At 33.3% G+C, this 72,089-nt stretch overlaps 2 protein-coding genes across 3 annotated transcripts; both read left to right on the top strand.

Annotated features, from left to right (window-relative positions):
* Positions 1-15,436: 15,436 nt before the first annotated feature.
* LOC105634470 (S-adenosyl-L-methionine-dependent methyltransferases superfamily protein) lies at positions 15,437-35,087 on the top strand. Of its 2 annotated transcripts, none has more exons than XM_012217333.4 (11): positions 15,437-15,868; positions 15,948-16,031; positions 16,118-16,192; positions 16,335-16,415; positions 17,230-17,369; positions 18,180-18,383; positions 18,995-19,169; positions 21,909-21,992; positions 32,273-32,465; positions 33,882-34,075; positions 34,551-35,087. In XM_012217333.4, exons 1-11 carry the CDS (start codon positions 15,644-15,646, stop codon positions 34,731-34,733), a joined length of 1,638 nt encoding a protein of 545 aa, XP_012072723.1. In that variant the 5' UTR covers positions 15,437-15,643; the 3' UTR covers positions 34,734-35,087. The 2 variants fall into 2 exon arrangements, with proteins under 2 accessions (XP_012072723.1, XP_089579930.1); XM_089723804.1 differs by having other exon boundaries at positions 15,440-15,868; positions 16,118-16,196; positions 16,339-16,415.
* Positions 35,088-66,502: 31,415 nt separating this feature from the next.
* NAC1 (NAC domain containing protein 1) lies at positions 66,503-71,424 on the top strand. Its single transcript, XM_012217331.4, has 3 exons — positions 66,503-66,814; positions 68,861-69,135; positions 70,871-71,424. The coding sequence occupies exons 1-3, from the start codon at positions 66,649-66,651 to the stop codon at positions 71,297-71,299; spliced, it is 870 nt and encodes a 289-aa protein (XP_012072721.1). The 5' UTR covers positions 66,503-66,648; the 3' UTR covers positions 71,300-71,424.
* Positions 71,425-72,089: the final 665 nt, after the last annotated feature.

The raw sequence follows: 72,089 nt of genomic DNA, 5'->3' as shown, positions 1-72,089 counted from the left end.
ATTAAACAGTCCTTTTTTATTTTCTTGATCACTAATTTTTCTCCTCATTTGGTTTATGTGTCACTTTCTAAATGTTATTGGTGATTGATTTGCTTCACTTTGTTGTGATAATTACGCTCCAACTCTACAGAGTTGGATTTTTTTTTTAGAGAATAACAACATTTAACAATATATATATATATATTTTGCTAATAAATGTATGTTTAATTTATTCATTTGTTGTTTTGTTTGTTAGAATTTTATTATGGTAAATGAAGAGTTTCATAACCGTTATCATGGTTATCATGGTAAATGAGAAACTTTGAAAAATATTCAAATTAATTTTTTTAATGAATGCAATACTAATTAGTCATTATTTATTTTTTTTAATGTTTTATGTTATTAGAAGATGAGTGGTCTAATATTTGTTTGTTATTATTTTGTAACAATTAAAATTTGGACATAATTTTAGTTGTTCAAATAATTTAAAGAAAAAACTTCATACTAAATGTTTATTGTGTTTATGTATGGGAAAAAGCTTTTTGAAGGAAGGTTGGCAAGAGTTTATTTTTAAACGTAATTAATGATTTTGTTCTCTTTTTTAGTATTTATTATTGTAAAAATATATTAATGCAATTTATTTATATTCAAATGCAATTTAAGGATGTTATGAATGAGAAGAATTTGAAATATTTTTTTATTATTCTTCTCTTGTTTAATTGTAAATGCCTATTTTATTTAATTTTTATTTTTACCAAATTTTAGGATACTAAATTTAACTTTTTGTTTAATATAAAAGTTAACTGCAAAAGAAAAAAGAAAAGGACATAATTTTGCCATAATAATTTTCTTTTCCTTATTATTTAGGTAGAATTACAAAAATATCTTAATAAGATAATGTATCCGTGTTGTTTCCCGTAAGGATCATGACCTAACAAGAGTTTGGTTGTGAGGGAAACTTGGGATCAACCAAGGGGAGTCTTCTGTGCCTCTATGGCGCACGGCCAAAGCTAGTGGCGCAAGCCACTACATGTGGCATGTGCCACAAGCCTGTGGCTCACGCCACTTCAACCCAGAATCACTTGTTTGACTCTATTCTTGCTTGAAACCTTCCTGATTTGGGAAGGGCCTTGTGCCAATACATAGGGCGAACGCCACTCTCTTGTGGCACATGCGACTTCTCCCTATGGGGCTAGACCCTTCATTTCAAAGGTTAATGATGTAAACAATCAATAAAACAGCCCCGATATGGAGATCTAGTGGTAAAGCTCCAATCTTAAGCTATCTGGAATGCATTTTTATCCACAAATGGATAAAATAAACAATAATAAACAAGATTGAGAGTAATGATTGGTGTATTTGTTCATCATTCATGATGAACATCAAGGCTATGAACTTAAGTCTTGTTCAACCCATTAAATTCTTGCCCTTTGAGTCCTTTACTTTTCAAGCACTTTATTATTCTGTCTCTTAAATTTATGCATCTTAACTTAATGTATTATGATTATTATCGTACTAACCTTTCATTTGTTAACTTTGTAATTAGAACATGCATCATTTGGTCATTTGTGAATGAATGAATGTTAAGTGTTTGTGGATGTATGATTTTAATTATGCGAATGATGTTTATGTTGTGATTGTATTGTATGGATGTTGTTATTTTGTTTTGTTTTAATGTTATACTATGGAAAAATGTAAGAGATCTTAATGAGCCTCATTTATTGCATGTTTGTAATAATTATGAGTTTGGGAAATTTGGAGGGTATTGGGTAGGATGTACTATATGAGTGGTATGTATTCTTTTGTCCTCACCTCCCTTTTTTTGGATGTTTAATTTTAAGATCCATTAAAATGCTTGATTGACATATTTTCCAAAATTGCATCAAAACTATTTTACATCTCATTTTTAGTTAATTGTGTTATTAAGTCATTGTGAATCATTGGACAAATAGGAGGCTGGTTTAACCAGGCAATATGAGTGCCTAACACCTTCCCATATCATACCTAACTCTCACACCCCGTCTCTGGTTTAAAACTGAGCCAGTCAATTACAAAGAATCGACTAATTTGAGAATTTTCCATGATAAAGGTGGTGAATCTTAAAAAATAATAACACTTTTACGAAAATAAGAGAACCATTTTCCAAAAATCAACGAATGGGTTTAATAAAGAAAACTAATTTACTAAATAAAATTAACCAAGCCCGTTCGATTCGATTCTTTCCATATTTTTGGAAAAATCAACAAAACACTATATCCTCAACCTGGCAACTCCACTGGGGATTGAACCCAAAATCTCTGGTTTTCGATTTTGGGTTCGAGTAGAGAGTTGACTCCAAAAGTTGTGCACTTATTCACAAACTTTAACAATGCTATTAACTTTATAATGAATTCACTTTTTGTACTTATAAATGTCGTTCATGCATTTGTCTCTTCTTAATCTCTTTTTTACCCTAAACCCCCTAAAGGTGATACTGGGGGTTGTGGTCCTTTTACTCTATTCAACAGTTTGGATCTGCCACTAATATACACCACTCATAAGTCAAGCACCATTTGGTATATCAAAAAAATTGGCACAATCCGTTATTACCTTTTGCTTAGACTTAAAGTAAATGGGAGAAAATAACCAATTCTCTCTTATGGAATTCAAGACTTAATAGACCCTTCCAAAGCTCATGTAATTGACACTAGTTCCTTCCTCTAGAATGACCATAACAATTTATGATTGTTGCATTCATACAATAAATGCGAGAGGCATCGATCCAAATGCCCATAATAGTTTATGGGCCCAACCATTATGTCCTAGGGTTAGAAAGACCTTTGACTTTGACTCGTGTGTGGGAGATATAAAAGTGTAGATCATGCATTTTCCAACTTCCCTCCCCTTTTGTTTGTATATTATTTCTATGATTGTGTTGTGCTTTATCCATGCATCACTTAACTTGTTTATTGTAGCCATATATGTGTATTATATTATGGCTCGATCTTGACGTTCAAAGCGCCAAAGGGCGAAGGACTTAAGAGAAGTGTTGGAAGGAAAACGAGCCAAACGAGCTCTTTCCAATAGTGACTACAAGGCCGAGGCCTAAGTACGTAAGAGGAAAGCTCCTCCAATGCCAACTCCAACTAAAGAAGACTGATTATAAGAGGCTCGTCAATTCTTACTTGAAATTAAGCAAGCGCAACTTGAAGCGATGACTCTCTTCCAAGGAGTGGAGGCGCGATTCACTCTCATGCGCAATATTGCCAACCGCCTTATGGAAATTGGGCACTTCACCCTAGAGGATGCTGTAGACGCTCAAATTTTGCCCCTAAAAGGTTCAGTGATGATATACCTTTTTTTACATAAGTTTGGATTGGGATTCCTGATTGCCTCGGTTTTCGGACCAATGGTCCGTGGCTGAGATTGTAAATGTGTTTAACCATTTTTATTTTTTTCGGATTACTTGATGTTTTGCGACAAAACTGGGCCCAAGAAGTGCGTCAGGCCTGCCTTGCACACTTCTCGGTGCACTGTCTCATTTTGTGTGCCATGTAACAGACTGATTTTTCTTTTAGTGTCGGTAATAGTGATTTACCGATCTGTGAATAGTACTATCGGTCCGGGACTTGGTATTATTTTAGTCCGAAAAAATTACTATGCATAGTTAATATTTTATTTACTATTTTTGGAGCATGTTTGCATGATTTAGGTGGGTGGAAAATATTTAATGAATATTTTTGGAGAGTTTATGTATTAAATGCATAATATTTCTAGTGTGGTATACTAGAGGAATTATTTTAGTGGAGTTAATTTAATTAATTGATGGAGTTAAATAATAAGTAGAAGAGAATTATTTGAGGAATATTTAGAGCCATTGGATGAGATTATTTAGGACTTGATCTTAGCCACACATTTGGCATGATTTTAGGAAGTCAAATTTGACTTTGGCACTTAAAGTAACACCACAACATTTTTTTTCTTTCTTCTCTTCTCTTCTCCACGCCATTTCCATCTTCTTCCTTCTTCTTTCATTTTATTCATTTTCTTACCTCCAAATTTACCACCAAACTACCTAATTAAACCATAGAATAGGACTTAATGCTTAAGAATTAAGGAGTAGAAGTTGAGATTGGTGATTAAAAGCAAAGAGAAGTGAAGTTACCATTGAAGCAAGTAAGTTGTGGTTTTTGAGTTTTGTGAATTATTAAGTAGAATTCATGGTTTAGACATGTTATTGATGCATTAAATCATGCTCCAACTATTTCTTTTGTCAAGTTTTGCTTGTAATGTTGATTTTTCATGCTTTGAAGAGGTTGGAGAACCATCCTCAAAGGGTAAAGAGAAAGCCAAGGAGTAAGGCTTTCCAAGCTTATTCAAGCTTGTTAATAAGGTTAGTGCAATCATAATTTCACTTGTTTAAGTTGTTTTTACATGGTTAGGGTTTTGAATATATTTTGGGAACTTTGTATGTTTTGTTGAAATTGCTGAATTTTAATGTGAGATGTGTTCTGCCGTGGGATTGGAACTCATTTTTGACCCCTTTATACTTCCCATTTATTTCTGACTTCTTCCTAAAAGTTGTAGCTCTATTTCTCAGCTTTCCAAAACATATTCTTATGTCTAATTCCAATACTTGTAGCTCAACTTATGATTTAAATACCAAAACTGGTTCTGTTATGATGTCTTACCTGTCTATCCGAAATGATTGTCCATTTTGACCACTCAAATGGCAAAATAACGTTTTATGTTCTTCATAAAAGTTATAGCTTTACTTCTTATATTTCCAACCCACCCTCGTGTGTCCACATTGGATATACATAGCTCAACTTATAGCTGAAACACCCAAACTGACTTTGTTGTGTCGGGCCACATGCATTACTAAATTGAGTGCCCATTTTGACCACTATAATGACAAGATTAGGTTCTGAGTTTTTCATAAAAGTTGTTTCCCTGTGTCTTGAGAATTCTCTCGTTCTAGATTGGTTTCATTTGAGTGTTTGGTGAAGTAGGAATTCAAGAAACATTGGACTTGGTTCTGCTGAATCAGGTCTGATCTGTTGGTCTGTGTTCTGAGCTTTTGTTTGCTATCTTACTCTTTGATCTGGGCTGGGGTCCCTTCTGAACATTTGTAGAATTTTGTCTTAAATTTCTAATGAATCTAATTTCATTCAATTTGGAGACCCATAACTCAAATTATGTGTTAAAAACCCAGCAAAGGTCAAGTTTATGAAAATGCTGAAAAGTTCTTGATTTATGTACTTTTATACTATATTAAGTATATATACATTTATAGTGTTTTGAGTAAAAATTTTGAACTGATGAGTACTAAATGAAGAGGTTTTGATTAAGAATTATTGCTTTTGTGAAAGAATGATTTTGATTTGGGCTCTACTATGCATGATTGAGACGTGGTATGATGAGATGAATTTTCTTATTGTGAAGCTATGATCATATGCTAGGGTTATTAGCCCTTATAAATAGGCGGACGCGCTTATTTGTGTGATGGGGTGGTGCTTTCATAGGCCACGGTGGTGCTTTCATAGGCCACGAGTATGTGATGGGGGTGGCGCTAACATAGGCCACGATCAAATCTGCTTATGTTCATTTTGCATGAGTATGAGCCTTAACGAAAAATGAAATTTTATTGTTGCTATAAAAGAATGAAGACATATTTGTATTTATAATCTTCTCATTGCTTTCAAAGTATTTGAATTAAATGAATGCGATTTCGGTATTTATATAGTTGAGTAATTTAAGTTTTGCCTTGGCTATTATTGTTAATTAAATTGTTGGTTATTTAGCACCAATGAGTCTTCCACTCAGCGCGTTGATTTTTATCACGCACAGGTTAGGAGCAGAGGGTGTTCTTCAAGACCAGAGGACGAGCATCAGAGTAGATATCACATTTTGGGTAGGATATTTTGTAAATGGTGATTTTTGGCATGTATATAAATATTGTGTTGTGAAGGTTGGATATAATAAGTTTGTCATGTATTAAGAGTTATGATTATTTAAAGACATAACATCTTATTATATTTTTGGTGTATGATGATTATAGATTCCTTGAAAAGAATGTGTTTCGAATATTATGCGTATGTTGATGGATATTTAGAAATGCTTGTGGTATGTTGTGTTGAATTGGAGTTTTGGGGGTTTGGAGAAAATTGGAAGTGTGTATATTTTCTTTGTGTGGCAAGTTAATTTTTAGGGGAAACTCTTGCGAAATTTTCGTAGGAATTTCCTTAAACATCATTTTTGTAAAAAAAAAAAAAAAAAAAAAAAAAAAACAAAATGATAATTACTTGCCTCCTTATGAAAATTTAACCACTTCTAATTTGTGATCTAGCTTTTATAGTGACATAAGATGGTGCTCCGGCACCGATTGTGGCATCCACCGTCTGGTTCTCCTGGATTGGTCGGTGGGTGTTACATGCCACCTGATCTAATTTGGTAAAAATGGACTCAGTCTTATTACGGGGCCCATATGTGGCATTTTGCCACATCAACCCTAAAATGGGGCCACCCACCCTCATTTTCCTATAAATAGGCATTGGGAGGTGTGCCTTAGGGAGGAGTTTTTGATACCTTTAAGGAAACTGTTGATTTTTGAAAACTCAACCTTAAAATCAAAGACAACTTGTGTTTCCCTTTGTTCAAAGTTGAGATTCATTATTCTTTGATCATCAAAACCCTCAAAGATTAGTTAAAGGTCCCAAAAACACTTTCATTAATCTTCAATATCGGATTCTTGGATCAAAAACCAAGTATAGGATCAATCATAAGGGCATTTCTGTGCCTCTGTAGCGCACGACCTTAAGTAATGGCGCAAGATACTACGTGTGGCATGCGCCACAAGCTTGTGGCTCACGCCACATCAACCTAGAACCCTTATTTTGGACTCTATTTTTGTCTGAAGCCTTCCTGATTTGGCAAGGGCCTTGCGCCACTACGTGGGGCGCACGCCAGTTCCCCTATGGTGCCAGGCCCTTCGATTTAGAGGTTCAGAATGTGAAATAATCAATAAATGGCCCCGATTCGTAAATTCAGTGGCCAAGCTCCAACATTAAGTGGTCTGGGATGTGTTTTTGGCCACAAATGGATCAAATAAACAATAAGAACAAGATTGAGAGCAATGATTGGTGTATTTGTTCATCATTTAAGATGAACATCAAGGCCATGAGCTTAAATCTTGTTTAATCCTTTAAATTCTTGTCTTTTAAATACTGTCATTTACTTTTCAAGCACTTTATTATTCTGTCATTCAATTTTATGCCCCTTAACTTAATGTATTATGTTTATTATTGCACGAATCCTTTATGAATGAATGGTAATGATTGGGGGATGTATGATTGTTTTTTTATTCTGAGATGGATGTTTATTTTGTGTTTGTATGGTATGAATGTTGTTATTTTATTTTGCTTTAGTATTATATTATGGTAAGATATAAGAGACCTTAATGGGTCTCAATTGCTTCTTTTTGTAATAATTATTGGGGATTTAGGAAATTTGGAGGGTAATGGGTAGATTGTATAATTAGGTGTGATTTGTAATTCTTTTCTCCTCTCCCTTTCTTTGCATGTTTAATTAATGGCCTAAAATAATATGCTTGATTGACACGGTTTTCCAAAAATTGCATCTAAAGATTGTTTACATCTCATTTTTTAGTTAATTGCATTATTTAAGTCATTGTGAATTATTGAACAATGAGGAGGCCCGTTTAACCGGGCGATAAGGGTGCCTAACACCTTCTCCTATTATACATAACTCCCGGACCCCGTCTTTAGTTTAAAACCGAGTTAGTCGATTCTAAAGAATTGATTAATCGAGAATTTTCCCTAATATGGGTGGCGACTCCAAAAAAAACAAACTCTTACCAAAGTAAGAGAACCATTTTTCAAGGATTAATGAATGGGTTAAAATAAAGAAAATCAAAATTTTTTTTAATAAAATCAACTAAGCCCGTTCGATTTGATTCTTTCCTTCCATGGAAAAAATCTTAGCGTCCTCAACCTGGTGACTCCGCTGGGGATTGAACCCAGACTCTTTGATTTTCAATTTTGGGTTTGAGTAGAGAGTTGACTCCAAAAGTTGTCAACTTATTCACAAACTTTGATAATGCTATTAACTTTATAATGAGTTTACCTTTTTGCACTTATAAATGTCATTCATGCATTTATCTCTTCTTAATCTCTTTTCTAGCCTAAACCCTAAAGGTAATATTGGGGATTGTGATCCTTTCACTCTATTCGACTATTTGGATCCACCACTAATATACATCACCCATAAGTCAAGTACCAATTGGTAATATAAAAAGAATTGGCACAATTTGTTATCACCATTTGTTTAGACCCAAAGCAAATGGGAGGAAACAATCAATTCTCGCTTATGGAACCTAAGACTTAATAAACCTGACCAAAGCTCATATAATTGACCTTAGTTCCTTTCTTTAGGAATACCATAATAAATGCGAGAGGTGTCAGTCCAAAAACCCATGATGCTTTATGGGCCTAACCAATTTGTCTTAGGGTTTAGAAAAGACTTCGACCTTGAATCGTGTGTGGGAGATATAAAGGCAGAGATCATGCATTTCCCAACTTCCATTTCTCTTTGTTTGTATATATTTTCTATGATTGTGTTTTGCTTTATTCATACATCACTTAACTTGTTTATTGTAGCCATATATGTGTATTCTATCATGGCTCGATCTTGACGTTCAAAATACCAAAAGGCGAAGGACTTAAGAGAAGTGTTGGAAGCAAAACAGGCCAAATATGCTCTTTCCAATAGTGACTACAAGGCCGAAGCCCAAATACCTAAGTGGGAAGCTCCTCTGGTTCCAACATCGACTAAAGAAAGTGTTGGAAGCAAAATAGGCCAAATAGGCTCTTTCCAATAGTGACTACAAGGCCGAAGCCCAAATACCTAAGTGGGAAGCTCCTCTAGTTCCAACACCGACTAAAGAAGACCAATTAGAAGAGGCTCATCAACTCTTACTTGAAATAAAGCAAGCGCAACATAAAGCTATGACTCTCTTAGAGGCGCGATTGACACTCATGAGCAACATCGGCAACCGCCTTGTGGAAACTGGACACTTCACTCTAGAGGGTACGAAGCCCTATCAAACCTCTTAGGCTTTGAGGTTTAAGAATTGTAAATACTTAGTTAGGGCCAAAGAACTGTTAATGTAAAAAAGTCAACTTTTGAAAAGTAATGAAGTGAGTCTATTTTGAGCCAAATATTGTTAATACCAAAAAAAAAAAAAAAGAAAAAGAAAAGAAACAATCTCAATTGTATATAAATAAAGAATCCTGCTCAAGTATGATGACGCTTAAGGCAAAAAAAAAGGGATACAAAAAAAAAAAGCAAAAGGTCATTATAAGTATTTGGCTACAAAATAAGGCATGTTTTGCTCCTATCAGTTCACAAGAGCCCTCCTTCGATTTTGGATTTGAACAGTTGTGACAAAGCCATGATGGAATATAGCATTAGTTGCATCTCACCTTGTTTTGATTGTGTGATTGCATTTTTGTATGTGATTTCATATACATACATCCACGCATACATGTATCACTTTGTGTTCTCTAACATTTATTTTATGCAGTCAAGATAGCGCCTCGAAGGGATAAAGCTCCACAAGAGATCAGTTGGTTAAGAGCAAATAATCGCTTGGTTAGAGTTGAAGAACCTTCGATTTGTCTGTTCCAGTTCCTACCAGTTCTTTAGGCTCCCGTATTGAGAATGAGAACTTCCCGATTTAAGTAGATTATCAATTTTAGCTTCTACATCAGTTGATAATATGTGCGAGACCGGTGTTCCTATGTCGGATACTGAGAAGATGATCAAAAAGATAATGGCAGCTAGTCTAGAAAAGCTCTTACGTTCAGATAAGGGTAAAGAGAAAGTGATCATAGAAGATGATGAGTCTAAGGGTGAACCTGAGAGAAAGGAACATGTAGATGATACTTGGCAAGATGAAGAATTCTTTGCCAAGAAAATGCCTACAAAGAAGACCAAATCTGAGCCAGCTGTATTGAAAAGATTTAAGAAGCTGGATAAGAAGTTAGAGAAGTTGCACGTTTTCATGAAATCCAAGGGAATGGATCAGCATGTTGATATTGATCATGATAGTGATGAAGAGTTTGAGTTAAAGCATGTCACTCTAACCTACAAGATGCCAAAGGTGCCAAAATATGATGGCACTAGTGATCCCAAGGTGCATCTTATGCAATACAAAGTCGTTATGGAGCTGGCGGGTCTGCCATCAAAGGAAATTCTGAAGATGTTCCCCATGTCCTTAACCGAGTCTGCTCAAACTTTGTATTATAACTTAGAAAAGAAGGTGAGAAGAGATTGGAGCGAGCTCAACACGATTTTCCTAAGAGAGTATGCTTATAACCTTTAAATGAGCGTCAACTTGAGGGATTTGGAAGCAACTATGCAGACAAATGACGAGACCTTTACTGATTATTTGGCTAGGTGGAGAGCAAGGTCACACAGATAAGGAACCATCCAGATACTAAGGAGCAGATTAAGATCTTTATAAAGGGTACTTTGCCAGCTTTTGTGAGAAACTGTATTACATGCCTTTGGTGGAATTTTCACAAGTGTATGAGATGGGGACTGCCATTGAAGACAAACTAAGAAAAGACAGAAAGTATAGGAACCGTGTGCGGAATTTTAATAAATTCAGCTTCCAGGGGTCTAGTCCGTCTGTAAAGTCCCCAAGTACCAATAAGAATACAAAAATTGCCACCTTAGACCTGAGAGCCACCAATGTGCCACAAAGAAGGTTTTTCAACTTTGGCACTCCTCTCTCTAGAGTGTTTAAAAAAGTAAAGTCAACGGGTCTGTCGCGACTGCTCACACCAAGACCTCCTTCAGTACCTTTACCCAAGAATTTTGATCACAATGCATACTGTCATTTTCATCAAGGCAAAGGTCACATTACCGACCATTACCTTCGGTTGAGGCATGAGATCCAGAACTTGATTGATGAGGGCAAGGTAACTGACCCAGAAAAAGTCAAGGCCGAGCACGAGAACTAATCCACTTCCAAATTTTCGTAATGTACCATCTTCTAAAAATCTTTATATTGTTGAGTTTAAAAAGACTCTTGAGGAGGTGATGGCTGAATTCGAGGAGGAGGAGAAAGAAAGAGAGAGAGAGTTGCTGTTGGAGCATATATATGTGATGGTCCTAAATGTATGGGACAATAGTGATGAAGAGGGGCTGAATCAGAGCGAGGAAGTTTGGGTAGGAAGCGAGGATGAGATGGTAGTGTATCCCATTACTCTTGACGTATAGAATAGCAAGGAAGAAGAAGAAGCAAGAGCTGTGAACCATATGACCCGCAGTGGTCGAGTATATCAACCGGACATGATCAAGCCAAGGGAAGTAAATGAGAAATCTAGCTCATCGGGTGTGCCAAAGAAAGATACTGAAGATGATGCTTTGATTAAACAGTTGAAAAGAACCCATGCAAATATAAGCATGTGGGACTTGCTCGTCTCTTCTAAGAAACACTGAGAAGCTTTGCTGAAAGTAATGGTCGAGATTCTACTTTCATCATCCATCTCTATAGTTGATTTTGTGGGCCTGGTTCAGCATAATCCCCTCACAATCACCTTTCTAATGATGAGCTTCCTCCCGAAGGAAGGAATCACACCAAAGCTCTATTTATAAAGGCTAAAGTGAGAGGTAGGATCATTGGGAATGTTATGGTTGATGACGGATCAGCTTTGAATGTGTGTATGTTGAAACTTCTTTCCAAGTATAAGATGAAGTTGTCTGACTTATAACCTTCTGATGTTATTATTAGAGCTTATGAAGACTTCAAGAGACAGGCAAAAGACATATTTAAAATAGTGGTTAAAGTGGGGCTGATCAAGAAGGAGACTGAATTCAGTATAATAGATATCCTCCTACATTTGCCTTACTACTTGGGCGCCCATGGTACCATTCATTAGGAGGTGTGCCATCAATGCTACGCCAAAAGATCAAATTTCCTTTTAATGGTGAGGTCATCACCATCCCTGCTACAAGTGAAAGGAGTGTAGCCATGCTAAATATAAACAAGCAGGTCATCCTCCTACGGACTAGTTTCCAGATTGCTATACTAAGCATCGACATAGGGCCCACTATCTCTAATATCATGAAGAAGATGAACTATGAAGAAGGGAAAGGACTTGGAAAGAACCAACAAGGCATTACGGAACTACCTGAAATTCACACACAGAGAAGCCACTTAAGCCTGGGTTATAAACTTGGAAGCACACCAACGAAGACATTCGGTTGGTTGGACACGGATGGATGTTTCATTCGTTCGAGTGAGCATTCCTCTCCATGTCTACCGATAGAGCTATTTGAGCATAAGGGAAAAACATACCCGCGTTTGGAGATCTTAGCGGATGTAATTGAAATCCTGGCGGTTGAGCCCAGAGGACTAGAGTTGGAAGAGATCAACATTCGATTTGAGGTATGTTGCAAAGAAGGCAATCAAGGCAGTGTGATAGTCGATCACCTAGATGCATCTCCTGGTGACGCTGAGATAGCGGACATTAAGTTTCAGATGAAGACATCCTCCCGATTCAAATAGACCAATGGAAAATGTACTTCAACAGGGTTGTCTACTATCAGGGTTGCGGCGCTGATGTGGTTATAGTAACTCCAGATGGGGAGCGACTGCCTTTTAGTATCAAGTCGGCATTTCAGGTCATTAATAATGAGGTAGAATATGAAGTATGTATCGCAGGGTTAGAAGCAGCTCTGAGTATTCAAATCAGATGCCTAATAGTTTATGGGAATTCCATTCTGATAGTTTCCCAAGCACTAAAGAAATGGAAGATCAGAAAGCAGCACTTGATCCCATACCTTTGATGCCTAGATCAGCTGGCTCAACATTTTGAAGGCTATCATTCTACTGCCTACCCCGGTCTATGAATCAGTTTGTTGATACATTGGCTACTCTTGCCTCCATGGTTGATGCCAGTACTGATATGGTCATCAAGCCTTTGAATATTCAAGTTCATCAACAGCCAGCCTATTGTTGCAGTCTCCAGCTCGCCAACAGCAAGCTTTGGTTATGGGATATTCAGACTTGGTTAGAAAATGAAGTATACCCTGAGGGTGCCTCTAAGTTTGATAAAACGACTCTCCGGGAGCTATCCAAAGATTTTCTCTGAAGGATGGCATCTTGTACAAACGGATGTGGAATCAAGCACATATTAGGTGCATAACCGTAGAAGAGGATCAACAGATAATGGAGTGGGTGAATGGCGAAGAAGAAAGCCCCCTCTAAAAAAAAGAACTTATAGTCTTGGGTGATTTTGGAGGGATAAATTGAAGGGAAAGTGGGTGAGTTTTGGAGGGAAGTAAAGTCATTATTAGTAATGCTATAAGAAAAAAGATTAATGTTAATGGCTCATCATTAATGCATTAAATATTTTTGCAAAAATCAATAATTAGCAACTAAGTTGTCCTTTAAACCAATTCAACATCATATCATTCTATTGAGCCAATAAACCAATTCTTAAAGATAAAGAATATTGCAGTAGAAAAATTAAAAATGACAAACACATGAATTTATCCCAAGACCAATCCATGTATCCAAGTCAAGAGACTTAGTCTTGTGCATCCAAACTAAGAGCCCTCATCCATTTGTTTTGACCCAAACAACTAATATATAACATTCGATGTGGATATTGATGAACTCTAATTGGAATAACACATTTGTAATATTTGTCATACAAAATTAAAACATATAAAAATATATTATAAAAGGAACATGATACTACTATTTTTATCTAAATCATCCAAACTATATGAGTAGTAGATTGTGCTATTAAATCATTTGTACATTTAACAAAATTTTTAAAAATCTACTAAAATCTTCCATTACATAAGTTTGGTGAGCGTATTATATATACAACTTAAATTATGCTATCCAACAAATTATCATGGAGCAATTGAATTAGCCTTTTCAATTTTTATGTTGCACTACCTACATTGCTACCGTAATTGGCTTTAAAATGGCTTATATGTATTATACTTTCAACCTTTTCAATTAACTAATTGAATTAGTGGTTAATACAAGTTAATTCGTCGTTTGAATCCTCCATGTGGCAGAGTGAGCATATACTTGTTTTGTAAGCTCACATTGTCTATTTTACTCAAAAAACCAATAAAATATTATAATATTAACAATAAACTAATTTTTAGTTCATTGCACATGTGCCATCCAAGCTAAGAGCCTTCGTCCATTTATTGTGACCCAAACAATTAATATGTAACATTCGCTGTGAGTAGTGATGAACTCTAATTGGAATGACTCATTTGTATTATTTGTCATACAAAATTAAAATATATAAAAATATATTATGAAAGGAATATGACACTATTATTTGTATCTAAATTATTCAAACTATATTAGTAGTAGATTGTGCTATTAAATCATTTATTCATTTAACAAAACTTTCAAAAATCTACTACAATTTTTCATTACATAAGTTTGGTGAGCATACTATATATACAACTTAAATTATGCTATTGAACTAATTATCATTGAGTAGTTGAATTAGCCTTTTCAATTTTGTCTCACTATTTACATTGCTACCGTAATTGACTTTAAAATGACTTGTTTTGTAAGTTCACATTATCTATTTCACTCAAAAAACCAACAAAATTGTATAATACTAATAATTGAGTAATGTTTAGTTGGATACATCATTTGATCTCTATTTAAATTAATAATTTCGTCAAATATAAAAAAATGGAACCCAAAGGAATTGATCCTGGACTAATCTTTATAACCAGTTTGAGCAAGTCATCTAGCTTAAGAGTCTTCATCCATTTGTTTTGACCCAAACAACTAATATATAATATTTTTTGCGAACATGACACCATTTAAATAAATAACAAATATGCAGACTAAGGAGGTTAATTCTATGGCTGATTACTTGGCTAAGGAGACAGTCTATGGTCCTCTAAGTTTACAAACTTTTCAAGAGCTGGTTCGTGGGGTTGGATGCAGATCGGTTGGGACAATCTGGCCGTATAGTTACTTAAGGGCTTAATGCCCTCATTTGAAGACAATATATATATATATATATATATATATATATATATATATATATATATATATATATATATATATATATGAAATAAAAATAAAAAACAAAAGGGAAACAATTAATAATAGAAAAATAAAAGCCTAGAACGTGCATGGGAAATGTAATCCACCTACTACTTTGTTTAAGATTATTTAATGAATAAAAATGTATATTTGAAATTTAAATTTTAAATATGTCTAAAATCTATCCATTTTTAATAGAGATATTTTATATATTAGATATTCAAATTTATACATTAGTGGAGATATTCAAATTTTCTATGGATATATAAGGATAAATTAGATATTTTATATTTAATGATCCCGATCAATTTAGCCAACGACCATTTATAGATTATTGTCACAATTTTTTTCATAAATTTTATTTTTACCATTAATGAACTCTCCAAAGTAAATAAAAATCTAAGAAATCAGTATTGAGCAATAAAAATTTCATAATTTTTTTTGGTTGTAATCAATGATTTTTGTATCGTTACAAATGTAATGGAAGGATGTTTTGTATTGTTTTCTTGAGCTCTTTGCCTCGTACTCCTATCAGACAGAGCAATTCTGTGCATGATGGAGAGTAGGGCAAATTACAGTTGTGAGAGCGCTAATGAAACCCTAGAATGGATCAACGCAATTATCGAATTCATCAAACCTTACCATTCCATAATAAATGCTCATGTCGTCAATTTCTTCGAGAACAGACTATGGGAAGATCTTGATCAACAATGGCTTCACTTCCTCCGCCACGAGCCTGTTCAAAATCTGCTCCTGATTCCTTCTGGCGTGGTTCAGGTAACCGACTAAAACTTTTCTTCTTCTTCTTCTTCTTCTTCTTCTTGATTTCCTCTCTGTAAACCCTAAATTTGTTCAGGACCACTGGCCTGCTTCTCTCAAGGGATTTGTTACCACTTTGAGGTCTCTTGTGTTTCCTCGGGAGCAAGTGGACTTGGAAAAGGTACTTTTTTTGTTCATGTTCTTCTTGACATATACATTTTCTTTTGTTGATTTTAGGCTTTTTTTTCCCTTATGATTTTGTTGCAGGAGTTGCCTGGATTGAACATAACGTCGCTTGGTAGTGTTCTTGCACAAGGAATGAACGTGAAGAAAAAACATGAAGTAGGTTTTTTGGCTGTTTATTTTGGATTTGGATGTTTTCCTTGCCTTTTCTCTTCAGAAGGAAAATTTGATAACATTGCCTGATACGCAAAAAATAGTTTCTTATTAGTTATTTTCTTGGTTTTATATTTGATATGAGCAGGTAGAAGTTCTTTCTGCTGTTGTTAATTATATCGCAAAGAATGTGAGAGCTGAAACAATTGTTGATGTTGGTGCTGGCCAGGTGTGCTGCCATTTTCTTCATTTTTATCTCTTGCTTTTATTTCCTGCGTGCGAGATGCTTGTTCTGAAACAACTTGATGCATTTCCTCCCCCCTTTATACTTTTCTTTTTGGTGAGGGGTTGAATTTTTCTTTTTTCCTTTTTGATGTAAGCCATCTAAGTACTTGTGTGAAGAAACAAATTCTGACATCTGAATCAACAAATAAGACATTCTGATCCTGATATATGTATAAATAAATTCTTGAAGTCAGGTTTTTGGATAATGTTCTTATTTACAATTTCCAATAGAGAAAAATCTTGTGTAATTAAATTTTGAAACTAAGGGCAAAATTATACTGTAGCAGTTAAAGTGTTGGAGTGGAAAATGAAAGACCCCAATTTTAATTGTATTCTGTTGTGTAGATTAAATTCATGGTTGACTTCCAAACCATCTACTCTTTAGCTGAATTTATCAGTGGGCATATATGTACCTCTCTCAATAGCTCATTTTAACAGAAACTTATGATTGTTGAATTTAAATTTTTACAGCCATCTATTATATTATGAAAAAGAATTTTAGAATTATTTTGTTAAACAATACCAAGAAGAAAGGAAATAAATAGAGATTATGAGAGTGTTTTAACAGAAAAAAAATTGACAGATTATAGCTGGAGCTTCCATAATCTTACAGCAATCTTTTGTGGTACCATAAATTCATGATCTTTGCTTACTAGTATGCAAACTTGATTCTGTTTATATTTCTATAACATTTACCCGAACAATCTCGTTTGATTTCATTTCCAATTTGTACATATATGATTGATTCAATCTTTCAGGGTTATCTTGCACAAGTTCTTTCCTTCCAGTACCATCATTCTGTAATTGCTATTGATGCTTGTTCTCATCATGGAAGAGTAACAGAGACTCGTGCGGAGCGGATAAAGAAACATTATGCAGCTCAGATGCGTAAACTTGAGTATGAAATGCAAAACATTTTTACATTTGTTTGTGTACTTCTAAATTCCTCTGCACAAGTAAATGTAAGGCAGCTTGTTTGGAAACCAAGATGAAAATGTGTGTATATGGGCCTTGATTCATAGCTCAACTATCATTTAATTGGATTGTTGGCGATCATCTTTTTATGTTAAACTAATACTTAATACCCCTAAATCTAAAAGTTTAAGGATCCGAAGAAATACAACTTGAGTTAAAGGGCTCAACTGATAGCCGGAATATAAAAAGTTCTGAGGTTATTTGATGCATCTTTCCTTCTAAAAATAAATAATGAGTTGCCATGACATCTGATTACTGTCCCAAATACTAATCAGCTTGTTTACAAATCATTAATCTTTTTTTCACAGAATAATCAATAATTTGGTTGGTTGTCAATCAAGTGTAGTTTTTGATATGATGTGGCTTATGTGGGTTTGTTAAGTGGTTGATGCTGTTTCTTTGTAGTTTTTGAAAGGAGAGTTTTATTTCTCTATATTGTGTTGTTATTGTGCAATCTCTACTCTACTATATATATATATACAAAAGATTGTTCCAATATAGGAAGTAATCTAAATAGGAATAAACCTAAACTAGGAAAGACAATATTTACCCTAATTACAAAGATTTCGACATTCTTTCCTTAAATTGCCACACGTTCCACTATCTTTCTGTTGCTTATTTCGTGAAATCCAGTTGGTATCATTGAATTTCATTATAATGGCTGAGGTGTATTTTTTTATAGCTGGCATTTGTTAACGGCCTTTTTTTTTTTTCACTCCTTGTCCTTTGTTAGTTCAGGAAACAGGGTTCCTGATATGCCTAAGGCAATTACATGCCGTGTTATGTCCATTGACATGCTGAAAGCCTTGACTGATGCGTCATTACACGTTGATATTGTTGAGCATCCAAAATTGAGTAGACAAGTTCCAGATGATAGCACTTCATTGGTACTTGCTGGATTACATGCTTGTGGTGATCTTTCAGTAACAATGCTGAGGTGAGTACTATTATGCATTTTGATTTTTATCTTTTCAGTTGAGTGCAAATAATTTTGCAATGTTTAATTCATTGATCAAATTTATATACGTTCTTGCATATGTTTTAGATATGAAGGAAAAATCTTTATTCTTAAGTATTTTTCTGAAAGAATATTTGTTGAGGCTAGAACAATTGTCAAAATCTTGCCTTTTCTACAGGTATCATTTAGAAAATTATCCTTTAAGAAAGATTTTATTTTTTTTATTTTTGGTTTGCATCTCATAAAATTTATCAATATTACATGGGATTAACTCAAAGTTCCATCTGCAGCTTTAGCTAGATGCATTATAGATAACTGAAACAATATGTCACGTAGTTCGTGATCCAAGCTGATGGTCCTGTAGTTCAAGATAACACTGATGTATTATAAAAGCAAATTGGAATGTGAAAGGCCTTAGACATGTAATGGTCTTGAATCACTTTTTCCATGTCCCTTGGTCAAATATGATTTCTGGTTTTGTTTGCTCAATTTATGCTACTTTAGGACCATACATTGTAAATGTGGCATTTTTTTTGTGTTTCTTTTTGGCTGTTTGTAATTTTTTAGTGCATATATGTCTATTGGATCAGAACCTTTTCGGAGTGCAAAGAAATTAAAGCAGTTGTTAGCATTGGCTGCTGCTACAACTTATTATCAGAAGAATGTTTTGATGTTGCTGGTCCTCATTGTGGTTTTCCAATGAGTTTGGGTGTTAAATCTTCAGGCATATCCCTTGGGAAGAATTCACGCGATCTAGCTTGTCAGGTGCATTGATGTTTTGCTTTTCTTAATTGAATTGTCCATTGAAGTAGTATCATGGAAATGGATATATCATTCAAAGTTTTTGACATTTTGGTCTTTTCAGTGACTAACTGATAGCACCAAAGTGATTAAAGGCAAACTATGGACGGTTATGTTTTGGGGGTTGGTATGGGAGTATATAAGACAGACTGAGTTGGTTGCTACAAATTGCAGTGAAGCACTATAAGTCTTGATCATGCTGATGCAGTTTTGTATTCCCAACTGTTTCAATGTGCTTGTTGGAGTTCTTGGTCCCCTGAATTTTTTCCAAATGATGGCCATTATTTATATCACTACTCGTAAAGATTAGGAGAAAAGAAAAAAGATTAATGCTTTGGCATAAAATTAAAAAAAACTGCATCTTGGTCATTGAAGTCAAGCTTGGAACTTCTGAACTGCTATGTTGGAGTAAAAGCTTTAAAGTGTAAGATTGGATAAATAATTTTAACTTATGACTTACCACTGCAAGCAAGAGATGACACTATAATGAGGGTCATCTAGGGGTATACGAATATGGCGAGGTTGAAAACCCTACCGTGGTGGATATGTCCAAGGAGACAACCTTGGAAAGCTAATCCAAATATACAGAATTTCCACAATCTGTAGGAATCCGCCAAAATGGAAAAATAGAGATGCACTGACTCAGAGAAATTATTTAATGCTATTACATCATCCCCTTAAGCTTTTGAGGTGGCCTTATTTATGGTTTTACGAAACAACTTTAACATAAAAGTTGTTTAAAACACAATTAAATCACTTAATTAAACTATGTTGGTTTTGTAATTAATAAATTATTTTCTTAAATCAACTTATACTTCAATTATGCTCATGCATTAAATATCTTCATGTAGCCTCTTATTTTGTTTAACTTGCTTAACAATATTAGAATGTCTAAGCATATCCTTGTAGTCTAAGGCACTCCCATGTCATACACCGGTTGGAAAAGAAGTTTTCCTTGAGTCTGGCTCAATATGCTATATCTTCTTGCTTGAAATATTCTTCAAGAACTCTGAACATTCCAATTTTTTTATGTTGCAAAATTTTCAGTTAAAATTGTTTTATTAAAACATACAGTTGTTCGCAAAGGGATCTTTATAATAATAATTTCTTTACATTAATTTTTGCGGACTTGATTTTGTGATTTTCTGCACTACTTGTATAATATTATGGTTCACAAACGATGAAAAAAGTTTCATTATAGATACCATTCATCATCTTCAAAGTAGTCATCATATATTGCAGACAAATCCTAAATAAATCTGTTCCAAAATGCACTAGTTAATGATTTTGAATAAAAGAACTAAAATAAAAATTATTTATTTATTTTCATTGGTATTGGATTCACTAAAGATCTGATAAAACCATCTTGTTTTAGTGATTTGATGAAATATCTTGTATCTTTGTTGAATTGCTGAATGCATGTATCGATTAGGATTTATGATTCATTAGAGAAGATTCATCTTTTTATTTGAACTGATCTTTATCTTGTAAACCAAGTATAACATCAAACATTTGGTTTTTGAAATTTTTCCTGCATCTACAAAATGATTTTCTAAGTCAGATTTTTAAACCAAAGTTTGATATCAGTCTCACAATACCTAGGAATTCGCAGAAAGGGGAAAAGAGTCTCTCACTTAAAGAAAATATTCAACATAATTATATCACACCTTTAGCCTTTAAGGTGGTCTTATATACGGGTTTATAAAACAACTTTTACTGTAAAAAACAGTTAACACATACAATTAAAATTTACTTATTTGAAATCCTTTAATTAAAGTAGGTTGGCTTTGTAACTATATAAGTTACTTTCTCAAATTAACTCATCCTTCAATTATGTTCATGATTTAAATATCTGTATGTAGCTTCTTCTTTAGCTTGCTCTTCAACATCAGAATATCTAGAAAAATGCTTGTAGCCCAAGACACTCCCATGTCACACTACAAACTTTATGGTTGAAATTAGGTGGAAAATACTAATTTTAGTTCTAAGGCAGAGAAGAAACTGGCAAGAAGTTATTTGTTTATTGGGATGCTTATGCTATAACTACAATGTGGCAAATCTAGGGATGAATATTTCTATAATCCAGACTTGTTTAGGATTCTCTAATCTGCCAAGTCAATGGGCCCTTTGATAATATGAACAATGTGAAATTTTTTATTTGTAAATATTTTTTGTGGTTGGTACTTCTTTTATGTTTGCACTTCCTAATATGTCATTCATTATAGGTCTGAGTTTGCATCTTGTAGCCTAGCAGAACACTGAGTACAAAATGTCTTGCTTCCTAGAACTTTGGGAGGTCACTTTGGAAAGGGATTCTATTTTGTGATTTTTGATGGATTTGAAGCACGGAGAGTATAAGTTCCATCATTTGAGTGTAGAAGCTGTGGATTTTGAGTGGATTGAAAACTCTGCCTACAAACTCATAGACTTTTCTTGGGAACAATTGACTAATAATGCCTTAGACAAGAATAAACTTATGCAATGGGCAGCTGGTAAATGTAGCTTACTTATTTTGATCGATTTGGCCTCATTTACTTAAATTTTTGCTTAGTTGTTTTTGAAGTTGAGTATCTATTTGCAAAAGGAGGGATGCATTTGGCTGATATAATAATGGTGTTATTGCTAAACTATTGTACCCTAATATATTTGTGTTGTTTGGTTTGATTGCCTAATGATGTATTTAGTGATTTTGATTTTGTTTAGAGTGCAGAAAGATGGAGGAGTCTCGACAAAGATGTTGGCCTTCAAAATTTTGAGTTGCATACTTTTCGTGCTGCTTTTCAGATGGTACACAAATTTATCTTGTCTTTGCAATTGCTTTATGTTGGCTTATTTTGTTCTGTTCTTGAAGATGCGGTTAGGGCTCGTATTTCTTTTGCATATCTTTGATTTTGGCTTTCTTCTTTTAATCTCTACTTGTCCTCCTGTATGCATGTTTTGTTTTGGTGTGTTGTTTGATAGATTTCAAGTTTTTCTGATATTTATCTTCTTTACGTTTTTTTCGACGTTGCCAGCACAATCAATATGCAAACTTTTATGCTGTATTTCCTTAACTCTTTGTTTGGTAGTGGAAGACAAGAGGAAGAAGGAAAGTGGAGGAATTGCATTTTCATTTTGGCTGCTGTTTAGGGCTTGGCTGTCACTTTAGGATTAATATTTTAATTCAAGTTGTCTACTCTCATTTAGTATAGGAGTTGCATTTATCTCTATTTTTAAGGAGCCTAATTTATAGGTTTCTTATTCATGTAGTAAGTCTAGTCCTATTTAAAGGACAGTTAGAATAGTGAAAAGCCAAGTCAGAATTTCACTCAAACACAGAGATCTGGAGCTCTCTCTCTAACGAGGTCCAAGGTTTTCAAGTTCCCTTTGAAGAGCTTGAGTTAATTATCACAATAGGTCGCAAGAAGAATAGGACAAGGGGAAGTTAATTGAATTAGACTTTCCTGTAAATCGCCTTGTGACACGATCCTATTCTTGTACTCTTAACACCAACATTATGGGTATTAAAAGAAAGTAAGGAAAGAGAAATTGGAGGGACAACTTTACTTTTAGGCACACCAGAAACCTACTTGAATGGTTTATTAGAGAATGTAAAAGTTGGCTGATTATTTCTTGACATTACTCTACCCTAATTAAAAAAAAAAAAAAAAAGAAACCTGGTGATGTGGTAATTGCTCATTATTTTCCTTGATGTAACCATAATCATAGACAATCAAACTACCAGCACCGAACCCATTAAAAACACAATCCCAAAGAAAAAACATCTGAGAATAGTGGTTGTTATAGTAATAAGAAAAGATTCGGATGTTTTAGTGCATAGATTTCTTTTTCATTTCTTTCCTTTTGTTTTGTAGATTTCTTTTTCATTTCTTCCCTTTTGTTTTGTATTTTTTTTTTTTTGGGCCTGGTGGGTGGTTGCTTGACATGTCATCAACATACATATGAACTATTTATTATATATCGAATTGGCTGATTACGTAATGGAATATGGTGTACTGGTATGATATTCCCCATAATGGAACTTCTATTTTCAAATCACCAGTGAATTGTCCCAATTCCATTATGTAATGGCTAATATGGACAATTCATTTGTGTCCCACAGTCGGTTATAGATGAAATCTGAGGTGGATTTGGCCAATTTTTTTTTTTTTTTTAAATAGTTAATTTTTCTATTTACCCCCTAAAATTTCAACCCCTCTTTAACTTTTTTGAAATATTTTTTTCGCCCCCTCTAGCCTTTGATTCTGGCTTCACCTTTGGTTGAAGTGGTTGTAACTGTAACTGTAAGTAGTTGTAGGTGTGAAGGGTCTGAAATAGAGTGACACATGAAGAGACAGAACTGAGAATAAAGAAGACGAAAATGAAGAGTAGACAATGGAGAGTGTATTAAATTGGTAAAGTGCTATGCCACCACACTCTCATCATCTTTTTGGGATGCTTAAGATTTGAAAGCTTTAGCATCTTGCCTTTCCTCTTCAGTCCTAATCTTCAAGATTTTATGGCTTGCATAACTGGGATTTTTAGCTTTTGATATGGATCCTTCAATATTCAAGCTTCCTTTGTTGCACTTCTGTAATCATTGTTGGCTACCAATCCTTGATCCTATCCTGCTTACGACAAGAAGTTTAGAGAGAGATCTTTTACTGCTTCCTATTGTGAGGTTTTATAGGCTTTCTTAAGTTCATCACAAATTCACAATTAACATGCGGATTGTGTTTTTTCTTATTTTTTATTTTTTATTGCTTTTTAAGTAATTAAATATGTTACATAACGTATTATATTTAAAAATTGTTAATAACAAATAAAAATTCGAAGAGCTATGTGTTTACATGCAAATGTTTGAATTGTTTTGATTGGCATTATGTGATACATGTTCATTTATTATTCATTTTTGAAGTATCTGTAATGTTTAACAATTTTTGGATACATGATTAATTTAATATTAGGCCTAATGGTCAACACTTAGTGTCAACTCCACACTGAATTGAAATTTATAAGGAAATTTTTATTATTTAATTGTCAACTAGAAGATCTACATATTAATTTGACTCCTAAACTTATTATACCAAAGTGATCGATAAACTAACGGATGTGTATTTATATGATGTCAGTACTTTTTTTTACCTATTTTAATGAGTTTAAAGTTCAGAGAATGTTTTCATCTTTTGGAGAAAAGGAGTCATTTTGCTTGAATGGGGCTTGCTTTGTGTGATATTGAGTTTGAGTTGCTTTTCAGGACTGTGTTTTGACTTTCTATATATTATTTTTAAGTTTTTGGCCGTTTTTGGTTAACCATAGTTTGGGAAAAGCTAAAGTTCACGTTTTTTCCCCCCTAAACTACTCTTTGCTAAGTTCTGGACACTGCAAAAGCAGCCTAATTGGGTGTCAAACTTAAATTTAGTTTTTGCTTTTGACTAGAAAATTTTTTTCTATTGATCAAACTTTTTTGGGCTCCAACCAAAAAAAAAAAAAAAAAAAAAAAACATAAAATGTTTGTGGTGAATATGTTTCTCATGAAGCAAATTGGCCTAAAACTAAATAAGTTTAGTAAATAATATATGCATGAAAATATTGCATTAGTAATGATGGCTAATATGCATTTTGAATTCATTTAATATTTTTTTATAAATTTTTTGATTTTTTTTTTTCGGATTGATGTACATAATTATTTTTTGTTTATATGGTAATTAATTATATCATGATTTCCATCATGTTGTGTTTCCAAATAATAAAAAATAACTATTACAAGTAACCATGCCTTCTAATTCTATCCATTATTCAGACTGAGAAAGAATCTCTTCCGAAGGTGATTCACTGACAACGGTCACATTTTATGATTGGAATTGTAATTTGTAACCTTGGTACTCATTAAACTAAGATAAGTAGAAAGAAAGAATGATTTGAAACGATAATTAGTGGTTCCCATTGTAAACAATTTGTCAAACTAAGGGTCAACTTATATATTTTTACTATGGCCAATCTTCGCCTTGCTTTTCCTGACCATAGGTTATGTTAGGGACATATTATTTCATTCATATAGTATTTTACCTTCAATAATATTGCTTTAATTAAGGATCTTGGTTAGCCATGTGTGATAGGACTATTGAGAAAAGCCCAAGGCCCTACAAGGTTTATTCTAGAAGAAACAAAGAACAAAGAGGGCAGGAAAGGAATTAGCAACACTGCTGGACACATCAGCAGATTCTGATAGGGGGAAATCATATATATAGCTAGTGATTGGAATGAGAGGGTATCGAAAAAGATATAGAGTTTGTTATTTTGGCAGGGGGTCTCTCTCTCTGTATCGAGCTGGTCCTGGGGGTTGCTTGCAACCTTTCTTTTTACTTTATTTTTCCCTTTCTGTTATTATCTTCCTTGTTCTTCAATCAAGACTTGCTTGTAAATCTGAATTCTCATTTAATGGAAGTTCCAATCTCTGATTTCATCTAACCTCTATTTCTTCTTCTCTCTTCTTTAAATTATTTCTACTGCGTTCTTAACTCTAACAAATTGGTTTGACTTGCCGGATGCCAAAAACAAAGATGGAATCCAGAGTGGAAACGTTAGAGAAGAACGTATCTACAATTCAAGCACAAATATCCTCCATTGAAGACACCCTTTCCACATTGCACAACCTTCCAGCTGATAATACAGAAATCAAATCCCTCCTTAAGACCTTAATTGCCGGAAAAGCACCTGCCATTATCTCTGAAAGCTCCACCCATCCTCACCCAAACGTCCAAGAAGAAACATCCTCCCAGACAAACCACACCACCACCAGACCTTTTACAGATTTGAACCCATCCTTCATAGCCAAAAAACTGGATATGCCTACCTTCAACGGCATAGACCCTGTTGTCTGGATAGCAAAAGCCGAACAGTATTTTGAACTTCATAACACCCCACCAGCTTCCCAAGTCTCTGTTTCTATGTGTTCTATGCAAGGAGCACCTCTTCATTGGCTTAGGTTGCTTCGTTTTTGAAATCCTCAACTGGGTTGGACCCAATTCAAATCTGAACTCATCAATGCATACAACGGTGATGTGTCCTCTAACCCATATAAGCTTCTTGCTGCTGTCAAACAAACGGGTACTGTCACCCAATATATTGATGATTTCATCTTTAGAGCTGCTCAAGCTCCAGCTCTCTCTGATCCTCAATTGATCGGTTATTTTCTCAATGGACTCAAGGAAGGAATACATGTAAAAATCCGTTCCTCTGATACTGGCGAATTATATAGGGCTCTGCGCACGGCTCGAGAAGTTGAAATGGAAGTCGCCTTGCTCAATCCAACCACCGCCTCCTTTAAACAAACCCATCGTCAAAACGTTTGCGACTTGCATACTACGCAGCGTTTTGGACTTGGCCCAAAATCTTTTTTCCCAACTACAACCCATGCCCCACACCAAATTACTTTCCCGACCCGGACATAAATCATTCCCACTCTATCCCCTAGATCAAACGACCAAACACAAGCCCTAACCCACCACAATCGACCTCTCACCCTACCTGCCCCTCCTCCACCACCACCCAATACTACCAACAGATTTCGTGGCATTCGCCACAACTCCCATAATGATTACCAAGAGCTTCGAGCCAAGGGACTGTGTTTCCGTTGCAAACAGCCCTATTCTCCATTACACGAGTGCCCCAATAAGTCATTGAGAGCTCTGATTGGCGGTGAAGATGATGATCTAACAGATGATGGTTTATTTGCGGATATGGAACCCAATTCCTCTAATTTTCTCTCTACTGAACTGGATGAAGCTCACTTCTTTGAACTGGATTTACCACTCTATTCAGTGGGGGGTATTTCACGACCTCGTACGATGAAGCTTAGGGGCACCCTATCACTTCAACGGTCACCATAATGATTGACAGTGGTGCCAACCATAACTTCATCTTTGGTGATATGATTCAATCACTCAATTTAATGATTAGTCCCACGCCTCCCTTCTTTGTCAAATTAGGTGATGGGCATCAGATTCAATCCAGAGGTGTTTGTAAGAATTTAAAGCTTCAGTTTGGTTCTATTGGGATAACAGGGGATTTCTTTGTTTTCCCTTTGGGTGGAGTTGATATTATTTTGGGCATTGCTTGGCTAGAGACTTTGGGGAAGTCAAGGTCGATTGGCTGAAAATGACTATGGGATTCAGTTATAATGGAAATTGGGTAACTATCACTGGGATCCTTCATTGTCCCGTTCTTCAGCTTCCATTAAGTCCCTATCAAAGGTAGCTATTGATGACATTGAAGTTTCTGGGTTTTTATGGGAACTATCTGCAGACACAACATATTCAGTCAACTCAACAGCCCTCTCCTCTAGTCAATCTCAGCAACTCCAGCAGCTTCAATCGAAATTCCCTACAATATTTGAGGACTTAAAACACCTTCCCCCCAGCCGTCCACAAGACCACAGAATCATACTTCAACCTGGACAGGGTCCTATTTCAGTAAAGCCTTACAGATATGGGCATCTCCAAAAGGATGAAATTGAGAAAATGGTTGCTGATATGCTTTCTGCTGGAATCATCAAGACCAGCTCTAGTCCATTCTCTAGTCCAGTTTTATTGGTTAAGAAGAAAGACGGCAGCTGGCGATTTTGTGTCGACTACCGCCAACTTAACCGAACAACTGTTCCTCACAAATACCCTATTCCAGATATTCAAGAATTGCTTGACGAGCTACATGGAGCCCAGTTCTTCTCGAAGCTGGATATGAAACAGGGATTTTATCAAATACTAGTGGCTCCTTCCGATACTCACAAAACGGCCTTTCGCACTCATTCCGGGCACTATGAATTCCTGGTAATGCCGTTCGGATTAACTAATGCCCCAGCGACATTCCAAGCACTTATGAATGGCATATTTCGGCCACACTTGTGCAAGTTTGTTCTGGTATTTTTCGATGACATACTGGTTTATAGTAAGTCGGGGCAGGACCATCTAGACCACCTAGAACTTGTATTTCAGCTGCTCATAGACCATTCACTACACTTGAATGCCAAAAAGTGCTCTTTCGGCAGAATTTCTCTTGAATACTTGGGACATGTCATTTCCTCCCAAGGTGTTTCCATGGAACCTTCTAAGATTTCCAGCATCTTACAATGGCCAATACCGAAGTCTATTAAAGCTGTCAGGGGATTTTTGGGTTTGACAGGGTACTATCGGTGCTTCATACTGAATTATGGACACATTGCACAGACGCTGACTCGGCTATTAAAGAAGGAAACAGCTGCTGATTTTCAGTGGAACTCACAAGCACAAGCCTCTTTTGATGCCCTGAAAGCTGCCATAATTTCTTCTCCAGTTTTAGCTATGCCAGATTTCTCCATACCCTTCATTGTTGAGATCGATGCTTCAAAATCTGGAGTTGGTGCTGTACTAATGCAAGACAATAAACCAATTGCTTATTTCAGCAAGGCAACTGGCAACCCTGCAACAACCAGATCAGCTTATGAGAATGAGTTAATGGCTGTAGTCCTTGCAATAAGACACTGGAGGCCATACCATATCGGTTGTCGATTCACAATTCGAACCTATCAGCGTAGTTTGCGTCATCTATTGCACCAAGAGGTCTCCAACCCAGCCCAACAATACTGGTCAGCCAAAATTATGGGGTATGACTTCGTCATTGAATACCGCTCCGGCAAAACAAATAAGGCAGCAGATGCCTTATCACGAAAGGACGAAGAATTGACTCTTCAAAGCATCTCTATTCCTTCATGGATTGATTGGGATACAATTAATGCTGAAATTCAACAAGATGCCCACCTTTCCAGTATCATATCAGCTCTCTCTTCTCGGAGTACAGCTCCAGCCCACTATTCGATCATTCATGGTCACCTCTTCTACAAGGGCAGGTTAGTACTTCCATCATCTTCTAGCTGGCTACCAAAATTAATTTTTGAGTTGCACTCAACTGCTGTAGGGGGTCATTCTGGTGCTTTCCGAACTTGCCGAAGAATTGCATCTAACTTCTATTGGAAAGGGATGATGGCTATGATCCAAGACTTTGTTGCTTCCTGTATTGTTTGTCAACGACACAAATATGAGGCTCAATCACCAGCTGGTCTATTGCAGCCTTTACCTGTACCTCTTCAACTTCGGGAAGATATTGCACTTGACTTCATCACAAGATTACCCAAGTCTAATGGGGTTGACTGCATCCTTGTGGTTGTCGATTGCCTATCCAAATACGCTCATTTCATCCCTCGTCGGCATCCATTTACAGCTGCCAAAGTTGTTGAACTATTTATCAGAGAGGTGGTTCGCCTCCATGGCATTCCGAGGTCTATGGTTAGTGATCGAGACCCTTTATTCTTAAGCAGCTTTTGGACTGAATTATTCCGCCTACAGGGTACGCCACTCAAGTTCAGCTCCTCTTATCATGCTCAAACGGATGGACAAACAGAGCTCCTTAATAGGAGCTTGGAATCTTACTTGCGGTGTTTCTCCTTTGACCAACCAAAGTTATGGAGCAAATGGCTATGTTGGGCAGAGTATTGGTATAATACAAATTTCCAGGGAGCCATCAAGTTGACACCGTTTGAAGCTGTCTATGGCCGTAAACCTCCTACTCTACATCAATTCTTGCCAGGTGAATCTCGGGTCGAAGCCTTGTCTCAACACCTCTGCAGTAGAGATGAAATTCTTAGGCAGCTGAGGTTTAATCTACACAGAGCACAGCAGCTAATGACAAAATACGCGAACAAAAAGCGTAGGGATGTCCTATTCTCTGTTGGAGACAAAGTATTCTTGAAACTTCGTCCTCACTGTCAACAATCTGTAGCTACCAGAGTTAATGCTAAGCTGGCTGCTAGGTTCTATGGGCCATTTGAAATCATTGACAAGATTGGTGCAGTAGCTTACAAGCTGAAACTCCCTGCAGACGCCAAGATACACCCTATTTTCCATGTCTCCCAGCTGAAAAGGGTTATTGGCAACCACTCTGTGTTAGATACTTTACCGGAGAATTTAAACAGCCATGAGGCACCTTTGCTCCAGCCTGAAAAGGTCTGCCAAAACCGTACAACAATGATCAACAATCAGCCATTTCGCCAATTATTAATACAGTGGCAAGGAAAGACAGAAGATGAAGCAACCTGGATTGATGAAGCTGATATGTTGGGGCAATTTCTTAATTTCAGCCTTGAGGATAAGGCTTGTCTCCCAGGGGATGGTAATGATAGGACTGTTGAGAAAAACCCAAGGCCCTACAAGGTTTATTCCAGAAGAAACAAAGAACAAAGAGGGCAGCAAAGGAATTAGCAACACTGCTGGACACATCAGCAGATTCTGTTAGGGGGAAATCATATATATAGCTAGTGATTGGAATGAGAGGGTATCGAAAAAGATATAGAGTTTGTTATTTTGGCAGGGGGTCTCTCTCTCTGTATCGGGCTGGTCCTGGGGGTTGCTTGCAACCTTTCTTTTTACTTTATTTTTCCCTTCCTGTTATTATTTTCCCTGTTCTTCAATCAAGACCTGCTTGTAAATCTGAATTCGCATTTAATGGAAGTTCCAATCTCTAATTTCATCTAACCTCTATTTCTTCTTCTCTCTTCTTTAACTTATCTCTGCTGCGTTCTTAACTCTAACAATGTGTTTGTGGTCGAAAATTATAATTTGCAATCATACATTTAGAATTTCTCCATGAGTTTGCCAAAAAATAGAACACGTACCTACATGTGATGCTTGAAACAATATTTTCAGGCCATTGATTCATAAGGAAAATCTAATTTTTAGATTACTGTTAACAGTTCATTCATTGTAGCACTTTTAAAATTAGTGTATTTATTTCTTCTCTTAGACTTTTGATTTTGTTATTTTTGATGGCTAAAGGTTCAAGATATATTAGAAATTTATGATAACATACAGCTGCTATAATCAATTTTGAAGCAAGAATGCGAAATTGACATATTTAGGCTGCCGTAGTTGTGTAACCGGAAAATTCAGCCCATTTGGTAAATTTTTTGATCTCTTTGTTTTGTCTGTTCAATATTTTTCCTCTTTTCTACTACCTAATTGGGCTAGGTTTAGCTAGCTACATCAGCAACCCACTAAGTGAGCTACTTTAACGGAAGATTTAGGCCATGCAGACAACCTTAGCAGGAAAATAGTGGGGGAAGTTTATAGGCTGGGGGGGAAGTTCAGCCGAAAGAGATGACATGGTTTCTTCTTTAAGATGGTCATGGTGAAACAAATCTTTGGTGTGAAAGTTCGAGTTTTGCAGCTCCGTTAAAGGTTCAATAGCTCTGTGTTGAATAGTGATGAGATTCCAAGTATATTATTATGTGAGGTGGTGCAATTGAGAACAGAAATTTTCATTCGTTGGTAGATGCAAATAGAAGGGAGCTAGTAAGGTATTTTCTGTTGTCAACTCTTGTTAACATGCCATTGTTTGTGAGGATGTGGAAGGTTGGGAATCCTTTTCATTGAAAATCACTACTTTTAGCTCTCTTAATAAAATTTATATTGTTGGCAAAAAATGGAGAAGAAACTAATTATGGAAGAAGACCTATTGCTTAACAAAGCTCGTAGGTCACATACTTGAGGCCCATAATGCACACGGCAGAGGAGTCCGTAACTCTTTATCTCAACCACTATTTTTATAGAAAAATGAGGATACTAAAGACTTAGAGCAGGGAGCAGGAAAAGTTTTCTTTCTTTATAAATAAAGCTCTCTATTGACAGATTAGAATTGCGGCAGGATAGAGTCTTCCTTCCACGATTATGAACGGCTGCGCCACTCTTGTCTCCCCCTAAACCAGATTTCTTTCGACAGAGCCATCTTGACTCCTCATGATATACCGTCTTGAGTTTAGGCACTCAAACAGCAGAAAAGGAAGGAATTTTTATCTCATTATGCATGTCAAGCAAACAATTTAATATAAATTTGGATCTTCCTTTCCAATTAGAAACACCAAATTACTACAAAGCAGAATGCAGTGGCGTCAATCTGCTTTTTCTTTTCTACTTTGGATGGTTCTTTATATAGAAGATTTTTCTTTATTAATTTATTTGTTGTGACAGTCTGCTGCTGGATAACATTTGTTTTATTTACAGGTTCTTAGTAAATATTATCCTGAAATCATGAAAGCAAGTCCTTCAATTGGGCGTCAAGGAAAGGCCCTGCGTCGACAGCAGCAAAGGAAGATTCTCCATTCTGCATTGCGTCATGGAGAAAATAAACTGCCCCAGAGTATTTCTGAAATGGATTGTAACTGTGTCTCTGTACAGCCTAGAGAATCTAAAACAGGTAAGCCAGTGAATTCATGAATGTTTTATAGCATTCAATTGATTCTTGGGAAAATTATTATTACATCCCTATAGTATGCCAAAATTAATTACTCCGCTGCTTTTTTAAAAAATACACTACTTTATCCTTAATGTTTGGTTTCATCAATTAAGTGGTGGTTCTGTTCACTTTTAAAGCTTTTCACTATTAAATGTCGAGGATGGAGTGATTAATTTTGCAATAACATAGGGATGTAATAGTAATTTTCCCTTGATTCTTCCATCCTTTTGCAAGAAGGAAATTTGACGAATGAATACCAACATAAAAATAAGAGAGGACCCACACCTTAAAATATTTTCTTTATCAAGGAAATGAAATGACTTTCTTTTTTTCTCAATACATAATATAATATATGTCCTTCCCCAACATTTGCAAAGCGGGTACTGACTTGTGCTTTGGGGACACTTTTTTCAAAGACAAATAACTTTTATTGAATAAATTTGCAATTTAAGACAAATTTGACCAATATCATCAAATGAGTAACTTAAATCCGGAGCTGAAAGACTCTTCATGTAATTGCTCTATCTTCCGCTGCCCACCCCAACATTGACCTTTATACATTGATGATCGAAATTCAAAACTAACCTAACTTTTCCCGAATTTGCAGTTTTACCATTCATTTTAATTTAATAAATCAAACCCTAACTTTTCAAAGTTAGTGACAATTCTAGTGTAGGTTTAAATTGAAAGGAAAAAAGAAAAAAATTTATTATAAATTGTTAATAGTAAAAAGGACAAATTGACACTTGATTTAATGCCAGATTGCCAATTTATTCTTAATTTTTTTTATTCATTGAGAGGTCTAATGGGTTGAAATAACATGATGTGTTACACAATAGGGGTAGCTTTTCCCTTGATTCACCAAATTGATAAAAACTCTTTATGGTTGAGAAAACTCGAACTTGAGACCTTCCACTTTTCATGTTAGTGAGAAGATCAACCAGAATGCACTTCATTGTCAATTTAGTCTTATATTGTGATTGGAGTCAGTTAAACTCTTTAATTTTGCGAATTATCTTAATCATTAGTTTATCTAGTGGTAGTCTAAATAATTGCAAAATTGAAGAGCTTGATTGACTGTAATTCAAAATTTAAAACTAAACGAACAATCTAGTAAGACTTTGATGGCCAATTTGACCTATTAATCAATAACAAAACAATATTGTTTTTTCTTTCAATTTTAACGTGGGTAGAATTGCAATTAACCATGAAAGATTAGGGTTTAAATTACTACAATAAAAGGTTGGTTGGATTATTTTCCATGAAAATTTTGGGTTATTTTTTATTATTAAGCCTAAATAATTTAACAACACCATTTAGTTTGCTTAAAAATCCATGTGCATAGGACTGTAAATTTACTCAAAATTTGTTTTGCAGATGATAGTTCAGCAGCGGAGTCAAGCATAAATACCTTGTCTTGCAATGGGATTATGAGATGTGAAGGAAATGCTTCTGCGGACAAATATTTACTCTTTGAGAAATTTAGCCATTCTGGACTTTCTCGCCTTGGTCTCAAACCTTTGCAGGAGATAGATCTTCATGAAATATGGGAGGAAGTTGAACCTTTTGCTGTATGTTACTCCTACCTTGCTCTTATGGCATTCACTTATTACACGCGGACATTTTTGCAATTTTGCTTGTGCTGCTCGAGGAAAAGTAGGGGAAGAAACCCTTATTTCCTCTGTAAACCTTGGTTCTAATGGCGTTTGCAAATGATTATCTAAATGCCTTATTGATAAAGTTAGCTGGTGTTTCTGATTCTGATTTCACGTGTAGTGGTCATTATACTTAGTGTGTGGAATATGTTTGCCATTCACTATTTTTTCTGATCAGCACACACTGGGAAGCATAGAAAATTTTTTCAGTAGAATATTTCCCATGAGACAAATTGCACACTAAAGTGTATATAGTTAGCTTATCGTAATTAATTGTTTAAAATGCTGTTGTAGTAGTATTAGGATTCATGCAACTTGAACATTACACAACTATATGTGTAATTGTTGTTTATATTTTCGTATTGCTGATTGTTATAATAAATACAAACAGGAGTTTATAGGATTATATTGGTCTCTCCGAGCTGCTTTTGGGCCCCTTATTGAGACTCTTCTTCTGCTCGATAGATTATTGTTCCTTCAGGAGCAAGGCAGTTCGTTAGAAGCAATCATGTTACCCATCTTTGATCCAGTATTATCGCCAAGAAATGTGGCCATAATTGCTAAAAGAACTTGATCTAAATATAGCAACACTGATCGTCTATCCCAGTACGAACAGGATCTTATAGAGCTTCATTGGTCTCATTCTGAGGTAAATCTACTGCTTGATAGAATATTCATTCTCTAAAAGCAGCCAGGCCCCCTATATTTAATCCTAAAAGATCACTGTGAACTTTTGCCATAATCGCCAAAACCTTCTGTTCCAACTTAACATTTTTTTTTTTTTCCAACTTGCATTTCTGTTCCTTGAGATCATTCTGAGGTTGTTTGGAACATGTGAAACATGCAGCCAAGTAAATCTCCTGAGTTTTGTCTTTTAGTTGATGGATGTTGTTTACCTTTTTGTTAGTGGACCGGTCAATTTGATTCATTTTGCATAGTGAAAGGAGATTATATTGATCTCAGAATCTTTGTGATTCGACCTTTGTTGCTCTGAGTCGTTCCTATTAATTGTTTGAGATGATATTATAGGGAGCATGACATGATATTTGGCAAAATGCATAAATTCACTCGTGTACTTGTCGTGAAAAACCTTGTGGGATCCTCGCTTCAACTTTAACTAATTGAACATTTCAACTGATAAAATGCACTTATTAAAACACTTCAACTTGCAAAATTAGATCAATTAAAATACTTTGTTTGATAGTTGAAAAATTTTGAAAATTGTTGTTTCAAAAACAGATTCATATAGTTGATCCCAATTAGTATGGGATTAAGGCTTCGTTGTTATATTATTTCAAAGGTTGTGCTAGCCCCAAATTAAATTAATATTTGTTATATAAAAGAGAATAGTTGTTAGCTTGGAGAGTTGCAATGACATTAAAATTTGTAATTTTAGTTGCAACAAGTATACAGTGAATTTATGTATTTGGCTCATGATATTTATATCTAGATAGCTAACGTTGAATTACGGATATGTCAAATGCAAGTACCTGTTTATTTACGTTGTGTTAATTTGATTTTGGAAGTTGTAATGCATAGATAAAGTAAAGAGAGAGGTTATCCATGCCTCTTTGACCTTGATGCTCATTTTCTTCTCTTATGAAGTCATAGTTTTCTTGCCTCATTCCAAATATGATACTTCCATGGCAATCAACCATATAATAATTATATTAACACAAGCATCGATAGTGATTGTTATATAATTTAATTTGTTCTGACCTTGTAAATATGAATGAACAAGTGTTGTATTAGAATGTCCACTTGATGATATATATATATATATATATATAGTTAAATTCAAACGTCTAATTATGGGTTCGCGACCAGTAACTTTTAATTGGCTGATTGTAGATTGTTTTGAGAGATGCCAAATCGAAGTCGGAATTTGAATTCCTGACTCGGTTTCGATTCAATGAATCGGCCTTCATGGAAACTGCTAGTCTAAGTGGAGCCGGAGGGGTCGGAATTGGGATCTGAACCAGTCTTGGTTCAGTTGATTCTGGGCTGGTTTCGGTTTGGTTTAAGGCCTTTGATTCTGATTTTGCTTCGGTCCTTTAAAAAATAAAAAAACAAAATAAAAATTAAATTTAGAGGGAAAAAAGTAATAAATTTAAATAAATAAAATTTGATTGAATTGTAAGATAAATTACACAAGTGGCTTCAAGATGGCAAAGGAGAAAAATTGTCATCACAATTTTAACAATTTCATTTATTTTTTTGAAGTTTGAAATTGTAATTGCGAATTTATGTTAATCAATATTGGATTATAGACGAGGAGATTATTAGAGCGACAAATCAGGGATTTTCCTTCAAAAGAAAACGACAACATTTTGAGGAGCTTAATTTAATTGAAGCTCAGATATGGTCTCCAATAGGAAATAGTTTAGTTTTTTTCTTTTCTTTTTTTTTTTTTTAATTACTCGGAGGAATCTAGACTGTGGACACAGACTTGACTTGACTAATCCCTTCGCCCTCGGAGGCAAAGGGTTGGCCCAGGAGAAGTAAATATTGCAGAGGATTGGTCCGGGGAAAATATCTATCGTGGGGATTGAAATTTATAATCTGAATTATGACGATTAATCTTGCAAAGATTTTTTATCACCGAGTTACTTTTATTCGGATTAATTGGAAATCGTTTTTAATTAGGATATTTGGATGTATTAGGTTTGGAAGAAATGCAAGATTTTTTATCACTGAGTTACCTTTATTCGGATTAATTGGAAATCGTTTTTAATTAGGATATTTGGATGTATTAGGTTTGGAAGAAATAAGTTTTACATCAAAAGAATGAATTCAATATCCTCCTATTTATATATTTTTCTTATATTTTATCTGTTCAATATGTCTTCAAAAACTAACTAATATTCTATTTGCTGTATGGGGGGTTTTAACTTTAAAAAAATGAATAGAAAAGTGTCCAACTGCTCTTTTGTCCATTATGCGCTTCTATTTTTTCATAAAAGAAAATTTTTAATTTGGGATTGGACTGGATGAGTACAACCGTTCGATTCAGAATCTTTGAAGTGAGATCGAAATCCAACCCTCCCCTCCAATCTGATCTAGTTCAATATCAAATTACCAATATTCCTAGACTAATTTTAGCCATTCTTTTTTTTTTTTTCTTATTCCGTTTCAATTTAAAGTTCACGTCAGAAATTTCATACTGGTTTAAAAAATTTGAAATACTCTTTTAGTTATAATTGGTTCGGTGTATAAGTGGATCGAGTATTAATAAGTCTTTTTGGTTTGTATATGCCTATCAAAGACAAATTAACTGATTATGAACCTGTGAAATGTATTTTTCCATCAGCTAATTAAACTCCTGAGTTAATAGAATCTCTATCACCCTGCTTTCTGGTATGATATGGACACAGTTTTTCTTTCTTTGACCAACGCCAAGGAATCTTATGGTCATGGAAGGAATTAAAAAGAAAAATAATCTTCTTTTGGCATCTTCAAGATTCTATTTTAAAATTGGGCGACTGAGATTATTCCACAAAATTAACGAATCTTGACGTGTCAAATGTATTCCTTTGGTTGTTTAGAAGAGAGATTCTATTTCTAAATTAGTGGTGGTTGTTGAATAGTTGAAACATTAGTACACCTTCTTTATCATTATCGTTTGAGGTAATCGTTGTCGTTTTCGAAATGTAAAATGGTTCGGACACGTGGTGGGCTCGTTTTGTCGTTTGTTAATGGACTTTCCGTTGGAAGTTTAACCTCTTTTGTTCCTCATTAATTACCTTTCTCATCCAAAGCCGTCAAAGAATAAAACACAACAAAACAAGAGTCTCTCTTTACTTAAACTTCGATATTTTTTTTCAAACAGATATGTAGTCTTTCACTCTCATCCAATCCTTATTTTGATCAAAGTGTTGAGCTTTTGCTAAAATACGGCATGTCGAAAGTCATTTCTCAATTAATTGACCGCTTTTTTTATTATTATTATTATTATTGTTACAAAAATTTCATATATTTGGTTCACTTTTCAAATGTGATTAATTCTTCACCCTATTATTATTATTACTATTATTATTATTAGTGTCAAAATCCGCGAGGAACAATATTAAATGATAGAATAAATATTTTATAACATTCTTTAAAAGTAATAAAATAGTATAATAAAATTATCATGAAATGCATTATAAAATTGTATCTCATTTAGATATGCTAAAAAAAAGTTGCAATGCTAAGATGTGTTTTCTCAAATATCCTACGAAGCCCTTTTACCAAAGTATGCAATAGTAAAAATCATGCATAGTGTGACCTAGGAGTGTAAAAATGGATTGGCGTGTCATATTCGACATGGATTCGCCTAAAACATAACATGATAGGTTAACATGAACATGACCAGTTTAATAATTGTGTTAAATTTATCAACATGAACACGATATGAAAATTAGACAGGTGACACAAACACGACATGTTTAACTCGTCTAATATCTTAAGTGAATCATGTTGACCTATATACAACCCGTGTATACCCGCTTAATATTATAAACGGATTAAGTGGATTGTGTTGACCTGTATACGACCCACTTAACCTACTTAAAATATTTTTAAATTTTAATCTATTTAACTCCAAATATATTTAAAACTAAATTTTCATACATAAAATGTATAAATTCTTCAATATTCATAACTAAAATAAAAAAGTAGTTCAACAATAAAATTTAAATAGGTTTTAGTCGGAGTATTTATATCTAACACTAAAATTATCTTTTTACTCTTAAATAAACAGGTCACTCACCTAACCTGCGTGTCAAATTGCAACACGATACGTTTATAGTGTCATAAATTGGTGACTCGTTTATGACATAAACTCGTTTAACATTAACCCTAGCCCATTTATTTCGCATGTTAAGCAAATCGCATTCGTGTGTCATGACCCATTTTGATATCCCTCATAACCTTCAATAAAAACTGCACACACAATATTAATGTATTTTTCAACCGTGATAATAATTTTGAAAATTTAACTAATTATATTGAAATAAGAAATTAAGTATTTTTTTATTTTATGTTTATGATTTATTATAAATGATTGTTTATTTATTTGAAATATTAATGTATTATACTTATCTAGTTTAGTGTGTCCTAAGCGTGTGGATATCCTACTTTTTTTAAAAATTATCGTATCGTGCACGTTCCCGTATCTCGTGTCTTGTGTTTGTGCAACCTAGCTCCTGGTATGTGAGAGTATTTCATACACCTAACTAATCAACCAAGATTGTTTTTATTACCAAGAAAAAATGAAGTACTTTTTTTTAATTTATTTTTGTGTCTTTTTTTATTAATGAATGATCAGAAAAAATAAGAAGGAATTAATTTTTTTTGGGAAAAAAACTTAGGTTACTTTTTTTTTATATAAAAGAAAAATAAAATTAATAGAGGAAAGAAAACGCAGAGTGGAAAGGGTTGGGATTAGAAGCCAATTCTTTCAATAATCAATTTTCGTTAAAGCGTAACTCTATACGGGGGAGAGTTTAGTAAATTAAAAAACTCATGAATAGCGAATAAAAAAATTAGGCTTGGCCAATTCGTTGAATGCTAACAATTTTGCAGAACTAAATTTAAGAAAAAATAAGAAGGAACTAAATTTATTTTTTGGAAAAAACTTATTTTACTTATTTTTTTGGATATAAATGAAAAATAAAATTAAATGTTCTCTACAAATTTATTTTTATAGTTTTTTTTTATTTTTTTTTCTAATTTGAAGAGAAAATTATTGGAATTCTTTTCCCTTATATTCCTTTCTTATTTCCAAATAAAATAATTTTTACTTATTAATATTAGTTTAGTTTTCTTTTCATTCCTATATGACATTTTCTGAAAATATAAAACAACTTATCTTCTTACAATTGTTGTAATTACAATTTTATCTTTTTATAATTATGTTAATTAACTACTCTCTTTACACTTGGCAATTTGAAAGACTTACACTTGGTTATCATTTAAGATAGACTTCTCTGCTTTTGTAATTATTAGCCTTTTTTATAACGTGTCTTGCACGTTGATTATGCTCGTTATATATTTGTACTCTTTTAAACTTTTTTATCTATAAAATATTAAAGCATATACGTTTTTATATCTATATTAAAATAAATATAATTGCTTAATTTGTATTGGACTTTGTCGTACAAGCTACTTATAATGCTACTTTTTGCGTACTTTATTGTATTTTTTTTTATAATGAAATGCTTTCGAAATAAAATTCACCCCAATCCCTAGACCTAATCTTTCAATCCCTAATTTATAAATGCAGATTCTTAAAACCTTAATAAGTGCTCAAAAAAAATTAAGTCATCACTTAATCTCCAGCCTCCTGTCCTAAACCCTAAATTAATATCTATATACAACTATAATGCAAAAAATAATAAATTATTTTTAATTGCTGGGTAAAGAAAAGAAATGAGCAGAAGAAATGAATTGATATATTTTGGCTATGGTGATAGCATTACTTACCCAATACATTAGAGAAATGAATATATGTACATACACACAAATTCTTAAAACCCTAAAAATGACCCAAAACAGAAATATATGGTTTAAATTTTTTTCCAGTTTTATAAATATTTTTTTTTTCAAGTCAAACCGATTTAGAATATAATAGAAAAAAAATATTAAAAATTAAAAATGTTTAATCATTAAGAGGTCATCTATTTATTATAAGAGAGATATAAATCTCTTACTAAATTAAAGTAATAGTAGTTACAAATTAATTTAGTGATGAAAAGAAAATAAAAAAAAAATTGTTATTAAGAATAGAACTTGTTTAGGAATTCAACATATAACAAGAAACAAATTATATTAAAAAAAAAGTACCAATTTGAATTTCAATTTTCAACCAATTCTTTAACTGTAAATGCTATAATTTAATGAAATTTGATGTTGATAGAAAAAAAAAAAAAAAAAAGAAAAAAAAAAGATCATAGCCAACTCAACAAATAAAAATTACAAAGTCATGTAATTTAATGAAATTTGATGTTGATAGAAAAAAAAAAAAGATTATGGCCAAGTCAACAAATGAAAATTATAAAGTAAATAATGTTAGGACCTAATTTTATTTTTCTATTTTTCTAAGTTGCAAATTTAAAATAAATAAGTTAATTAGTTAATAAAAAAGATTAAGTAAAAGAAATGTTCCATCCTCACTAAATAAACATGCAATTTTCCCTACAACCATACAGAAAAACAAGAGTATATTTTTTCTTTTTTATTATCTATAAGTATTTATTTAAAAAATAATTTTTAAAAATTATATCCAATCAAATAATAAAATATAATTTTTTTTGTCTTAATCACAGATATTCCAAGCCCACAGGTATCCCAAGCCCATTGGGCTACTAAATTCTGCTCACATTGGGTCGCCCAGGAAGAAATAAAGTGATTCTAGCGAGTATTTGCTCCATCCATGAGGATTGAACTCTTGATCTTACTTAAGGGAGAATGGTGTCGAATTACTCATCCCAACATTTATTGGTATAAAATGTAATTTTCTAATTGGCTACGACTAAAACTATTTTAGGAGAATCTAAATTTAATCAAGGGCGATACCAAAAAACTCATCATTTCCCATATTCCCACATTTATATAGCGTAGAGATAAATATAGAAGATTATTATTATTCATATGTATAAAATTTAATAGTGTTGGGATTTTGTCAGAATGTAAATTGTAATCAACATAATGCAAATCTTAAATTACCGATGTAACATATTTATTTATAAAAAGATTATATAAATTTTTACTACAATGTTTAGGGGTAAGCCTCGGTATTGATTCCATTAACATCGGCTTTAAATTTAAGAGTTAATTAGACTAAAACTGAAGAATTACGCTTGGTTCTAGTTCCGTCACTCCCTAATTTGAAAAATAACTGGTGGGAAATTGCTAGTTGTTAAAGAGGCTCCGGTCAATTTAAAAAAAAAAAAAAAATTGTGCAGAAGGATTTCATTTTCATTACTACTTTTGTCAATAGGGACTTTGAATTTTGACCAGTCAAGTCATGGATAAGCTTCATTTCAATTCTTGCTGTTATTGTTGGCTGAGGACATGAAAGCATCTGTTCCGTAGGACTGTTATCATCTTAGGATATGGCATAACCTTTTTTTTTCTTTTTGCCATTTTAGTCTCTCATTGCCATGATTAAACTTTTGGATCTTACTTTATGATTTATCTTTAGACTTGGTGTGGAATTTTCCAATCTTTTTCAACCAATTACGTAATTGACTTATGGCAATAATTTCAAGGAGAAATTCAGCGAGGGTGAGCATTTGGCTTATCTAGTTAATTTTAAGCCAATCATAAAATCGAATTAAAAAAATCAAACAAAAATAAAAACCTAATTTTAGTTTTCAATAATTAAATCCAACCGACATAGAGAAGAAACTTAAATTAATAATATTTTATTTGCCATATTAATAGATTGCTCTCTCTAGATATAAAATTATAAACTTCAATATCTCCCACACACAAAATGATTTTACAATTTGCAATATAAATTATATGATAAATCAAACACAAGTTGCAAAACAATAAAATTTGACAGCAACATATATTGGCACTTTCTCTCAACAAACCCAAATTAGAAAAGAAATAAAGAAAGAATTATTATAACACCTTGAAAAGAGAAATAACAGTGACTATTGAATGAAATCTAATAATAAATTGCTTGAAGGTATTGATATTAAAAAAAAAAAAAATATTAGGTTAAATCTTTCACGATGAAAAGGTGGCAAAGTAGCAGGGAGAGAAGAGAATGAAGTGAAACAAATTTCTATCAAATATATTTAGCTATTTACGTAATGGGTAAAGATTCACCGTTTGACTCACCCCCACTTTCGGCCAATATGAAATAAATGATAACCAATGTGAAGCCCGCGAAGTATAGAAGTTGCACTTGTAAGATACGTTTACGTAATGGGCAATTGTGTAAACGTATCCAATTTTCTTTTATTTTTTTACTATATGCAAAATGAAAAAGAAAGAAATTTAGTAAGGGCATCAATTCAAAGACATGTTATGTGGAAAGAATAAGAGTTAGTGTGACATCCCGATCTAGCAAAGTGATCCGAAGAGGACGGGTAAAAAAGCAAAGCTTCTAGAATAGTAAGGCTAGCTAGGATAGTAGAATGCAGGACATAGGAATGAATCAAATCATATATTGAAACAAGAAAGTTAATCACTAGAGGCATCTTTGTGTAGAATGACTAAGAGAATCAAAAGAACTCTAAGATTAAGCGTGCTCGCTTAAAGAAAATTTTAGGATGAATAACCTCCTGAGAAGTTTTCCATTTCATCTATAAGACAAAACCATGCAGATCTTATCCAAAGCCAGGATGAAGTGGAATTAGCTTGACCAAAGTGGATAACTCTTCTGGTGGTTAGAGTCAGAGGGTGGCAGTTAAGAAGATAACGAGGGGGTGACAGTTAGGAAGATGACGAGGACAACACTACTTGAGCTGCAAAGAAGGATAGGGGAGAAGGAAGAGTTTATACCCACAATAATTAATTGAAAGTGTTGACGATCTAGGTGTGAAGAATGACTGAGGGAGGCATAATAAGGTGTAGGCATAGGAAGAGATTGAACAAGGAAGGCAGCAAGTTAGCAAACACAATGTCTAGGCGAGTGACCAGGTAATCGATGCATCAATTCAAAAATTTTCTCAAGTTGGGCTTGTTACTGCTTGACTATGTTCCTAATTAGTTGTTTAAATTAAATTAAGTCTTTATATTGAGTTGTTTTTAATTATGTATTTTAATTGAGCTACTTTTAATTAAATTAAGTGATTGCAATAGTTGTTTGAATTATAATTTGGATGAATTTGGTTTAAGGAGAAATGTAGGAATTAGAGATAGAAAATTGTAAATTAGGAAATTATAATTTGGCTAAGCCGATTTAGAATAAAAGTAAAATGCATGAATTAGAAAAGTATGAAATTAGATATCCTAATTGTTACTTATGAGAAAGTCCTCCCTTAGACAAAATGTTTCAGATTGTAATTTGAATCTGCATGATTTTCAGCAAGTACGAAATTAGATGTCATAATCGTTAGAATGAGTGGTGAAGGATTAATCCAGTAACATCCTAGTATGCCAAAATTCATACTATAGATGGCAGAAAATTTTGGGTCAATTTAAAACAGAGTGAATAGTTGGCACTTGGTCGTATAAAGTAAATGTGAAGAATATATGTTATATTGGTTATGTGGCAATGGAGTTTGTTTTTATGGCTTTAATGAAGGAAGGGTATGTGAATGCTTTGTAATGTTGTAGTAATGTCTTTTAAATCATGTAGGGAGGGACAAAGTAAAGAAGGCAGCAATAATAGTAATTATAGACATACCTATTAAAGCTAGAGACCAATATGGGAAAGGATATCAGTCATGAAATTTTTTGAAATCTAAGGTGGTAAGAAGTAATTATACTTCATCAATGCTTGAATTTGTCAAACCATGTAGGTTGGGTTCTAGGAATTCCTGTAGCAAGTTGTCATGTGCAGGGGAAAAAGACGAAAAAACAACAGATGAATGATATCTTTAAGGATTCCAAGTATTGTAAAACAATTATGGACGCGGAGGTGTTGCGGAAGATTAGAACAAGTATACAAAAGTAAGATTTCCAAAGACATTTTTTATTATATACTTTAGGATTTTTCCTTTGTCTGATACAATGCTCTGAGTTCAGCCCTTATTTGTTGGAGGTAGTTGCTGATATTGAAGCAGCCATCAAACTTAATTAAATTGAGTTTGTACTCTAGTGGTTGGTAAGAAGTGTTGAACGGTTTAAGGAAGCAATTAGGGAGTATAGGAAAGCAAATGGTCTCGGAGAATGTGTGTTATTTCTAAAGGTATTATCATGTATTATACTCTTTGATAAATAAGCAAACTTTTTTTGGTGAAGTTTGATTGTGGAATATTTGGTTATAATAATGCAATATACTCTTATTCGACCATTGTATTAATGTAAATGTGAGTTGGATTAAAGCTTTTGCATTACACCAGATTTTTTTACCTAGACCATTTAGATATAAGAAAATCAATGAAGTGGGATATTTATCCGCGGGTGTGCGCATGAGAAAGGTTAGATATATGTGATGCCATTGCTTCTGACAGTCATAAGGGAGGTAGTTTCACCCATAGGGAGGTTAGTCTATTATCTTATTATGGCATTTCAAATTATATTCATGTTTTGTGATAATAATTTGTTGTGCAGATCTTTCAAATCAAGTATAGGAGGCCTCATCCACTGCATGGTGATGAATTTGAATGAGAATGCTTTAGATGAAATTGACTAAAATATATTACAATGTTTGGCACATAAGTAGACTTAAACCCTCCAACTTTAAGCAATATAGGCTATGTGAAGAGAATCATGTCATAAAAAAACTACCTACTTGTGAGACTTGTGTAATAAAAGAAGATAAGATATGTATATTTGTAAGCTATAAGGTACTTTGGTATGTCAAAAAAATTGGAAACAATGCGTTTCTTATGGGAATTCATTTAAAATGTCATTGTAATTATTTAACTGGTTTTTCGTACATATTACTTGGCATATAACAATGTCGATATGCTCGGGTATACAATTGCAAATGATCGAGGAATTAATCTTAAAAACTCTAATGAATTTCAGTCATGCATTGCTGCTCTTAACATTTAAAGCCATCAACCTTGTAACTAGTCCCTTTATTACTAGAGGATTGAATCTAATGTTTTTTCTAAGTGAATTTGTTTTCCCTTATGAAAATAAGAGTACCATTATAATCTGTGTTGAATATATCCTTCATTAAAAATCTGTATAAAAATTATATGGAGGTTGAGATTAGATTGAATAATATTTCATACATGCTTTGCCTTTCATTTAATAAAGATTATGGTCAAATTTAAATCATATATATTAAATCTAACTTCCCTCGTTGGCAACATTAGTTTATATTATTTCAAGATGCTTAGTTTTTTTTTTTCCTACTTTTTTAGATAAGTAACCAAGTTTGTATTATTAGCATGTCAGAGTAAGATACTTTTGTCTCGAGAAAAGTTGGTGCCAGATATAAATTCCTCTATTGTAATATGACCAACAATTTAAGAGGGTATAGCTAATGGACTAATCTTATACAAGGATTGTTAAAATAACTTTAATATGGCCTAGATCTTATAGTTCATAGAATTTGTTCAATAAGAATACACAATAAGCGGAAGCGTACCTTGATCCATAACAGCAGATCTATGTTATGGATTACCTCGTTGCGGCAATTCGATTCTCACCATAACAACAGATCTATATTTTTTCACTCTGGCCTTTTGTCCGTAAGTGCTCTCTTAATGGCCAGAGAATTATCAACTGCAAGGAAGTTTTTCTTTTCACGCTCTCTCAAACAATCTATCACCGTATGTATTTTAGGTTGTCGTCACACTCTCTTCTTCTTTTCTTCTTAACCCTAAGCTGTTGATTCCTTTATCTTTTATAAGGCAGAGAAAGGGTATTAAAACCCTAACTGGTCCTTATCCATTAAGTCCAATAACCATCATCTTGGGCCACCTTAATTAGAACCAGCCCTTTAATTACATGGGCCACATATAGATTATTAAATAATCTAACAATCTCCCACTTGGACCATGTGCATTTCTTGAATCCATCATGTTTACCTTAATTAGAATTAAAATGATTGGATTATAGCGGTCACAAGTCATTAATCGACATGATTCCTTCCATATATCACAGACCACCTCAATTCATAAAACTTTAATGGAGAAACGATTCAACAAACAATACATTGTCACAATCAAATGTTATTGTTATCTCACTCAAACCATTATTGTATACATCTATAATGTAGATAACACATAAACAAGCAAAACACATCTTTAGTTAAATTCCCAAGTGTCATAATAATATGAGCAAAATAACCATATGTATACATATATACAAGTTCAAACATCATGCTAACAAGGACTTATCTATAATGCCCATCCTATCAACATGGCCAGTGAAGATTTCGAGCGGTAAGCCTTTAGTTAGCGAATCCACTATCATCAGATCAGTACCGATATGCTCAATTTATACTTTGTGTTTTTGCACTTCTTCTTTCACAGATAGGTACTTTAAATCCATGTGCTTTGCACCCTTAGAGTACCTATCATTCTTAGAGAAGAAGATAGCTATGGAATTATCACGGTAAATTCTCAACGGTCTAGCTATACTGTCGATAATACCTAAACCCGAGACAAAGTTCCGCAACCACAATACGTGAATAGTGGCCTCAAAGCATGCCACAAATTCAACCTCCATTATGGAAGTAGCAATGACAGATTGCTTTCCACTTTTCCATGATACTGCTCCTCTAGCTAAGAGAAACAAGTAGCCAAATGTAGACTTTCTCGAATCTACACAACCATCATAGTATGAATCCGAGTATCCCACCACTTCTAGATAGCTGGACTTTCTATAAATGAGTATATGATCCTTAGTGCCTTGTAAATACTTAAGTACTTTCTTTGCAGCTTTCCAATGGTCCATCCTAGAATTACTTTGATATCGCCCTAACATTCCAACGATGAAACTAATATTCGGTCGAGTACATGTTTGAACATACATTAAGCTCCTAACTACTGATGCATATGGAATAGACTCCATCTCTTTACGTTCCAAATCATTCTTAGGACATTGCATTTCGCTGAACCTATCTCCTTTCTGAATTGGAACTATTCCTATGGAGCATTTTTCTATTCTGAATCTCTCTAATACCTTATCAATGTAAGCTCTTTGAGACAACCCTAACAGTCCTTGTGACCTATCACGAAATATTTCTATTCCTATCACAAAGGATGCCTCTCCCATATCTTTCATTTCAAAGTTCTTAGAGAGAAAACCCTCCACATCATGCAACAACCCAACATCATTCGTAGCAAGAAGAATGTCATCAACATATAAGACTAACATGATGAGCTTGCTCCCACTGACCTTCATATAAATACACCGATCAATAGTGTTTTTTATAAAATCATATGAAGTGATGGTATTATTGAACTTAAGATACCATTGACAGGAAGCTTACTTCAGTTCATATATTGACTTCTTTAACTTAAACACCGAATTTTCTTTTCCTGTGACCACAAACCCCTTTGGTTGGTCCATATATACTTCCTCCTCTAAGTCACCGTTAAGAAGGGCTATCTTTACATCCATTTGATGAAGCTCTAGGTCATAGTGAGCCACCAAGGCCAAGATAATTCTTAAAGATTCCTTTTTGGAAACTGGAGAAAAGGTCTCTCTATAATCAATGCCATCCTTCTAAGTGTGACCTTTAGCAACAAGTCTGGCTTTATGTCTTTCAATGTTGCCTTTAGAGTCCTATTTGGTCTTGAAAACCCATTTACAACCAACTTGTTTTGACCCCTCAGGCAACTCGACTAAATCCTAGACTTGATTATCACTCATTGATTGCATTTCTTCCTTCATGGCATTAAACCATTTTTCAGAATTATCACATTCTATGGCTTTCTGGAAAGAGACTGGGTCCTTATCAATGCTCAATTCACATTCATGCTCAAGTGAGTAAACCACATAATCACTAGAAATAGCTGGCCTTCTTTGCCTTTATGACCTCCGTAATGCTATTTCTTATGAAACCACTTGATCATTCGTGAATTGTTCATTATTTACTGGTTCATCATTTATATGGTCATTTTGTGGGTTCGAAATGTTGTTTTGTTGTTCAACCATGTTGTTCAACCGTGATACAACAAGAGGAACAACAACCGAAGAAGAGACATTAGGAAAATCCACCTGAGTTGGATTTTCGATCTGAATCTCTTGCACATTCACTATTCCCACTAATTTGGCCATTTTCAATAAACCGAGCATTATCAAACTCAACAATTCTTGTACTATGGTTAGGACAATAAAATCTGTACCCTTTTGACTTTTCAGGATATCCTATGAAAAATTCACTAACTGTTCTAGCATCCAGCTTCTTTTCATGTGGATTATATATCCTAACTTCTACTGGGCAACCCCAAACATGAAGATGCCTTAAACTAGGTTTCCTTTCTAGCCATAATTCATAAGAGGTCTTAGGAACTGCCTTACTAGGAACCCTATTAAGTAAATATGCAGCAGTCTTTAATGCATGAATCCATAATGATAAAGGTACAATACAATTATTTAGCATACTCCTAACCATTTCCATAAGAGTACAATTCCGCCTTTCAGCTACACCATTCTGTTGCGGTGTACCCGACATTGTCTATTGCGCACAAATGTCACGACTTTCAAGGAACTTTGCAAATGGACCTGGACATTGTCCATTTTCGTTAAATTTACCATAATATTCACCACCTCTATCAGATCTCACCACTTTAAGTTTTCTATTTAACTGCCTGTCTACCTCATTAATGAATATCTCAAGGATATGCACTGATTGAGACTTTTCATATAGTAAATATATATAACCGTACCATGAGAAATCATTGATAAAGGTAATAAAATATTTTTCACCACTCCAAGAGGGAACATCAAAAGGACCACATATATTAGTGTGTATAAGTCAAGCAATTCACTGCTTCTTGTGGCTGGATTCTTTAATGTATGCTTAGTTTGCTTACCTTTAATGCAATCTATACACACGTCCCAGTCAGTGAAATCCAATTGAGGTAAGATTTCACCTTTCATTAACCTCAAAATTCTTTCTTTGGATATATGACCTAACCTTTGATGCCACAAGAAAGCAGAACATTCATATGTGCACTACGTTTATTACCTATATTGTGTTCAATATTAAACAGGGATTCAATAAATTCAACATCAAGATTAAAACGATGCAAACCATCAATCAAAGTACCAGAACCATAATAGTACTTATGTTTGTATAATGAAAAAACACCATTACAAATCTTAAAACTGAAACCAACATTATCTAACCTCCCTACAGAAACTAAATTTCTAGCACATTCAGGAACATAGAGATACTTTTCAAGATCCAGATAACAATTAGTGTCCAGGATCAATCTATAAGTCCCAATTCCTTTTATTTGTGCCTTCATTCTGTTTCCCATGTATAGGAACTTTTCAGTTTTATTTATGGGTTGGATCGAAAGGAATCCCTGTATAACATGAGACACATGAGTAGTTGCACCAGAATCTAACCACCAGGTATTACTAGGCACTTCAATAAGATTTGATTCAAAACATACTGAAACATAAAGTATACCTTTCTTTTCAAACCAAATCTTCCTTTTAGGACAGTCCTTCTTGAAGTGACCACTCTTCCTACAGAAGTAGCACTTCAACTCCTTACGGACCTCATTAACCTTCATTGGGGCACTGTCCCTTTTCTTGCCTTTCTTCCCTAATTTGTTGTTGTTGCTACTAGCTCCATTATGAAATGTGAGATTTATAGAGTGTTCCTTCAATTTCTTTAATCTCCCTTCCTCTTGTATTAACATGGCCTTGATTTCCTAAATGTTCCATTTTTCTTTAAGGGTGTTGTAATTCACCTGGTACTGACCAAACTTAAGAGGAAGTGAGTTAATAATAAATTGAACTAAACAGGATTCACTCACATCCATTCCCATTGATTTCAGGTTGGCTGCCAAATTCTGCATGCCAGTCACATGATCATGAATGGATTGTGACCACTCAAACTTCTTGGTCGTTAGCTCACTCGTCAAGGATCCTACGATGGACTTGTCAGCTATGTCCGATTGGGAGTATTCCTTAATTTTCAGTATGTACTCTCTACCATTATCTATTCTGGGCATTGATGGCTTAACATTTTCAGCCATTGTCACCCTTATTAAGTTCAAGCTCAGCCTGTTAGACCACTCCCAAGCCTCATAATGGGACTTGTCGGCTTCAGTACTAGTCTCTGTAATGGCTGCTAGCTTTTCAGAGACTAGTGCCAGATCCAAGTCTAGAACTCCTAACTGATAATGGATTTGTTTGGACCAATCAACATAGTTCAATCCATTGAACTTAATCAACCCAGCGCCCATAACAAACATGTTAAAAGAAGCTGCAACATTATACATATACTCATACGTTAATACTTTGAGTAAACATAAATGGATTCAAACAAATAATAATCTTAAATTATGCATTTAAAATTACCTTGGGGTAATACTTAAATACATAGCTTTAACTAATAATGATGCCAAGAAGAAAATACTTTAACAGACTTTCATTGATGTGGAGCAACTTGCGAACCTTTATGCAAGTCAGAGAGAAGCACGCCCGTGCTTCACTACAGCATGCCCCATGCTTCTCTCTGGAAGTTAGGGCACGCCCGTGCTACATTACAGCACTCCCCGTGCTTCTCTCTAGTAGTCAGGGCAAGCCCATGCTTCATTACAGCACGCCCCGTGCTTCTCTCTGGAAGTCCATAGCACGCCCGTGCTCCTTTTTGGAATCCAGTTACTTTTTTTTTTATTACTTTCAACTATTCAATAATGCTCCATACAATATGCGTGCTATCTTTGGATATACATTCATATTAATTAATACAATGATAAGCCTCTTTAATGTCATTTGATTATAATTACTAGTCTACCTTTGGGTAACCTAACAAATTATAATCAATGATTTCAATTGTTCAATTTTAACTTTTATGTCATTTAACGGCATCACACAAACATGAACAATTGAAAGCTGCATAATCAATGTCTAAACTAATCCAAACAAGACCACTTTGGTGACTAACAGGTTTTCCATTCATTAAGTATTGATATATGCAAAACTTTTATGAGATTGAATTAAGATCTCAAAACTTTAACGACATAACACAATAAGATGTCATAACCTTCCTTTATAAGTAACAGCAGAATAATTTATAAAGCATAAAGAAAACAAACAGTTTTCAATTTCTATAATTTTTGGCTTTATTTATACCATTAATTTCCAGATAAATCAACTTCACAATACGAAATTAATTTCCATTAATTAAGCCAAATAAAACTCTATCAAACAAATCTAAAATAGGGACTAGGCTCTGAAGAATACACAATAAGAGAAAGCATACCTTGATCCATAACAGCAGGTCTATGTTATGGATTAGCTCGTTGAGGCAATTCGATTCTCACTGTAACAGCAGATCTATGTTTCTTCACTCTGGCCTTTTGTCCATAAGTGCTTTCTTAATGGTCAGAGAATTATCAATAGCACAGGAGTTTATCTTTTCACGCTCTCTCAAACAATCTATCACTGTATGTGTTTGAGGTAGCCGTCACACTCTCTTCTTCTTTTCTTCTTAACCCTAAGCTGTTGATTCCTTTATCTTTTATAAGGCAGAGAAAGGGTATTAAAACTCTAACTGGTCCTTATCCATTAAGCCCAATAACACATCATCTTGGGCCACCTTAATTAGAACCAGCCCTTTAATTACATGGGCCACATATAGATTATTAAATAATCTAACAAGGATTTGAAAACCATTTACTGAAAAACCTCCAATAAATTATAATACTGAAAGATGAGGGTTAAAAGGGGTATTAGAGTTTAGACTGATAAAAGGAGGAAGCATTTTATTAAACTTAGTCTAGGATCTGTCTTCAAGATTAGAGCATGGATTAGCTGGTCCAATCATCTATAATCTTCTACATCATTTGTCTAAATTTGGACATGCGATTTTAGTAAATGGTTGAAAAAGAATGCTAATTAATTTGTCTATACCTTTGCCTTATTTGACTCCATTCAATTTATTTCGTTATAGATGTTCAACATCACTTTTAATTTCATGGCATTTTCATATTTGAATTGAAAATCAAAGTTTTGGTAAGGATTTGTGATGAAAGGATTTGAAAGCCATATGATCTTGAATCTGACAATGCTATTATCTATGTTGATATGCTATTATCTAACTGCATCCTTTGTTTGTTTGGTAAATACTTAACTTTTTTCCTATTTCATAAGTGATGGTCTATTAAGCTGTTATATTTTTCCATCATCGTGATGTAGCACTAAAATAAACATTAATGTGTATATATATATATACTCACAGTCCAATAGGTAAAAAATTAGGGATAATTGTTCCTATATAGTTTTGGGCTAACCTGCAAAAATTAAATAAATAAGAACAACTAAATGAGGATTAACATCTCTAGCTACATAAACTAAAAGAAAAAATTAATGAAAATGAGAGGCTGTTGAGCTACTAAATTGTTTTAAATGTAAGTGAAAAAAAAAATTTAATGTGTAGAATTTTTTTCTTTTCATGATATTATTGAGTGTTGAAACTTCGAATAATATAGCTTTAAACTTAAGTTATTTCTTAGATTAATGATAAACACTTTCATTTCTCAATCTGCCAATGGTCAATTCATTTTTTTTAATAATTCAAGTCAATTAGGAAAAGGTCAAGACAAAATCCTGAATATAAAAATAAAATAAGGAAATGACAATTTATGTGAGAAAATATTTAATGAGGATGAGAAAACTAGTGACACACACCTGCCAACCAGCTTCAATAGTGTTAAGATCATTCCCAAATGAACCTGAAATGACCCACATTTGTGATAAGCTGAATTCATATTGATTAGTAACTATTGGTGCCCACACATTTATACTTTTGCACCATAGTATTCATCTCCACTCATATACCCAACTGCATGTTGGATCCAGTAAAAAAATTTTCCAGAATCAATATATAACAAAATTATAATAAAGAGAGTTTACTGCGGATTGATTTCGTTTTTCTGTGGATTGATGATTTTGATATTAACATTTTTAAGAGTAAAATTGAGGTAATATTAAACTGAGTAATATAACCAAGTGAATCTACTATAGTCATCAATAATAGTTAAAAAATATTTAAGTCGAACTAATGGACTAGAGTTTATTTTCTGTAGCATAGTGAAAGGTATCACAAGGATGAGAACTAGAGTTTTAGAATCTTATTGTCTAAAGAATGCAATTCTTGTAAACTATTACTTGACAAATGACCTAGTCTAAAATGCTAAACATCAAACTCTGACTTGGCATAATCATTTATTGAACTAAAAGCACTAGAAATAGGAAAAATAAGCTTATCAAGATAATAAAGGCCAACTTTTTCTTTAGCTAACCCAATCATCTCCATTGCATACAATTAGAATTTTTAGTGAGTTGACTAGTGGAAATTAGATTATAGTGAAACTGAGGGACATAAAGGAAATTAGAAAGTACAAAATTGGAAGCAAAAGAAACTATCCCTAATGTGAGATGAATGATGATTTATGTTTATGTTGATTTGTGTTTATGACAACAAATATACCAATTTTTTTTAAAATTAGTTTACGTTGATTTGTCTTTTCATTTGATTGGAAATGAAATGAATGATGCGTTTGAGTTGGAGGCCTAATGGTGGCCATTTTGACCTTGGTGGATGTTGGGATGATATAAGAGTGTTTATATTAGTGTGTTTTGACTTGAGAATTGATTATTGTATGCCAAAATGCTGTTGAAACTTTTTTAAAAACTGAAATATTAGAGTGTTTATATTAGTGAGTTTGTTGGCTCAAGGGTCAAATAATTATCTCGAGATTTTGATGATTAAAACAAAACAAAAAAATTTAAATTATGTTATTTGTGCTAATAACATTTTTTGCAGATTATATATGGAAAGTAATAAATAAACAAGGCAAGTCCTATAATTTCGAGGATCATGAAGACTATTGAAGACCTTAGTGGTTAGATTTTTAGGATTTATTGTAGGATAGAGAGAACACCCATTTATAAGCACAAAATTAATTTCTTCTCTCTTTATCAAAAGGATTTTTGAAAATATTTCCTTAAAAAAATTAAAAGTTTTTTCGTTCCTTAATATTTCCTTAAAAAAATTAAAAGTTTTTTCGTTCCTTAATTCTTTTACCTAAAATGGAGGAGATCTTGTCTGAATCATTTTTGGTAATAAATATCTACGAAAAAGCTTATTTTAGTTTTTTGAAAATTATTTTCATAAAGGTTCGAAATTTATTCACTTACCTAAATTTAAGAGACTTTGTCTCAAACAATTTTGGTAATAGAATAAATCGAATAAAATCTTTATGTGTTCATTTTTTGGAAACAAATCTTTTAAAGAAATCCAAAATCTTGATTTTATCTTCTTACCTAAATGAATGAGATTTTATCTCAATCGTTTTTGGTAAATTAATATTTCGGAGAAGATTTTCGAATCCTTATTTTCGAAAAGTTTGTTCTTAAAGGAAAGTTAGATTTTCTCTTATTCGCTTACCAAAAAGAAAGAACATTGATTCAAAAAAATTTTTGGTAACAAAGATCTCCGTATCTTCTAAAAGTGAAAAGTCAATATTTTGATTTGAAAAAGATATCTTACTTTCTAAAAATGTGATTATTATCCTTCTCTATAAAGGCGTCTTTTCTTTAAAAGACGTGGGAGAAAAGAGTTTTTAAGAGTGTTCGTACATTGATCATATTTTTATCTCTCAAAACTTATTCTCAACCCCCTTATTTCTTTTCATCTTAGTACTTTACATTTTATCTTTAAAAGAGAAAAGAAATTTTATAACAACTTCTTTTGAAAAACAGTTCTGATTTCTAAAACGATTTTTTAATCTTAAAAACTGTTTTTCCTGTGCTTATACTTGCATTTCTGACTGTCTATTTAGATTCTGTAATCTTTAATAGATAGGTTTTTCATTTGATAAACATTTGTGTAATAGCTTAGGTGAAAAGCTATTGTAAAAGAGGTTATCAAGCCACCTTCTCCGTGAGAGAGATTCTAATGTCTTGATTTGAGTTTCTGTTCTCTACCAAAAACAGAAAAGGTTGAGGTTAACTAGAACCTTTGAAAAATCTAGTGGGACAAAGGGTTGATCTAGGAGTTGATCTATTGTCTTGTATTGTTGGTTTGTCTCTTACCCTTGAAAAGAGATAACATAGTTGAGGATCTCAAGATGAGTCTTGGGGAGAGGATGTAGGCGAGTTAGTGCCAAACCACTATAAATTACTGTGTTGATCTTTTTACTTTTTGAAGTTTCTACTTGATACTATTTTACTTGCACTTCTGTTTATATTTTTGAAATGCTAAAAGTTGTTAATGGTTTTGATGTTCTAAACTGAAATAAGCTTTATCTTTTTTGAATATTAGAACTCTGGACTTCTGCTCAGTGAATATTTCAAGTTCTAAATTGTTCTTCTATTTTCAGTATATTTCACTACTTGGGTTTCTAATCAGTTTTCTAATCTTGATTGAAGCTTTGTGAAGCAGTTCAGATTTCAATAATTGTCTCTCACATAGTCTTTTATATTTATCTAAACTTTATGAGAAAGTTCTAAACATAATAGCTTTCCTTCATAAAGTAGTTTTGATATTGCATAAAAAATTGTGAAGCAGTTCTAATCAATAACTATACTTTGCAAAGTCTTTCTATTTTCTACATAAGGATATTGTGAGGAAGTTTTAATCAAGAACTTATTCTCACAAGTGCATTACTTTTCCGCTGCTATAGAATTCTGAGTTTGTTTTTAAAGTTAATTTTTTTTTTTTTTTTGAAAATCCAATTCACTGCCCCTTCTTGGGTTATGCCATACACATATGGGACCCACAGTGTTTACATATATATAGTTACCCTTATTATAGAAATAACCTCAGGAGGTTAGAAATGTAAATGGAACATTACTTTTGGCATGTTTTAAGGATGGTTTAGGACTAATGCAATTACATATAATTTTCCCTTTATAAATAGAGTGTTAATTAGGTAAAAAAATGCAAACTAATTGAGATTGGATGTACTAGAGGTACGAGGTCAATGGGATATTAAGACAAGAATTCTTGCAAGGATTGGAATCATTTATACAGTTTGCAATCGGTAATCCCAGTTGTATGGATGGTAATAAGTTGAGGTGTCCATGTAATCACAAGAAGTGTCAAAATAGAGCCTTCTTAGATATCGATACAATTAAACTTCTTTTATGCATTAATGGGTTCGTGGAAAATTATTACGAATGGATACTACATCATGGTGAACCTCGAGTTTCCAGTGGGTCAAGCCACTCTATTCCGCTAAGTTTAGAAGGTCAGCCTCATCAATTTCAGTATGGTAATCGATGCAATGATATGGTAATCGATCCAGGAAGAGTAGAATTTCATTGGGATAATATAAAGAAATCGCCAAACTATGCAGCACAACAATTGTTTGACATGCTAAATGCAGCTAACTGTGAACTGTGGCCTGGATGCAAGAATCATTCAGTTCTATCTTTTGTGGCACGATTACTGCACATGAAAGTAGAGCACCATTTTTCAGAAAGGTGTTATGATGATTTTGTGCAGTTAGCAAAAGAAATGTCGCCTGAAGGCTATTCGATGGTTGATAATTTTTACCGCACAAAAAATTAGTTCGGGGATTAGGACTACTCATAGAAAAGATTGATTGTAATCGAAATAATTGTATGATATACTTGGGTCTTGACTCCAAATTAAGAGAACGCAAGTTTTGTAATCTTCCAAGATATCAAGAATCGGAGAGTGCCACCTAATGATGATGAAGGAGATCGAATAGAATCTAAGTTACAAGGAAATCTAACAATTTTCACCTATCCTGGGCGTATGATTGGTAAATAAAAAAAAAAGACGATTGACTGATGGAGAGATACGAGCTGCTCAAACCTATATTTTGTTGAATTGCGAAGAGATTACACCATTTGTACAGTATGTATAAATCTTGTAGAGAGTCTAAACCCGGTCTGGAGCTTAGTTAAATCATATTTATGATAATATTGTTCGTTCATAAATAGGAAATATATCAAGCTTTTACGGCGTCAAAATCCCAATTTGATTGATGTTGCGGTTAATGCAGAACTGGACTTTGAATTTGCACAATGGTTCAAATGTTATGTAAGTAACTTTCTAGTTACACAACATATATGTGTACATTCTTAGATTGCAGTCGTGTCATTACTATTTCCCATAGGCTCGAAGCTCGGGAAGCGATATTGATAACAGATTCATTACGGATCTAGCAAGGGGACCTCTACCGGTTACTAATGCCTACTCTGGCTACTTTGTAAATGGTTACAAGTTTCACGCCGAGGGTTATGGGAGAAGCAAAAAGACAATGAACAGTGGTGTTTGCATAAAGGGATCAAACTACAGTGACGTGTCAAATGATTTTTATAGCAAATTGGTTAAGGTTTTGGAGTTAGAATATCTAGGCCTACCAATCAAGTGCACAATCTTATTCAAATGTGAATGGTTTGATCCTATGCCAAATGTTGGCATGAAGGTTCATCCTAAGTATAATCTTGTGGATATTAATCAAAGAAGAAGATATACGAAGTACGAACCTTTTGTGTTGGCAATGCAAGCTGCATAGGTGTACGATGTCCCATATCCATCATTGAAACGAGATCATTGTAATTGGATGGCAGTATGTAAAATCAAGCCTAGATCAGTTGTCCATGTAGTTGAAACCAAACAATCTGCTTCACTCGCAGTATCTGAGCCATTTCAAGAAGTTACAGTTGATACGCAACCGATGCAAGTTGTTGAAGATTTAACAGATAGATTGGACGATGAAAGCTGAACTTATGTTGAAATAGGAGTATCGGATGATGAAGAAGAAGAAGATCAAATCATCATGGGTACCTCAGAAGACGAATATCAAGAAGAGGAAGAAGAAGAAGAAGAGGAAGCAGATGATGATGAAGACACTCAATACTTCGAACCACATGTATCATGGATAATAAATTAATAGATGTATATATAATATTATTAATGAAGAATTTTAATGTTATTCACTTTCTTTATACATATTTACCACATGTTCTAGAATTCATATAATTGTATACATAAATATGTTGGTTCTGTTATCTAGTACAGATGGCTAAAGGCAGGGCGTTCGATTCAGATGGGTCTAGTAGTCGTCCACGTGGAGGTCATGGCCGAGGACGCAGTACACGTGGACGAGGTGGGACTATCCCTCCTCCTTCTTCTTCAAGTACGTCTGGGGCTTCATCCTCTGCTCAGCCTCCTATGCCGCCATCACTTCCTTCTATTCCTTCCTCTTCCGCCCCACTTCCTGGACCAGTAGAGTCTTCACCAGCTTCACAGTCACCTACTACACCAAGTAATCATAAATGTCATTACTGTCATTTCAGTTATATATTAATTATTTATCTGTATTTATAGTATTTGTCACTTGTTTTGCAGCTTCATCAGAGCCATGTAACAAGCTCAGTTTGGTAGCGGGATAGTAAGTACTTATTTACTTTTTCCTTTGTACTTGGTTTTATTCAGATTTTGATACATTCGTCTACTTATATTTCACTTATGTTTTTTTTTTCTCAGTATATATCCATCCCCTCGAGCATCAAGGCAAATTATGAGGATAATCACGCTACATCTCGATAAAGATGGATACACATGGGATGTCGTACCATAAGAGGCAAGAGACTTTATTGGGAAGAGTTTCAGGTACGATTTGGTTTAAGTTATATCTTCATTCAATGTTTACAATTAATCAAGCTACCTTTCTTTATTGAAATTTTATTTTTCATTTTATCGTGTGGGAAGAGGCAATTACGGCTATGCTAAAAGTGGCCTGGGAGAAATTATGCGCTCTACAATAAGCCGACTTCACTTATAAGATGAGAAAAAGCAATAAGAAGCAACAGTGCGTGTCTCAAGAGATATGGGAGAGCTTGCAAAAGGCTTGGGAGGATCCTGCATTCAAGAGAAAGATGAGATATTTGCACAAAACAGGCGCAATGAGACTGACGGTGATGGAGCAGGACCTTCTCGACACACAGGCGGATCAATATATGCTACAGAGACATCTCGATTATTAGTAAGTCAACTAGTTACAGTTACAAAACTGATGTTTAATGAAATGACAGTATATTAATATATCATGCATAAAAATTCATTATAGGCTAAAAAATATGGTCGTGAGCCCACACCGATGGAGGTGTTTACTTACACTCACACGAAGGACCACGATTGCCATACGTTTGTCGACAGACATGCGTTGGGCGTCAATATAAATAATAATGAAGAATATTTACATTTACCTTCTAGTCATTTTTTATGTATACAAGTTCAATATAATAAAGCTTGCAACTACATTGATTAATTAATTTATTATTTTCAGGAGAACTACAGTACAGCTCGTGAGCATCTTGTTTCTTCTCAGGCTGAATCTGAAGCTGAGTCAAGAATTGATGAGTTAGCACTTTATCTGGAGGCCATAGGGGGCGAAAAGAAGAGGAAAGTATATGGCATTGGGTCTCAAGCATTATAGTTTTACTGCGGCTCAGCATCGTACGCTTCTGCAGCCTGTTCAGGACCACAGCCCGACCGCAGTGCCAAGGAGATTACTACATTACGGGCTCGTGTTGATGAGCAGGAGAGACAGCTTGCAGAGCTTAGAGCGCATGTCATGCGGATGTCCGATCAGCCTGGTGCTGGTACTTCTTCCTCTATTCCTCCGCCTGCTACAGATCAAGATGTTTCGACCGCTCAGCAGCAGCCACTGCCGTCTCCTCTTGATCTCCATACTACAGACGATACCTTGGTCACCCCTGCCGACACTACGACACATCCAGTAGGTACTCCTCCCGGTGATACGACACTGGATCGTGCAGATGACCAACCTCGTAGATTTGATTTTGGACCTTTTTAGCTTTTAGTGATTTTTTCATATTTTGTATAGTACATTAAATTAATAATTTCATTTTTACATTATTATTTTGTTGTGATCTTGATGGTGATACTTCTGATTGTGAGATATATATATATATTTATTTATTTATTTATTTATGCCGGTATTCACAGGTGTAAAAAATTATGGTTTTTAATATTATTAAAATTTTTTTTTTGTAATTGTATATTTGCTACGAATTTGCGACCAAACTGCAACCAAAATTTTAACCATTAAATTTAAAACTGCGACAGATTATCGACCAACTGCTTTCAACATTTGCGACCGATTTGCGACCACCCGTTCATAATTGCGACAGACACAATTTGCGACCAATTTGCGACGGCATTTTAGAAGGAAGACACGACCAAATTTTGCGACTAATATTTATAATTTTGTGATCGACATTTCAGTCGCTAATTTGCGACCGATTAGTAATTAGGTCGCAAAATATTTTGCAACGAGCAATTTTGCAACCGATAATAATCGGTCGCTGATAGAATTTAGCGATCTATTTCTTACATTTTGCAATCGATTTTTTGGTCGCAAATGAGCGAATTTTTTGTAGTGTACAGTTTCTACCACAAAGAAGATACTTTTTCTTTGAACGGATATTTCTTATAGAATTTATGGCTCATGTTATGTTACACCTTAATTATGATTCATTATTGATATACTGGCACTTTGATGATGAACAAAACTGATTAAAACCATTAATGCAATTGTGTTATCATCGTAATGAATGAGATTCTTTGTGATGGTATTATGGTGAATGAAAAAAAAATTGCTTCTAAGGACTCTTGTTAATGATTGAAGAACATTTTAAACAGTCATTTTCATCTTTTGCTTTGCTATGCTTACAACCGTTGCCTGTGAATTTTGCTAGGTCCACTATTATGAGGTAAAGACTAAATGCAAGATCTATATCAGAGATTGGAAAAAATATGATGTGAGAAGTCAGAATAAGATCGATGTTGGAAGTCTTGAACTAGCAAAAGGAATTCGCACATTTCTCCAAGACGATAAGGTGAGGAAGGATTATCATATTGTTCTGAAGTTGAAATGAAACAATGAATTAAAGGCTATAATTTATGACAAGCGTGGTATTTCCATATCCGAACCTCTAAAGTTAAGATCACCTAGCACAATTCCTTATAGTGCTGCTAATGGAAGGTACTATGGTAGCTTGGTAAATTAAATAAATTATGGATTTATGCAATGTCATAGTAATTAAATGTCACCATCTCATTTATAATGGCTTAATGTGAATGAACATTGTTTTATGGATTGATGGTATATAGTTTCAATCCCAAATTTCTCTTGCTAAATTTTGTGTTTTTTCTTTTGAATATTTTAGTTCCCAACTTTAAATAATAACATTACCTTAAAATGATTTTTGATTGGTCCAGTCCAAATCAATTAACTACCATAACGATAATTAAAACAATTTCCCTTATGTTTTAAAATAGTTAAGTGTCCAATTTATTGATCCAGCCCATAGAAAACCATAAACATTTTCCAAATGGGCTTCTTCAACTAGCTTAAGTTTATGCTGGATCATTTAAATTTCCAAACCAAATTTTCCATGCTAAATTCAAATGTATAAAGTTTGTCCGAAGGAGCTTCATTAACCACGCATGGCTCACAAATTCATTTCAATAATTTCAACTAAAACAAAAGAACAAACTTAATAGTCAATTTAATGGACCGTGCTTGAAATTTACGAATAGAGTTTTTTCAAAAGTGTTGTCTTAAACACCACGGCCCAATATGTAGCATGGGTTTCAATGCTCATTTTAGAAAAACATTACTCATCTCTCTCTCTCTCTCTCTTATTTGTCTACTCCTTTGGGCCCCATATTGTTCTCTTCTCAGTGACTATGAATCCCTAATCCCCAATCTCGTCATATTAGACTAACTGCAATCTAAGTTTAACATCGTTTATATGATTGATTGGCAACATGAGGAGTAACTTTTTACATCTACTCAATTGTTAATCAATATATAGTGCAATTGTATATATACCTTTGTGTGTGTAGATGCTCAATTTTTTTCCCAAAAGGACTCAGTGATGATAACCATTTTTGTGATAAAATGAGTTTGAGACATTCGATGAATTTAATTCTCGGACAAATGATTCGAGTTTAAGAAATGTAACATATCGGGTCATTTTCATGTTTTCAGGATTCACATTGAAACAGGGTTCGAAAACACGTCTCCGGTATGCCCGTAACGCGTCCCGGTGCACTACCTCATTCTGTGTGCCACCAGAACTCATTTCCTGAAAATATGGCCCAGCCCGTTTTTGGGGCCCACCAGTGGCACTTGCCACCTAAACCTTAAAAATTAGGGCAACATTCCCCATTTGCCCATAAATGGAGGCCTTGGGAAATGTGAAGAGAAGGAAGTTTGGTTGCTTAAAAAAATTCTTGCAAGTTTATTTCTTAAAACTCCCTTAACCTAAATCTATAACAAGTTTTATAGATTAAGGTAAGAGAGAATAGTTTTCCATCAAAGAACTTCAGTGAGTTTGCAATCAACCTTTCTCAAAACACTAATCAATCCAACAAAACTCGGATTATTGATCAAAGAAAAAAGTTCTTGGGTGTTTCTTGCCATTTTCAATCTAATCTCAAGTTTTTCTTCAAAACAAGGTAAACTGAGAATCTAAACCTTCTTCTCCATCCTTTTCTTTCTTTTAGTGTTCAAACAACACCTCTTTTAAGTCTGGTTGTAAGGGAAACTCGTGATCAACCAAGAAAAGAGCTTTCTGTGTAGTAGTGGCACAAGCCACACGCAGCGGCTCGAGCCACAGACCTAGTGGCGCATGCCACTGCGCTAGTGGCGCACGACACTAGTAGTGCCTCGAGCCACTTCTCCTCGAACAGCTTCTAAAGCTCTTTTCTTGAGTTTTTTTATCAGGGCAAAAGATCCATGCGCCACTTCTAATGGCACACGGACCTTCATTTCAGAATCTCAACAACTTAAAATTATCAAATATGCTTTGATTTCGGGATCCAGTCGAGTTAAACCTTAAGCATTTTTGCTTAAAGTGCATATAAAACTCTTTTTTTTTGCCCATATTAGCAAATAAAGACGGAAATGGGTAATGGAAGTCATATTTGTTCATCATTCATGATAAATAACAAACTCTTGAACTCAAATCTCATTCTAAGATAAATAATAATGCTTTATTATTCTACCCTTTACTTTCCAATTCTTTAAATTACAGTTATTTAAATTCCAAGTTCATTTACATTTGTGCAATCTTTACCTTTGCTCTTTATTTATTCATGCTTTAACCTCTAACTTGTTAATATTGATATTGTTTTCTTTACTGTTGTCATTACCTTGTGTGATTGTTTGTTCATGGTTATGATTAAATTCATATTGAATGCATGGCTTGGATTGCCTTGTGATAGATTCTTTATATTTATTATTTTTTATTCTTATTAATCTCAATGTAAAGGACCTTAATGGGTCCTATTAGTTGCTTATATGTAATTAATTAAGGAAATTTCATAAATTTGGAGAGTTAAGGGTATATTGTATATTAGGATATTAGTTTGTACTCTTTTCTCCTCACCTCCCTTCTTTGGAAGGTTTATTTCATGTTTTGTGGATGGAATTGTATGCATGATTGACATGATTTTCAAAATTGCATTAAAACTGATTTCACATCTCAATTGGAGTTAATTCTATTATTAATCATCGTGAATTAATGGACAAAAAGGAGATTGGTTTAAACGGGCGGTTCGGGTGCCTAATATCTTTTCGAAGCCGTACCTAACTCCCTTACACAGTCTCTGATTTAAAACTGAGTTAGTCGATTTCAAAGAATAGACTAATAAAACTCTTATCAAAATAAGAGAACCTTTTTTCAAAAATTAATGAATGAATCTAATAAAAAAATTAGTTTATTAAATAAAATTAACCAGGCCCGTTCTCCATTTTCCTATCAGCGGGAAAAAATAACATCCTCAGTGTGTAGGGTGAATTAGTTCGAGTATCAAATTGAAATGCTCAAATATAGAGTATAATGTCTAACTTAATTTTCATACACTTACAACAATTAAGTAACACCCATCACAAATGACCAATCATCATTCTCAACAGATAGACCATACTGACACTTTTCGTTGGGATTATCAACAATATAAAGTCCATGTGCATAATTGTTCTTATCAAAGATGGATTATGAAATCCTACAAAAAACCTTGCCCAAGTCATAGTTGATAACACTAAATCCATGACAACAATTAATATGTTCTGCTCCATAGAAACATTCGATCATGAATTAGCACCAAACACAAATAATATTCAGCTAACCGTTATCAACTATCAGCTATCAGTAACTGCTATCAGCTATTAGTTGGTATGAACCGTTGAACTAAACAGACCCTAATTAGAATTAGGGATTTTTTATTTTATGACGAGTTTAACTTTGAGAATTATTTTTATATCAAACATAATTTAAAGCAATAGAATTAGAAATTGCAATTTAATATTTATACTATTTGGTAAATATTAAAAAGAAGAGAGAGAGAAAAAAAAGTTTTGGCCCATCATCATGAATTTTTTTCAAAGCATCTTTTTCTTTTTTGATAGAATTTTTAAACAGCCTAATTTAGTGATTACAGTTTTTATGTGAATAAATTTAGCAAAACTTAGCTTCAATTATTTATTTATTTATTTGTTCTGATATAAAATTGAATGCTCAAGTTGAATAATTTCATGAATGATATACTCAACTTTTAACAAGACGGTTAAATACTCAAATTTTTAAAATTTTTATTTATTGAATATTCCAAGTTACAGAATTATATTCATTGAATATTATTTATATTTTTTTTATTGCTCGACAGCTATTTAACCGTTAATATTTAATTATAAAAAATAAAATATTTACAGATTAATTAAATTTAAGATTGAGGATCGTGATTGGAATGTTTTTACAAAGTTCACGTGTGAATATATATATATATATATATATATATATATATATATATATATATTCCTTAAGGATTACTTGCCTACTCATGCACAGGTAATTTAAACCAATTATATTGTTTTATTACTCTCCTATAATGTGTTTGGTCGATATTTCTGCCAATTACAATTTACAAGCAAAGATGAATTTAACTTTATTGGGAACTTTCACAATAATGGATTTCCAAATCAAGAGTGTGGAAACCACCTGTTTTTCAATCAAAACGTCATCACATTGTTTTGGCTAGGTGTGGGGCCAACTTATCTTAAATTATTAATTTGCACTTACACATTATAATTAATTAATTAATAACTAATGACTCAAATAAAATAAAATAAAAAAACTAAAAAAAAATTAGGTGTACGCGAATCAGATAGTGGTTTGATTGGTTATCTCATTTATATAAGGAGTAAAATGTCTCAAATTTGAGTATTTTAAATCATAATTATTTTTACTAATTTTGTGAGCCAAGAGAAGAGTGGCCTATATCGTATAGTCTGCACTATTATTTTGGCATAGATTTTTAACAAATGAAAAAATTCATTTTTTTAACATAAAAATTAGGTGTACACGTCATTAGTTTGGCATGGACCAATCTAGCCACGTCACATAACACATAGGCAAAAACCCATCTGCCTTTCGTTTTTACTCTGAATAACTGGGCTGTACAGTTGACTTTACTCTTTTATATACTGCCCTTAACTTGGCCTCCTCCAGGTTTCATGCTTCATTGTCTCTCTCTCTTCTTACTTTCTTCTACCTTTGTCTCTCTCTCTCTCTCTCTCTCTCTCTATCTCTCTCTTTTAGTCTTTCTTTTTGCTGTTATTTTTGTACTGAAAGAAAGAAAGAAAAGGTAGAGAAAAATGACCAACATAAGCATGGTGGAATCAAAATTGCCGCCAGGATTTAGATTCCATCCAAAAGATGAAGAACTTGTATGTGATTACTTGATGAAGAAGATTACTCATTCTGATTCTCTTCTTTTGATAGAAGTTGACCTCAACAAGTGTGAACCTTGGGATATTCCTGGTGAGTTTTACTTTGACTCTGCAATTATAGATTCCAACTTATATAATAACGATTGAGTTTATAATTAACAGTTAGAATTCAGAATTATATTAGAATAAGTCGAACACATCAATAATAACGAAGCTATCATCTCCTTCTTTCACTGGAAGTTTTGATTTTGCAATATGTAAATAATTTTAAACGAAACATTTTTTTTTTTGTTTTTATTAAATATTACAATCAAATTTGAAATATTTGAGTCTCGTAGCCTCAACGTTAACTATTTGGAATAGTGATAGTTTTCATCTTTAACTGTATATAAGGATATTTGTGTCATTAACAGATTTATTTATTTATTTATTTTTGGTCTTCCCTATTTGGCTAAGGTTGAGGTGATAGCTACTGGATTGGATACAAATATAGTATATAACTAAATATTAATGCAGTCTTGTGGTTGACAAAAAAGCTGATGCCAATAATTTTATTAATAAGAAAATCTCTTCCAATCTTTTGATAATTCTGGTATGTTCTACTCAAGACAACTTGTTTTATATATATAGCTTTTATCCATTTTGTTCGAGTCAAACCTAAACGAATATATATATATATTTATTTTACATTAATTGGAAAAATTATACTGTTATAAATTTAATATTTATTTTTGTTTATTTATTTTTTCTTTGCTAAATTATGGAGTCATTGCATTTAGCGTTTGATAATACTATATGTTTAAAAAATAATATTATGAGCAAATAATACTTGATGTTTTAGGGAAAATTTTACTAACAAAAGACGATGTAAATAACTGACATATCATCATAATGATTTTTTATACAAAAAATAATAATAATTTAAAATGTAAAATATTTCAGAGTCAGAGTTCCTTTCTAAGAAATTGACAAACTCTTGGCATTTTCCTAACCAAAAGTTGTGAAAGCGATTGGGATAAAATGGAAGTCATAAATAGCTTACACACTCCTTATGCCCGCCACACGTGTGTGTGCATAACTGTCACATTGAATTTTTTTGAATTTAATCTTTTTTTTTTTTATGTTGCTTACCAAACCCATTAGTAACTCTAAAGAGATAAAAAAAAAAATCTAAATTAACCCTCTTTCTGGACTTGTTTACATATTTCTAATTTTCAATTTCAATCAAAATTATTTGTATTCACTTGGTGTGAAAATAAAAGATTCCATCACAATATTTAATTTTAATATTCGATTCGGATTAAAACTAAACTAAAATAATTTTGATAATTTATTTCCAAATTAAATTGAATTAGGAGGGTTTTGAATTGGTTTCCCTTCCAGATTTCAAGATCAATTCAGGAATAAGAAAAATAATTTTCATTTAATAAAAAAAATAAGGATTAAAAAGTTCAAAACAAAATCCAATCAAAATTTATTTCAATTTCAAATCCTTTTATTTAAAACTGTCCGTTCGATACAACAGATATTTAATCAGTTTAAATTTATTATTTTAAAAATTTTAAACCACTGAATTTATAAAACCAAATCGGGTATTTAATGAACTGGTCAGCTGTACATCCACCGTGCAACATGCGTCAGCAAGAAGTTATTTATTTCTTTGCAAAGGGCACTATTACCCTCAATAATTCTCCATTAATAGACAGATACTGACCTCTCAACCACATCAGAGCTGCGTTGTGGTCAGCAATATTAGACAAGATTTATGAGTCTTTATTTATTCGTACACGTGTTGGCTCTAGATAAGTCTCCTTTCATTTACTTTTCGATAATTAACCTCTTTGACACTGACATGATGGCTTTATCTTTAATTTTTTTGCAATTAAATACTATTGCAGAAATATTAGAAAGGAAAAAAGGAATCTCTATTCAATTATAAATTTTAAAAAAATATATACTTATTTCTTATTCTAACATTCTTTTGTTTGATCAAAAAATCTTATTTTCTTTAATTACGTAATTAATTCATGTAATTTTATCTTATTATACTCTAATTAGAATAATTTATGTTAAGAGATATAGACTACATCAAATATGTTAGGAGATATTAAGTAAATATTACCACTAACGTGTGCAGAAACAGCATGTGTGGGAGGAAAGGAATGGTATTTTTATAGCCAGCGCGATAGAAAGTATGCAACTGGAGTAAGAACAAATCGAGCAACAGCATCTGGGTACTGGAAAGCCACGGGAAAGGACCGTCCTATCCTTCGCAAGGACACCCTTGTTGGCATGAGGAAGACCTTAGTCTTCTATCAAGGCAGGGCTCCTAAAGGAAGAAAAACTGATTGGGTCATGCATGAGTTTCGCGTTGAGGCTACTCTTGCTCCTCCCAATATTTCCCCTTATAAGGTAATCTTTCTTTTTCAATTATGAAAAACTCCTTGTTATTATTTATTTACTTATTTCTTAATTATCATTTGACATTTTATATTAAGACCAACACCTAAAGTGTGCTCCTAATTATTAATTAAAAATTATTTGATGAATGAAATTTATGGGTAAAATTATGCTTTTGGGGCCAATGAACTCATCTTTATGTCATATATATTTTTTCTTTTCTTACCATTTCTTCTTTTTCCATTCTTACAATTTCTGTTATCTAAGATGGATAGTTTGTATTTAAATAAATCAAATATAGTGACAATAAATTAAATAGTAAAAATAAAAAAAAATCAAACTTTTGTATTAATTTTTTCTTCTCTAACACTAGCCTATAATATGTAGCTAAACAAAAGGAATATTTTCCTATTTTAAAGTGATGATTGTAACTTATTTTATTTATCATTTGGCTACAAGTTCTTTTTTTTTATCCAATTTTGACAAAACTATCATTTTCAAATTGTACTGTGTCTTCCTTTTATTTTTGCAAGAATCATGGAGCATCTTGCATTTTGATATACTTTTTTTTTTCATTTTTCATTTCCAATTCTTTGACTTTTGATGTTTCTCTTTTGTCTTCTTTTTATTTTATTATTATTTTTTTTAATTTTCACTAGTCAGGACAAATATGCTAGAGTAGTTATACTAGGATGATGTATATTTTTTTTATTTTATAATTAAAATCTTATGCAAGCTTACTGTTTATTTATAAGCTGTCATGCATAATAAATGTACTATTTGGCAGATTTATAGAATGTGAAATTAATAATATCACCATCTATAGGTTTGACTTTACTAATGAGACATTGATTATGTGATAAAGGACCAAAGACTAAGATATGAGAAATCAAAACATATCCAATTATATTAATTAGTACTCAATGAGGATTTTCTATTTGAATATTTATTTAATTGATTATTTTTTTTTTATTTGTCCAAACATATTTTGACATCAAAGGTGCATTTTACTATTTTTTTTTTTTATTTTGAGTATTGAAAAAGAAAGAACTGTATTTGAGACTTTCTTCAAATCATATATCTATTTATCATCGGATTAAATAGAATAATTTATACATAAATTCTATGTGTTTTACTATTTGAAACCATATACTTATTATACACCTCATTTAAAAGATAAAAAAAAGTAACAAAAAAAAAAAAAATCAAATTTTGTTACCATTGAACGTGGATTGGTTTTTTTATTATTGAAAAAGGCTTTTATTTCTCCATCCGTCTCAACAAATAGTCTCATTTGTTTTTCATACAAATTAAGAATGGATAATTAAATTAGTTCAACCATAACGTTTATCTTTCTTTTTCATATATACCCTTATATTAATAATTTTTTAATTAATATTTATAGAGTTTTTCAATAAAAAATTAATATCTCGACACATATTTCAATTATTTTATATTTATATTCGATTAAATATTTAGTAATTCTATATATATTAATTATTGGCATAAATTATATCATGAGGGTATTATAGGAAAATTAATAAAAAGATCATTTCCAAAAATGGAAATTAAATTATTGTTTTGGGACACCTGTTATAGAAAGTGAGATTATTTCTTTGAGACGGAGGGCGTATTATTATTTGAATTTTAATTCAATTTATTTGTTATATAGTTATTCAAATTTATATATTTTGACATATAGAAATTACCCCTGACTTTTTATGTTATTTATTATTGGTGCATGTAGGAGGATTGGGTTTTGTGCAGGGTGTTCTACAAAAACAGAGAACCAATAGCCAAAGCTAGCTATGATGAGACAAGCTCTTCATCTCTCCCACCATTAATGGATTCTTACATCACTTTTGACCAAACTCAGCCAAACTATGAGCAAGTGCCCTGCTTCTCCATTTTCTCGGAAAGCCAAATTCTCCCACAAATAACCCAAATGGAGTCCACAAAGGGCAGTACAAGTTCATTTGGACAATTACCTATGACTTGTTCCAACTTAGACACCTTCTCTTGTGACAAAAAGACAATCAAAGCTGTTTTGAGTCAAATTACAAAGATTGAAGCCAATTCTAACATTATTAATGGATCTCCAAGCTTAGGAGAAGGAAGCTTAGAGAGCTACTTATCAGAAGTTGGAATGTCCAACATATGGAATCATAATTATTAATTGTTGTATATGTTCTATGATACCATTTTACAGTTTGTCTTCTAGTTCAGGAATTAATCCCCAAATTTAGGGGGATCAACTTTTAGCCTAGTAATTAAGAAATATATCTAATTTTGCATCTTTCATTGTTGCATGTATCTAATTTTGACTGTACATTGTTAAGTAATATATATATATATATATATATATATATATATATATATATATATATATATATATATATATATATTAATTTGAAATGAAAATTATGAAAAATTTCACTGTCTTAAACATGTGAAGTTAAATTCTATTTGTGACTTCAATCACTTCAACCTCCCTTACGCAGTGGTTTTCACTGCTCTGTTTATACTCCAAATATCAAGTTAAATCAAGTACTTTGTACTTGTTTAAGGTTAGTCATCTAAACAATTCTTTAAAAATAACCTTCTTTTTTTGGCATAATTTTTGCTTGGAAAAGTAATATATTAGTCCTTGAGTTATAGTCAAATTAACACATGAGGATAACTATTTCAAAAATCTAACTGTGAAGTTCCTAAATTATTATTTTATTAACACTTTAGTCCTTTTATCCAAAAAAAGGACCAAAATATTAATGAAAATCATAAGAGAATAACCAAAATATTAACAGAAATCATATGTTAGAGATCTTATAGTTAATTTGATCATAATTGAAGGGCCGATTTCTCAATCAATGAATAGTTAAAATAAGCTATTTTGGACTAAAGTAGACATGGCCACTAGTTCAGTTTGAACCAGAACCAAACTGTACTGTTAATGAACCGAAATCGGA

This window comes from Jatropha curcas, chromosome 7 (genome assembly GCF_041381405.1).
Source record: "Jatropha curcas cultivar XTBG-Jc1 chromosome 7, XTBG_Jcur_1.0, whole genome shotgun sequence".
Taxonomy (NCBI): domain Eukaryota; kingdom Viridiplantae; phylum Streptophyta; class Magnoliopsida; order Malpighiales; family Euphorbiaceae; genus Jatropha; species Jatropha curcas.
This window is presented reverse-complemented; position numbering and strand designations above follow the sequence as displayed.

Bases quoted from the DNA above. Each gene is read 5' to 3' on its own strand.
- LOC105634470 (XM_012217333.4), top strand. From the start codon at position 15,644: ATGATGGAGAGTAGGGCAAATTACAGTTGTGAGAGCGCTAATGAAACC. The intron at 16,193-16,334 runs GTAGGTTTTTTG...TGATATGAGCAG, and splicing joins ACGTGAAGAAAAAACATGAA to GTAGAAGTTCTTTCTGCTGT. The intron at 34,076-34,550 runs GTATGTTACTCC...AAATACAAACAG, and splicing joins AGGAAGTTGAACCTTTTGCT to GAGTTTATAGGATTATATTG.
- NAC1 (XM_012217331.4), top strand. From the start codon at position 66,649: ATGACCAACATAAGCATGGTGGAATCAAAATTGCCGCCAGGATTTAGA. The intron at 66,815-68,860 runs GTGAGTTTTACT...TAACGTGTGCAG, and splicing joins TGAACCTTGGGATATTCCTG to AAACAGCATGTGTGGGAGGA. The intron at 69,136-70,870 runs GTAATCTTTCTT...TGGTGCATGTAG, and splicing joins CCAATATTTCCCCTTATAAG to GAGGATTGGGTTTTGTGCAG.